The sequence below is a fragment of the Nyctereutes procyonoides genome, unplaced genomic scaffold (genome assembly GCF_905146905.1).
Source record: "Nyctereutes procyonoides isolate TBG_1078 unplaced genomic scaffold, NYPRO_anot_genome, whole genome shotgun sequence".
Taxonomy (NCBI): domain Eukaryota; kingdom Metazoa; phylum Chordata; class Mammalia; order Carnivora; family Canidae; genus Nyctereutes; species Nyctereutes procyonoides.
The window spans coordinates 54,586,090-54,655,989 of record NW_026575140.1 but is presented as its reverse complement, the minus strand read 5'-3'; the positions used below and the strand labels follow the sequence as shown (position 1 = coordinate 54,655,989).

The 69,900-nt window shown below is 46.9% G+C and overlaps 3 protein-coding genes and 1 long non-coding RNA gene across 8 annotated transcripts; 2 read left to right on the top strand and 2 right to left on the bottom strand.

Moving 5' to 3' along the window:
• Positions 1 to 18,257: 18,257 nt before the first annotated feature.
• LOC129496756 (protein SCO1 homolog, mitochondrial) lies at positions 18,258 to 32,470 on the bottom strand. Its single transcript, XM_055305027.1, has 6 exons — positions 32,201 to 32,470; positions 31,110 to 31,200; positions 28,119 to 28,316; positions 27,263 to 27,355; positions 23,283 to 23,398; positions 18,258 to 19,154 (listed from the first exon to the last, which is right to left on the bottom strand). Exons 1-6 carry the CDS (start codon positions 32,468 to 32,470, stop codon positions 19,020 to 19,022), a joined length of 903 nt encoding a protein of 300 aa, XP_055161002.1. The 3' UTR covers positions 18,258 to 19,019.
• Positions 32,469 to 43,346, top strand: ADPRM (ADP-ribose/CDP-alcohol diphosphatase, manganese dependent). 3 transcript variants are annotated; one of them, XM_055305025.1, is made up of 5 exons: positions 32,572 to 32,631; positions 33,418 to 33,556; positions 37,776 to 38,387; positions 39,295 to 39,411; positions 42,644 to 43,346. In XM_055305025.1, the coding sequence occupies exons 3-5, from the start codon at positions 37,793 to 37,795 to the stop codon at positions 42,952 to 42,954; spliced, it is 1,023 nt and encodes a 340-aa protein (XP_055161000.1). In that variant the 5' UTR covers positions 32,572 to 32,631; positions 33,418 to 33,556; positions 37,776 to 37,792; the 3' UTR covers positions 42,955 to 43,346. The 3 variants fall into 3 exon arrangements, with proteins under 3 accessions (XP_055160999.1, XP_055161001.1, XP_055161000.1); XM_055305024.1 differs by lacking the exon at positions 33,418 to 33,556 and having other exon boundaries at positions 32,469 to 32,631; XM_055305026.1 differs by lacking the exon at positions 33,418 to 33,556 and having other exon boundaries at positions 32,469 to 32,631; positions 39,295 to 39,407; positions 42,644 to 42,744.
• A 515-nt stretch (positions 43,347 to 43,861) lies between these two features.
• TMEM220 (transmembrane protein 220) lies at positions 43,862 to 57,185 on the bottom strand. Of its 2 annotated transcripts, XM_055305028.1 has the most exons (6): positions 57,034 to 57,185; positions 56,449 to 56,478; positions 52,266 to 52,326; positions 50,223 to 50,346; positions 48,855 to 48,914; positions 43,863 to 46,981 (listed from the first exon to the last, which is right to left on the bottom strand). In XM_055305028.1, the coding sequence occupies exons 1-6, from the start codon at positions 57,124 to 57,126 to the stop codon at positions 46,846 to 46,848; spliced, it is 504 nt and encodes a 167-aa protein (XP_055161003.1). In that variant the 5' UTR covers positions 57,127 to 57,185; the 3' UTR covers positions 43,863 to 46,845. The 2 variants fall into 2 exon arrangements, with proteins under 2 accessions (XP_055161004.1, XP_055161003.1); XM_055305029.1 differs by lacking the exon at positions 48,855 to 48,914 and having other exon boundaries at positions 43,862 to 46,981.
• LOC129496758 (uncharacterized) lies at positions 56,452 to 65,554 on the top strand. 2 transcript variants are annotated; one of them, XR_008661837.1, is made up of 4 exons: positions 56,452 to 56,671; positions 58,773 to 58,891; positions 59,259 to 59,391; positions 61,715 to 65,554. It is a non-coding gene; the product is annotated as an uncharacterized LOC129496758 (long non-coding RNA). The 2 variants fall into 2 exon arrangements; XR_008661836.1 differs by having other exon boundaries at positions 59,259 to 65,554.
• Positions 65,555 to 69,900: the final 4,346 nt, after the last annotated feature.

Genomic DNA, 69,900 nt, shown 5'->3' with positions numbered 1-69,900 from the left:
AAACCTCAAGATGAGAGTAAGGTGGGATTTGAAGCTTTTGCCTAATCTCTTTCAGCTTTTTTGTCTCTTGTCCACCCCCCTCCCTTCTTTTCTCTGGCCAAACCCTTGGGAGGGTGGCTGGGTGGGCATCCTGTAGCTAGACCTGCGGGTCAGTGTTCACACTTGAGAACGGAAGCTGTCCCCTGGCAACCCTCCCGTCCTGTCGCACTCGAGCCCAGACGTGGGGGCTATGCAGGGTGCGGGCTGGGGGTACAGGGCCGCAGTCCTCAGGATGAAGGGACATTAGCGGCTAATGACACAGCCACTGTGTGCTGGTCCCTGTGCCCGGCACTTCAGGAAGGTACAAAGGAAACGGGAAATGCAGCCTTACTCTGGACAGTTTACACTCTAAATGATGCGTCAGTTTTTTTTCAAGATTTAGGCAAATTCAGATTGTCATAACACACTTGTGAGTAGCCACCAGGGCAGAAAGTCGCTACCCTGCCCGCCTGCCCCTCCAGCCTGCTGGGATGGCTGTGTTTTCCTCCTCCTCCTCCTCCTCCTCCTCCTCCTCCTCCTCCTCCTCCTCCTTCTTCTTCTTCTTCTTCTTCTTCTTCTTCTTCGGATTTTGTTTATTTATTTGAGACAGAGCATGAGCAGGGAGGGGCAGAAGCAGATGGAGAAGCAGGCTCCCCTGCTGAGCAGGGACCCCGAACCCAAGCGGAACTCAATCCCAGGACCCTGAGATCATGAGCTAAGCCAAAGCTAGACACTTCACCACTGAGCCCCCCAGGTTCCCCTTTCCCTGCCCCTTCTCTTCCATTTTGGACTAGGATGCCCGTCTCTGGAGCCCCACCTCAGGCAGGGAGAAAGCACTGGCGCTCCTGGTCTCCGCCGGAACCCCCAGATACAGTGGTCACCTTGGAGCCTATCCTGCCTGCTTGGTGACATGTCAGTCCGCCATGTAGTTGGGAGGCCTGGTTAGCACTGTCTCCCCTGGGAGCGGGGGTGTTAGCAATCCCAAGGGGTCAAGCACCAGTGAGAGCAGCCCTGGCTGCTCCAGGGTCGTGGGTAGCAGGGTGGGCTGTGCTGGGCTGGGTGCTTGCTGTTCCTTCTCATGCTCTGAGAGTGGCTGGTAGGGACCTTGTGGGACTTTGGGTTTTCCTTTTTGCACCCCTTTACCCATCCCTCTGTCCAACTATGTCCATACAGCCCTCCGGGAAGCAGAGGGAACATATTACATACAGGATTCCTTTGAGTGCCTTGTAAAAGAGCACCCATCACGTGGCCATGCTCAGCACCAGTTCTGACATGTCGACGGCTCCATCCCCAGCTTTTCCAGAATCATCAGCCTTTCTCCCTTCTCTCCATCACATTTGTGGTCATAGGATCTGACGTGTCACCTGAGCGGCTGCAAACCAAGCTCTGTCTGCATGTGAGGTCATGGAAGGAGGGGATGGACTCTGCTCTCGAGAAGAAACCCCCTGGGAGGACAGAAGAAGTGACAAAAAACAACCTCCAGCACAGGAAACAGCTTCAAAACTAGACATCAGGAATCCAAAGACCTGGTCCTCTGGAAAAATGTCTCTAGGGGAGGGAAGAACCATGTGCAGGTGTGACCATGGCCACGGGAGTGCAGAGCTCTGGAGTCGGAGGGGCCGGCGTCTGAGCCCAGCGGTTTACTCCTTGTCAACTGCTGGGGAGGGGGGGCTTGGGCCTTACTTCTTGGAGCCTCCGTGATCCCACCTGTAAAATGGGGATGCGGGAGCTGCCTCACAGGCTACGGATGTGCATTCAGCAGGCTGTGAAACCATCAGACATACCATGGCAGGTGCTGTGTTGGACACAGCATAGACGTTTCGATCTTCTCCTGGATCTGAAGGCTTCCATGTGTTTTGGGGCAGCACAACCGGTTTTGTTGATGATCCTGAGTAGATTGTACTGAATATCTATTTACTGATATGAAGAGTGGGGGAAAGGACATATATAATATGAATATTGTAAGATGTCCAAAGAGAGAAAAATCTCAGACAATGTCTGGGGCGAAGCTAATGCTCTGCTGGTGTGACATCTGTCCTCCAATCCAGGGAACAGATGACTTATCAGTGTATTATTAGGCGGCTTTTCGGGAACAGGAGGATCCCTTGTTCCTTCAGCCCTCGCCCAGCTAGAGTTAATCCCCACAGCCAGGGCAGAGAGCTGCCTTTATTCGTGGATGAGTTGGAAACAAAAAACTGTATCATGTCTCAAGAATGCTCGCTGGCTTGGAAGGCTGTAAGGGAGAACCGCTGGACCCCCCTTCCCAGAACCTGGCTGTTCCTCTCCAGCCACTTCCCTCTGGTGCTGTGTGATGTCCCCTGGGTGAGGGTATGTGGGGCTCCAGCTTTACAGGGGGCCTGGCAGGGCCACTCTCTGCCAGGGCATGAAGTCAGCATTGAGAGTAGATGCCTCCTAGATCAAGGACCTTCTCCATATCCTGCGGCGAGGGGGATTAGGTGTCACTGGAAGCAAGGCACTTGGTCATGCTGGGCCAAGACCGCTCCTGGGACCGGGGTGAAGGGTGGGGTACTGCACTGATGCCCGGAGCCCTGGTCAGAAATTCAAGCAGAGAGGGTCCCTCTTGAATATAATTCAACAAACACCCATATTTCCCAACTTTCTGTTACGAAAACCTGCAAATGTACAGCTAAATTTGGAGCCTAGTAAAGGAACACCCAGGACTCTAATGCTGCTGGGTTTGATGGCAATGCTGAGCTATGTAGGAACCACCTCACTGTGCATGTGGGAGGAGTTCAGGGGGATGGACGGCTCAGGAGTTAGGACATGAGCTAGAACTTCAGAAAGTCAACCAGAGCAAACTGCTTACAAATGTCAGATCTTAATCTGATAGGGAAAGCAGGAGTAGTGCTAAAAGATGAGCAGGTGAGGGGCCAACCCCCATCCTGAAAGCATAAGGAGAGGGCAGGATGGGCAAAGACAGGGTGAGTCCTGTATCTGAAGTGGGGCCGCTGTGCTGCTGTAGATTCAGGTGATTGATGGGCCCTTGTGGTTGGGAGCGTGGGGCATGACTGAAGTGGGAAGGAATGCCTTGAGCTGGTTGGGAGAAGATGGGCATTCCAAGGGAAGGCACAGGCATGGCCCGGGGCCTTGCCAGGGGATTTGGGGACAGGAATGAACAGTAATGCACGGGTCAGAACAATGCCACAGAGAAGGAAGCAGGTAAAAGGGCATATGCATGCGGGGCATAGAAGGCAAAGGTCAGAGACCACCAGGAGCTTAGGGGTAGGAGAACAAGGAGGACAAGTGGTATAGAACAGAGAATCTAGAGAATCTGGAAGAAAGGTGGCCAGTTTGGTGGTTGCAGTTGGTTAAGATTTATATGCAAAAACTTTTTTTAAAGCATTTATTTATTTATTTATTTATTTATTTATTTATTTATTTGGAGCATGAGCCAGGAGGAGGGGCAGAGAGAGAATCTCAAGCAGACTCTGTGCTGAGGGGCTCGATCCCACAACCCTGAGATCATGACCTGAGCTGGAACCAAGAGTCAGATGCTCATGCAACTGAGCCAACAAGGTGCTCCTAAGGCATAACCTTTAAATCTAAAAATAACACTGGATTTTAATTTTAAATTGTGGTTTTCAAATTCAGCTATACCTTAGAGTCACCTGAGGAACTGGTATTAAAAAACAAAAAAACAACAAAATTCTGCATAACCAATTGGAAGACATGACCTCATATTGCAGAAGAGTCCACGGCAACAAACAACAAAATGCTGAAGCATAAACTTAACAAGATATGTGCCAAAGCCTTTTGGTAATACTGAAACACACAAAAGTGGATTTTCTTTGCTACTGGGTAGGATTAATCAATATCACAAAGAGGCCGATTATGCCCAGATTTATATATAAATTCAATGCAATCCCAATAAAAACACTAACAATTTTTTTTTTCTGGAGCTAGATAGTTAATTCTTCAGTTCATGTAAGCACAACCTTGAGAAAAGATGTCATAAGCAGGACACTCTACCTGATACTAAAACAGACCCTGTAAAGTCTACATATTGAAGAGCATCATCCTGGTACCTGAAGAGGCAGATCTATCATAGGAACATAGTAGAAAGGTCAGAGAAAGGCCCAAATATATACGAAAATGTGATTTAGGATGAAGGCGGCATCTCAAGTCTGTGGAGCAAAGATGGAGTCTCTAATAAGAGTTGGAAAAAGATAAATTTGGATCCCTACCTCACGGCACATATCAGATGAAGGAACAAATTTGTGAGGTTCAAATGTAAAGAACGAAACAAACATTAAGAAAACGGGCAAAATCCTTTACAGTCCAGGAATGAGAAGGGCATACCATGCCTCAAGGTTCAGAGCAGTAAAGTAAAAAAATTCGGAGATTCAGCATCATAACAGTTAAAATTGTGTGAGTCAAAAGACAAAAAGCTAGCAGAGCCAAAGACAAATGATGAATAAATAATAATAATAAAAACAAAAAAGACAAATGACAAACTGGGAGAAAATATTTGCAATTTAAATCGCAAAGGGCCAATCTTCTTAATATGTAAATTCTTAAAAGTTGAGAAGAAAAGAAATAAAAAACCCTCAGAAACAAACGACAAGCAGTCAACTCACAGAAAAAGATACGCAGGTGATGTTTTTAAAGATAGGAAAAAACGTCTATCTTTGTATTAAAATTGCACTTTCTTTTAATCCCTATCAAAACACCATGGACTTTCTTCAGAGAGTTGGAACAAATCATCTTAAGATTTGTGTGGAATCAGAAAAGACCCTGAATAGCCAGGAGAATATTAAAAAAAGAAAACCGGAGCCGGGGGCATCACAATGCCAGATATCAGGTTGTACTTCAAAGCTGTGGTCATCAAGACAGCGTGGTACTGGCACAAAACAGACACACAGATCGATGGAACAGAATAGAGGTTCCAGAAGTGGACCCTCAACTCCATGGTCAACTAATATTCGACAAAGCAGGAAAGACTATCCACTGGAAAGAGGGCAGTCTCTTCAATAAATGGCGCTGGGAAAATTGGACAGCCACGTGCAGAAGAATGAAACTAGACCATTCTCTTACACCATACACAAAGATAAGATGGATGAAAGATCTAAATGTGAGACAAGAATCCATCAGAATCCCAGAGGAGAACACAGGCAACACCCTTTTTGAACTTGGCCACAGCAATTTCTTGCAAGATACAGCCATGAAGGAAAGGGAAACAAAAGCAAAAATGAACTATTGGGACTTCATCAAGATAAGAAACTTCTGCACAGCAAAAGGAACAGTCAACAAAACTGAAAGACAACCTACAGAATGGGAGAAGAGATTTGCAAATGACGTATCAGATAAAGGGCTAGTATCCAAGATCCATAAAGAACTTACTAACTCAACAGCAAAGAAACAAACAATCCAATCATGGAATGGGCAAAAGACATGAAGAGAAATCTCACAGAGGAAGACACAGACATGGCCAACAAGCACATGAGAAAATGCTCCGCATCACTGGCCATCAGGGAAATACAAATCAAAATCACAATGAGATACCACCTCACACCAGTGAGAATGGGGAAAATTAACAAGGCAGGAAACCACAAATGTTGGAGAGGATGTGGAGAAAAGGGAACTCTCTTGCACTGTTGGTGGGAATGTGAACTGGTGCAGCCACTCTGGAAAACTGTGGGAGGTTCCTCAAAGAGTTAAAAATGGGCTTGCCCTACGACCCAGGAATTTCACTGTTAGGGATTTACCCCAGAGATTCAGATGCAGTGAAACGCCGGGACACCTGCACCCCGATGTTTCTAGCAGCAATGTCCACAGTAGCCAAACTGTGGAAGGAGCCTTGGTGTCCATCGAAAGATGAATGGATCAAGAAGATGTGGTCTATGTATACAATGGAATATTCCTCAGCCATTAGAAACAACAAACACCCACCATTTGCTTCAACGTGGATGGAACTGGAGGGTATTATGCTGAGTGAAGTAAGTCAATTGGAAAAGGACAAACATTATATGGTCTCATTCATTTGGGGAATATAAAAAATAGTGAAAGGGAATAAAGGGGAGAGGAGAGAAAATGAGTGGGAAATATCAGTGAGGGAGACAGAACATGAGAGACTCCTAACTCTGGGGAATGAACAAGAAGTAGTGGAAGGGGAGGTGGGTGGGGAGTTGGGGTGACTGGGTGACGGGCACTGGGGAGGGGCACTTGGCGGGATGAGCACTGGGTGTTATGCTATATGTTGGCAAATTGAACTCCAATAAGAAAAATTTTTTTTAATTGCACTTTCTTACCAGTGAGAGTGGAGAAAATCCAAATGCTGGGCAACAGATTCTCTTGATGAGCTGTGATGGAATATGCACTCTTGCTTTTCTGGTAGGCTAAAAAGTGTGCACCGGCCATGGAGGAGAATTTTCAAAAATTCACAATATTAAATATGCAGGTTTCCATTGGCCCAGCAGAACCACTTCTAGGAACCCACCCCAAAGACAGACGTCTACAAACAGTAAAACGTAAACGCCAGATTATTCATTGTGGCACTGAACGTAATAGTAAAACACCGGAAGCAGCCCAAGGATTTATCAATAGGATGCTCACTGATTAAATTATGCTAAAGCCAGATGAGGGATTATGTAGATCTCTGGCTCTGCAGCCATAAAAAGAAATAGAAAGATCTCTATGAATGAACCAATATGGACTAATTTCCAGGATACGTTGTAAGTGAAAAAGAAAAGGTCCAGAACAGTTGTATTGAAGGGAGATAGAAGAATGTCTATACATATCTGCTCATTTTTGCAAAAGGAAACATAAGAAGGATCAACCAGAAACTAATAAAAATGGCTACTATTGAGGGGAAATAGGAATTGTGACAGTTATGCCTTCTCATATGGCTTTGACTTTTGAGCCATGTCAGTGGTTTATATGTTCAAAAATAAATCTAAATAAAAAAGAAATGAAAAAAGCAATTTTCCCAGAATTGAACACAAACAAAACAAATAAGTCTAGTGTATATCAAATTCATATCATACCTGCACATAGAAAAGACTTAATTTTGAAAAATTTTCTGCACATTCTTAGGGAAATGTATTCAAAGCATAAAAAGTACTGTGAAGAAGTTGAGAACCCTTCTCAATAGGTCTGTTATTAGTTGTAATACTGGATTATAGTTTGAAACAATTTATAGGGACACCTGGGTGGCTTAGTGGTTGACCATCTGCCTTTGCCTCAGGGTGTGACCCCCAGGTCCTGGGATCAAGTCCCGCATTGGGCTCCCCACAGGGAGCCTGCTTCTCCCTCTGTCTATGTCTCTGCCTCTCCCTGTGTGTCTCTCATGAATAAATAAACACAATCTTTTTTAAAAAGTGAAACAATTTATATATTTTTTGATAATGCAAATAGCTCCATGATAAAATATTCATTTTATGAGAAACCAAGATTTCACTCTAAAGAGGAAAAAGAGGGCAGCCCGGGTGGCTCAGTGGTTTAGCACCATCTTCAGTCCAGGGTGTGGTCCCGGGGTCCTGGGATCAAGTCCCACATTGGGCTCCCCTCAGGGAGCCTGCTTGCTTCTCCCTCTGCCTGTGTCTCTGCCTCTCTCTGTGTGTGTCTCATGAATAAATAAATAAAATCTTGGGGGATCCCTGGGTGGCGCAGCGGTTTGGCGCCTGCCTTTGGCCCAGGGCGCGATCCTGGAGACCCGGGATCGAATCCCACGTCGGGCTCCCGGTGCATGGAGCCTGCTTCTCCCTCTGCCTGTGTCTCTGCCTCTCCCTCTCTCTCTGTGACTATCATAAATAAATAAATAAATTAAAAAAAAATAAAGCCACCTTGGTATATTTAAAAAAAAATAAAAAATAAATAAAATCTTTAATTAAAAAAATAAAGAGAAAAAAGTATAAAATAAAAGGAGGTGAGAAAAACCCAGCCATGTTAAGTTGAATTGGACCTATTAGTTTTTTTGTTTTTTTTTATTTTTTTTTAATTTATTTACGATAGTCACAGAGAGAGAGAGGCAGAGACACAGGCAGAGGGAGAAGCAGGCTCCACGCACCGGGAGCCCGACGCGGGACTCGATCCCGGGTCCCCAGGATCGCGCCTGGGCCAAAGGCAGGCGCCAAACCGCTGCGCCACCCAGGGATCCCTGAATTGGACCTATTAGTATTAACCCACTGGAGTATCTGAAAGAACGATGACTTTATTTGACTATCAATTGCCTGAATAGGAAATAACCCCTGAGTCCTAAAGTAAGACGGGGTGGAGGGGTTGGCGTATGGAGGAAGGGAAGCTCTTCCATCTTCTTCGCAGAAGGCCGTGAACAGACTGGACAGAATGAGAAGATGAGAAGCATCATCATTCTGGCACCTCCATTCTAGTTGGTCCACGCAAGGATCATGACTGCTGCTAAAAGCACTGGGGGAGCGTTAGGGAGAAGGATATTCAGCGCTGGAACCAGGCGATGGAACAGAGCACCACGCATCACATCCTGCCAGGACCACTTGGCATCCCAATGAGGGGATCCCTGTAAATACCCTCCACGGAACTGTCCTGCTGGGACGTCTAACCCGAGTCTACTCAAGCCTCCGGACACAGTGTCATGTCTTTGGAAAGTAGAGACAGGAACAGATGAGTGACACCACGAGGAAGAAACCATCAGTCAAATCCAAAATGCGGGACCCTCCACAGGAAAAAAACAAAAACAAAAACAAAACAAAACAAAGCCAAAAAACTGGCTGAGATAGTCTGAAACGAGTCAACATTATCTTTTTTAAAATTAAATCTCTTTAAGGTAAAAGAGACCCCAGAGATAGAACCAGATGCCGTGCATGAACCTTGGTGAGATCCTAGATTGAAAAAAAAAAAAAAAGCAACGATGTTTGGGAGAGAGGGAAGAAAGAACAATCTGGAACCATCTGGAAACAGATTTTGGGGACAAACTGAGGCAATCTGAGCATAAACTAGATATTAGATATTACATATGAAATTATTCTGAATTTTCTTAGGTGTGAAAATGCCACTGTCATTATGTGGGGGCTCCAGCCAGAAACATGAGTCCTCCGGGACAGGGACCTTCTCTCTAGCAGAATAATTCGCTGTAGAGAAGCAGGTTCTGGGGTCCTCAGGACACGGGAGTGACAATGAGCAAAGAGATCCTTTAGAAACAAGGTAGCCCCCGGATCTTGTGGGAAAACGTTCCCCTTCGCCAAGATTTTTTTCTCATAGTAAAATCAATATTCATATACATATTTAAATTTTATAGGAAAATGCAAGATAATGAAGGCAAATCGTAGTTTCCCTGCAGAGCCTAACAACCGCTAATACTATATATCACTTCCGAAGATTTTTATAGGCCTATCCATATTTATCCTTTCAAAATAAACAGGGAGATGCGTATGTATTTTTATTAAAGCAGCATATGCTCACTGTAAAAATGAAATGATACTGGGCAAAAATGTATTTGTAATCAACTTTGTTTTTACATGATGTCCTTGGGGACATCCTTCTATGTCAGGAATTTCAGATTTGCATCATCCTTTCTAATGGTGCCATGCAATTCCCTCATGCAGGTGTGCCACAATTAATTTAGCAAAAGCCTGCTTTTTAAAATATCACAGTGGCAGACATCCTTGTATCTTTGAGCATTTAGCCAACCATTTCCTTAGGATACGTTTCTAGAACTCGGATTATTGAATCTAGTGCTTTGGCTTCATTGTGACCATGTCACCATATCAACTTCCCGAAGGATCGCATCTACTTATTTTCCACCCCCCGCCCCCTGCAAGCCCACCTTCCCCACCGTGTAAGGGTTACTTTCCCACATCTTTGCCAACCCTGGGTATCATCGCTCTTGTCTGTGCCAGTTTTATAGGCGACAAAAATGTAACTTCCTGACGTCTTAGCTCGTTTTCCTTCTATTATGCGTGAGATTAAACCTTGTCGGCTTCTGGTCCTTTGTGGTTCTTCTATAAATAGTCCTCGTGGCCTTTGTCTTTCTTCTCTTGAGATGTTAATATTCTTCTATTTTAAGAACCTTCATATGTCAAAGATTCTGGTAATCTCTTGTGTATATTGCAAATGTTTTCCTCATTTGTTCCTTATCTCATCTGAGCCTCCCAGCAATCCTGGGGCGGCGGCAGCGGGGCGGCGGGGTCGGCGAAGCAGGTGGAATTATTCCCACTTAATTGACATAGAAACTATGACTCACTGGGGAATATTTGGGTTTCCTTGCTCGGAGCCTGGCACGCCAGGCTGTCCTCCTGCTCCAACAGAGTCCTGACGGCCTCCTTGAGGATTCTGGGAGAAATTTCTCCTATCTGGATTGAAGTTTGGTCCTCAGTTTTTCCTTTTTCTGTAAAAAAGAAAAAAAAATGGAGTTGGATCAAATGCTCCCTTACATTCTCTTTAGCTCTCCTATCTTTTGATTCTGTGATGTGAAGCGCAAGAGCGATCCGCTGGGATGAGGGCATTGTCTGTCTGTCTGTATCCTCCAAGCACGTGTGGGGTGCACGGGAGGCAGCTGGGGTGTCTTTTCCACATATGAATTGCAGGGTGAGTGTCCACGATGGTGTGTCGCTAGGAGCATTTCCTTCCTAGACCTGCAGGGGCTGGAACTGGGAATGGGACTCTGGCCCTGTCTCTCCCCAGTCAAAAGCAGCTCCAGCATTTCTGTGTCACGGCTGTACCTAGTATAGCACTAGGGTATTAGGTCAGGGTATCTACTCCCTCTTCCAATGACACCCACCCCCACCCCCGCAGACGTCACTAGTGGATCGTAGCACGTGCCATCTGAGCCTTCAGAATCCTTGGCATTGTCCTATAGGAAGCAATGACTGCTTAAAATCGACCAGAGGATAAACCATTTGTCTTCCTGACACTAGGATATTTTTCCTAAAGATCACTTTCCTACTACAAGACTGGACTATGTTTGTTAAGGCAGCTTTAGGAAGTAGATCCTCAAAAGTAGGGAAATAAATATAACCCATAAACATACCATCATTGTTGATGCCAGTTTGGTGCATATTTTTTGGGGGGGGTTTATACAAAAGAAAATGAGATCAGAGGTCGGCAGCTTACGTATTCACTTCAGGTATATACTGCGTGTCTTTCCATATCACCAAACACTAGTCAACGGCTCCCTTCCAGTGGCCCATGGGCGGGCGCTCCCTCAGGGGGTACCACAGCTCATTCATCCCCTGTGGCTGCGCACCTTACCGATCGCCTGGAGTTGCTCACCCTGGTCGTTCTCGGTTATTTACATTTTCCATGAGATCTACTGCTACACAAACGTTGCAGTGACCAAACCTTTGCGCGTATCTGTGGTTCCTTCCATGGGTAAGCGCATCCAGATGGAACAGTGGGCTTGCTGAGCGGTGACAAACTGCCGTCCAGAGACACCGCCGCGGTCCCAGGGGAGGGCCCACTTCTCCACACCCTCACACTCCCTGAATGACATCCTTTTTTAGCATTTCAACAGCCTGAGAGATAGAAAATCCACTTTTAAAATTTGTATTTGATCATCAATCATGCTTTTTTTTTTTTTTTTCTTGAACGGCTATTAGCTATTTGCTATTCTCCTTCCCTGAGCTGCCTAATGTTTAGATCCTGTGCTCAGCTTTTCCTTGGGGTGTTATCTTCTATTTCCTTAAGGACCCATAAACATTCCTTATAGATTCAGTGATGGTAGCCCTCCGTCACTATACCTTTCTGATCGAGCCTAACAACGACTTACCCTATGCTTTCTGCCCTTAGAGTCATGCTCACACAAGCTTGCTCCACTACCTTGGTCGGCCTTTCCTGCTTGCAGAACCAGGGGCCGTTAGATCTGAAACTGGAAGCCCTGGGCTCTTTCTGACACACTGGTTTCCAGGGTCAGGGGCACACATGATTGAACTGTGGGAAGGAAAAACTCCTCTATTTAGATGTATGTGCGTTTTAAATTTTTATAGGGAGATAGAGCAGACATGCGTAAGATATACAAGCATGTACGTGTTTAGTTTATAGAACAATAAAACAAATACCCGTGTACACATCACTTAGGCTAAAAATATCATTTATTTGCTATCTCAGCCTTTCACATTTTTTTTAATGTGTTATGTCTGGCAACCACTTGCCAGGTTTATCCATGCAGTAGTATGTGTATATAATTTATAAATCAGTATATGTACATGTATTGGAAGATGCATGTCACATTTTTTTTTACTTAAAAAAATTGTTGGTCAAAAAGGTTGGAGGGACACCTGGGTGGCTCAGTGGTTGAGCGTCTGCCTTCAGCTCAGGGCATGATCCTGGGGTGCTGGGATCAAGTCCCGCATCGGGCTCCCCACAGGGAGCCTGCTTCTCCCTCTGTCTGTGTCTCTGCCTCTCTCTGTGTGTCTCTCAGGAATAAATAAATAAAATCTTTAAAAAAAAAAAACAGTTGGAGAATGCTGCTCAAGGAACTGTGTCTGTTTTGGGGTTCCTGCTTGAGCTCGTCTGCATGCTCTTGGCTCCCTTTGCATCTTTTCCATGTGCGCATGGCTCAGGGCAGCCTCTCCTGGCCTGGCTGGGACCCAACTTCACCACAGCCTTGTGGCAGCTCCCACTGCCCACCAGCTCAGCCCCTCTCTGTTCATGTTCCTGAGGGAGGAACTGAGTGTCCCAGGCTGAGGACTGGCCGACTCTGCTGCCAGTCCCATGCGTGTGGGCAGGACACTCGCCGTGACACCTGGGGAAGCCTACCCCAGCAGGGTAACTGCTCACATGTAATTCCTGCTACCGCTTTTATGATTTTTTATACTTAAATCCTTAATCTACCCACATCCATTTTTATTTTTTTTAAAAGATTTTAAAATGTATTTATTCATGAGAGACACAGAAAGAGATGCAGAGGGAGAAGCAGGCTCCCTGCAGGGGGCCTGATGCGGGACCCCAGGATCATGACTTGAGCCACCCAGGTGCTCTCGTAATTAATTTCTGAATCTTTTTTGCTGAGCTCCCCAAAAATGCCGTTACAATTTTTTAAAGTAAGACTTGTTGAGATGTACATGTGAGATACATGTCCTGTGTATGCCCAGACTGTACACTAGGTGCCCGACCCTGTTGAGAATGGAAGCTGATCCTTGGGGCCCCATGGCTCACTACCTCCTGAGGAGCCTAACAGGGGCCGAGCTAGCCAGCGCGCAGGCAGATTGGGCCTCTCCCAGCCCCACTTAATTACATCAGCTATTCTCGTCAGGCCCGGGCCCACTGGAGGGCCAATGGTCCTGTCTTGTTTCAATCCAATGCTCCAAAATGCCCAAGTGGAAATCCTGCATTTAGCCCCGATAAGGTCTCACAGGCTAACCAAACAGCGTATCTCAGCTTTTTTTGCTTTAATTATATCAACAGAGAAACCCTTGGCATCTGTGCTGGAGAGAAGTTCTGACAGCAAGTGATCTGTGTCTTTGATTAAAATTTGAAAAATGGAGTGATCAAACCATTACCGGAAAATGGAATTTGTTTACTGGGGAGACACTTTCAAGGGATGTGTTCCATGGAAGCAAGATTAATTAAAGAAAGAGCTTCCTGGCCAGGGGGTGGGGAGATGAATTACTTTATCATTTTGTATTTTCTCTCTTCCCTGTTGGGGAGGAGGTGGGAGGCTCTGCGGCCTACAGGGGATGGAATTCAGTGTGCCATAGAGTGGTGCTTCTCAAGCTGTAATAATGGGTGTAAGAATCCCTGGGGGATCTTGTGAAAATGCAGATTCTGATTCAGGAAGTCTCGGGGTGGAGCCCAAGACCGTGCGTTTCTGGGAAGCCCCCAGGTGAGGGGATGCTGTGGGCGCAGGGGCCGCGCTGGGGCAGAAGGCGGGAGAGGCGGCTCCGGCCTCGGCTTTGCTGCCGACTCGCAGACGAGTTCCCAGTCGGGCCTTGCTCCGCTCCACGGCGGGGACGTGCTGGACGGTCTGCGCCACAGCTGACAGCGGGGTGGGAAAACAGCCTCAGGGCCAGCAGGGGCCTCGCGGGCCAGCAGGTGCAGAGGCCAAGGCTCTCAGCACGGGTCCGGGAGACTGGGAGGCCCTCCCTCGTCTGCAGAGTTCGGCCTGGCCCCTCGCCTTGACGTCCTCTTCCGCACAAAACGGGTAACGGGTTGCCAGGTGCAGACCGGCCCCAGAATACTTCAGATGGCTCAAGTGGAGGGCGGCGGCCCTAGAGGAGTCCCTAAAAAGGGATTTGAGGGGCCCCGGAATCATCAGAGCGGCCTCCCAGCTTGACTGGCAGCGGCCACCTGCTGCTCATGGCAGCAGCCGGCGAGGAGCCTGCCCGTTCCCTCCTTCCTTGTTCTCCACCGTGTCCTGGGCCCAGAAAGCCTCCAGAAGCCTCCGAGCAAGCTTCTCTCTCAAAGCTGCGCCAGCTGGCGGTGGGGAGGGGGTCCCCGGCATCCTTCCAGCACCTTCGGTGTGGAGAGGGGGGAGGACAGTGAGTGCGCACCCCCATGAGGGGAGACAGTAGCACCTGACTTCTCCCTGAACTAGAGCAACAATCCTAATGGGTGCCCTGTGCAGATGGGTGAGGCCAGGCTCTTGCTCTCAGCCCTCCAGCCCCCCCACCCACCCCCAGTAGACCCAGGGTCCCTGCCGTGCACGGGATGTGAGGCCTGGCCCCTTCTGCAGCCTTCACCTCCTGCCTTCCCTGACTCAATGAACTGCGGGGCACGGGGCTCCTTGCTGCTCTTGCTTCCCAAGACCACTCTGGGGTCAGGGCCCTGGGCCTGGAAGGTTCCTTCTCCCTCCAAGATACATGGCTCACTGCCAGGTTTCAGATGGTCACCCCCTGGAGGACCCGCCCATGACCAATTAATGCCCATCCTCCCCGCCACCCTCCAAACCTTTGTTTCTTCACAGCACTAACCACGGTCTGACACCAGGGAACATATTTGTGGTCTGTCTGCCTTGCTAGAGGTAAGGGGCCTTTGAGAGGCCCTCGGGGAAGAACCCCATTGGGCTGCCGGCTCCTACTGTATCATCGTGCCCTGGTCAAGGCCAAATGCCCCGAGTTTCTGATTCAAACCTCACAGTGTTTTCAAGAAGCTTGTCCCTAAATTCAAATGCCATTTAAGCAAGCAGGTGTGAACGGCCCATGAAGGCAACATGAGCATGGTTCCAGGCCTAGGTGTGTGTTGGTTTGGGGTCCGGGGGATTGGGGGGAGCACCCCTCTAGGCACGTGAGCGGAACCGTGACCGAAGGAGGGCAGGAAGCACTTACAGCCGAGCCCACCTGCTGACACATCTGTCAAGCAAGCCCGGAATGGCATCCACACCACCACAGTTCCATGGGGCCCTCCCAGCAACCCAGCACCGGCAGGGCTGTTGGTGTTCCCAAGTCGCCAGCAAGATGAGGGGCTGCGGAGGGTTGACGTAGCCCATGGGCAGTACTGACCCAGGTTCGGTTTCTGTGCAAGGGACTCCTGCAGCATGGGTACAGTTGCACGTGCTGCACACCTGGTAACACCTGCAGGACAGCTGTGTCCTGCCAACACCAGGGGCGTGTGTGTCCGTGAGTGATGGGGTCCTCGGAGCACTAAGAGGCCAAGTGAAGACTGCCCTGAACACTGATTTTTTGTCTAGCTAACCCACCACCTAACCTTGGCGAGAATACTGGGCTAATTTCACTATTTACTAAACTCGGTAATAAAACAAATAGGCAGTAATTAACAATTAACAGTCATATAAAAACCAGGCAACACGTGTCAGTCACGATAGTAACACATTTAACTCCGAGATTGTAACCTGAACCCGACTGGACCCTCAGGACTGCGGGAAGCCGCCCACCCAGCACTAAGCAGCAGGTGCCTGGGGGGTGGGCAGGGAGCTCCAGCTTGGCGTGTCTTGCCTCACTTTATAAAGGGATACGCTTGTGAATTTCTGGTGTAACGAAAGATTTTAAAATGTTGAGGATTCAAGGGAAATGCATCTCAATACTGTTCCCTGGTATTGGAGTAAGGGTGATTTTAAAATTATATCCTTCAACTTTTCTGTCCCAAATTTTGAAGCTATAGTAAAATTGTGGGAGAATAAATCAACTTTTTAAAGTACACTTTAAAAATGAATAGCAAATTACGACCTCCTAGGTTCTAGCAGGGTTGAGGATGGTTGGCTAAAGGGGTTGAGGGGACCTCAGGGGTAAATACGAGCAAGCACCCATATTGTTCCAGGGTAACCGTAACTCATGACTTGGATAAAGAATGCTTGCGTGGGTGACTGCTCTCTTAAAGGGAGCTTGCACACATACACAAGTTTAAATAAATTGTACCAGATGAAAAAGATGTCATTTGAGGAATCATGGGTGATTTGAAAATTTTCATTTTTTACTCTTTAAAATATTTTAAAGTATCTCAGGGCAGATACATTTGCAGCCTCAAATCACTCTACTGGGTTCACACTGGCCTCCCAATTCATGGTGCTTTACTGTGGATAGACCAAGTGGGTGGCTCAGTGAGTCTCAGTGCCTAGACCTCAGGTGATCGGCTGCCTTGGGGACCCCCCAATGCATTAAGTCCTTCCATGCCTCCTGCACCGGCAGGACACTTGCAATTTTCAAATGAACAACGGCATTTGTAAAAATATTGATTCTATGGAAGCCTCGAGCGCGAGCACTCCTAACTCACCCAGGCAAGGATCTGCAAGTGATACTTTGCCAAAAGGCAGCCTTGATTTTCATCTCCCCAAATCCAGGACTGAGAGGCTGCCCACCCAGCACATGGCACCCCAGGATGGTTGGATCCCCATGGTCACTGTGAGCCCCCCAGGGCAGGGGCACAAGCAGGAGCGTGACTGGACACGGGGACCCAAGTTCTCAACTAGGTTCAGAAAGGCTGGGACTGTCCCCTCATGAATAAAAAGAGACCAGGACGTCATCGCTGAGGCCCCTTTCCCTGCTGCTAATCCAAGTCTTTCAACTTGACACTGGAATGAGGAGCAAGTACGTTTCTTCAAAAGCTGCTGTTCCCTTTCTGGATCATGACACAAGCTCTAACTTGGAACAGCTGAGAATGAGGACTGCGTTTTTCTGGGAGCAAGCCTGTAGCAAAGGGATCCACACAAACGTCCTGTGGCTTAAAACAGACCCTCTTTTCTCATGTCTAGCATTTTAGACATTTCGTATCTTTTTTTTCTTTTTGGTCTTTTTAAAGTAGACTCCATACCCAGAATGGAGCCCAGCACGGGGCTTGAACTCACACTGCTGAGATGGACACCTGAGCGGAAATCAAGAATTGGATGCTCAACCAACAGGGCCCCCAGGCACCTCCATTTGGTATCTTTTGTGTCCTTTGGTGAATCCCTCGCCTTGACACGATCCCTAGCAAAGGTGATGTCGTGGTTGTTTCTCAAGGAGCCTGCCTGAGGAAAGAGAAGAGCCACTGTGGTGTTTCTCCAGGGTTCTGGAACAAAACCCCGCACACTGGGGGCTTAACATATGCCCCTCCTCCTACAGCACTGGAGCCTCGAAGTCCCAGGGCGAGGTGTCGGCGGGGGTGGGTTCTGGTGGAGGTGGTCTGTGTCATCCTCAGGGACACCAGCAAGACTGGGCGAGGGCCTCATTTTAACTCCCTTAAGTCTGAAAACACTCTCTCCCCCAAGAGAGTTCACACCCTGAGGCACTGGGGCTCAGCACTGTACAACTCCTGGGGGGACACAGACCAGCCCATGGCCACTGCAGAATTGATGGTTTTTCTTTTCATGTACACTGATGTATTTTTGGTAGGTTTACTGGGAGTACTGAGAGTTTAAAAGCCAAGATAAGCCTGTATCCTGTGCCTGTCAAACCCAAGTGATGGGCAAGAGCCTGTTGTCGGACTAGAGATGAGACCTGTTGCATTAGGATTTACTGAAAACTTCCAGAGAACTTCGCCCTGGGTGGCAGCTTTGGGTGGAAAAAGGTGACCGTCAAACACAGACATCAAGGGAAGGTTACTCACAAAAGATTCATCCCAACACTCGACAGTCACTTTCCTGAAAGGCTGTGTGCACAGCACTGTGAAGGTCACACCACAAGGTGGGCCACGGTTTCCCTTGCCCAGATCGAGAACTTGCTTCCCCACAAAGCTTCCCAGGCCTGGTCTGAGGCACCTACAGGTTGCTTACGAGTGCAGGGGCCTGCATCCCACCCCGGACTCCACGAATCTGGCTCTGGCCCGGAACGTGGGCTTTCACAAGCACCCAAGGGGTCCCCTGAGGCCGTAGGTCTCTCTTCGAGGGCTGTGTGCTGCCATGTGCACCCACGATTCAGCCACGGTAAAGGTCATGCTTGCAAAACTGAACACACCTTTATTTCACACCCACTGCCACCCTTCTAGGCAGAGAAGTGCCCTGTGTCACAGTCATGATCCACATTCCCTTCCATCCATTTGGTAGGTCGCGAAAACCCGGCATATTTAAAGAAAAATCATATAAAAGATCCCTACAGAAGCTGATCTATTGGTTTTTCCCCAAATTTCCTCTTCATTAGTATACTCAGCAGGTGCTGATGAACACAATGAAAACCTGACCGTGACATCTGTAAACACTGAAGACCATATACACATGCGTTTTCAAGTCTAAAGATTAACTGAACGTCCAAGAGCCTGATTTGACTGTTAGCAGCCCCCAAGAACTCGAAGCAGGGAAGTGAAGGCACTATGGAAATTACACTCTTCCTGGAAAATCAGCCCCACAAGCTGGACAACGAGGGTCCAGGACACCAGCAACGCTGACCTAAGGGCCCTGCTGACGTGGGGAAATGCACCTGCCGGCCCCCTGCTTTCCTGAGGTCCACTCTGCTGGCTTCACGTTAACTTGGTCCTCTGGTCCCAGGTGACTATGTCGTTGGAATCTTTACAGTTCCAAGAACTCTCTTGGCTGAACCCAAGGGTAACCTGCCCCGCCCAAAATAAAGATGCTCTTGTGGTATGAAGGCCATTCTGTAGGTTGCATATACATGTGTGTGTCTCTATATATTTTGGCTCCTATGGGAGATAAAGCCTTTTTCCTCTTCCGCAAGAGAATCCTGCCGCTGCCGCCTCCACGCTGGCTAGCTCTTCCTTCTGTGCTCTCTCATGTGCGCGGCAATGCAACCAGCGATTTCGGCATTCTTCTTGTTCTGGCCAAAATAATCTAGGAACTGGCCATCTGGTCCAATCAAGTACATTATTATTGTGTGATCCACCTGCAGAGTAAGAGGTGGGGGGAGGGAGAGAAAGGACAATAAGATTACCAAACATGCTGCTTATGTGACTGAGTGAACGCTGCAGGAGAAGAGAATTTCACATGAATGCTTAAACAACCTTTGTTACACCTGTCGTTTACAGAATGGGTCTAAGCCTGTTATAATAAATTCATGGTGACAACTATCCAAAGTCTTCTGTGTTCCAGAACTCCGCAATGACTACTGCTCTAAACACAAGGAAGAGTCTGGGATTCTTTTGGTTCCACCCGTAACATGCGCATCCACACAATCTCTGACTCTGCTCCTAAGACATGGCTGCTGCTTTAGGAAGAACCTGCAGCTCCTTACTCCTAAATGCTGCTGACCACTTTTTATTGAGAAGAATACAGAAAACTAACTACTGCTGTTAAGTATATAAATTCTAGCACAGTGTTTAGTCTTGATATCAGTGATTCAAAGGGAAATGTGGAAACAAGGGTTTTTCTCCCCTAAGAAATTCGTATACACTATGCTGAATGATCCTATCAGAAGCAGATCATCTGGAAACTAACTCCTCAGGCTGTAAATGCTACCCCTCCGAGGAGTCAATTTATTATCTATTTTCCAGGCAGAGTTCTGAAAACATTCCTAACTCTGAGGCTTAGATTAGTCATCAATTTTTTAATTTATGTGCTTCTACCAAATCCAATTTTAAATGAGAAGACTTGGCGCCTAGAGTCCTTGGAATTTATTTCAGGCTTGATTGCTATTTGGCAAGACAAAAAGGAAGACAGAAATGTGATCACACATACCAAGCTGGCGACACCCCCCAAAGCTGCCCGCCACACATTATAGGTCTGTGAGGTTATTACTTCTTTATATACACACATTCATAAAGAGGTAGCAAATGGAAAGAACCACTTGCCTGCGCACATAGGGAAGGAATGTGCTCAGACAGCTGGTGATTTCATGTGTCTTAGAATAACGTACAGCAGGAGCAGGACAGGGGACCCACGATTCTCCACACATCTGATGGAGTCTCAACGGAGTCTTTGGCTTGCTCTTCAAGCCTTACCCTGTAGCTTGCACCTCTCTCCCTACTTTTTCCTATTCTCTCTCTCTCCCTTGAAATTCCACTAGAATTCCAGTGGATTTTTTTTTACGAGTGTTCTTAATATAAATTACGTTCTAATACATAATGAAAATATTGTTCTATCCATATCTGCCAAACTTGTCAGTGGTCACATCTCGACGTTTGGCTGGCTTGTGGGCAGAGCGAACGATTGTGTATTTCTAAGACAGTGTGCTTTGAAGCTCTAGTGTCTCTCAGATGGAAAAAGGAAGCTAGCATGACGCACAAGCTCTTTCACATGCCACCTTAGTCCTGGAGCCAGGTATCCTAGTCCTATGCAAACAATCAAAAGGGCTTGAGAGTGAGCTTATCATTAGTAAGTGCCGGACCTCAGCCTAGAACCTGGGTCTGTCACAATCTGCTGCTTCTACTGTGGACCAGCAGTGTGGCTCTTCTAATGTGTGAGTTTTCTAGACACATATATATGCTTCTTATGTTTTTGAAAAGGTAACATGTATACATAAAAGTGAGCACAAGAATATACAGTAAACTTATGCAGTGGAAATCTGGCACTCCTTCTAGAAACCCAGAGTCCCCCTGTTCTCCTTGGAGAAGGCCACTGTCACCAGCTCCTTCTGGATTCTTCCAGAGTAACTGCCTGCATTTATTAGTGTGTGTGTGTGCCGCCTGCTTCTCTCACTGCAAGCATGGAAGTAACGATATACTGTAGCTGCTTTCTCGTTTTACAGGATACTGGACTCCATTCCTCAGCAGTACGTACACAGCAGCTTTAAAAAAAAAAAAACGGTTGCCTGGTGTTCAGTCTTCTCTAAGAATGATGCTGTAGGATATGGGTGTAGAAAAAAATTCCCCAAAGCAGAATCTCTAATGTAAAAGGTACTGCACTTGAAATGTGACAAACCACTCCCCGAAGAGTGTGGATCAGTTAATTCCTAATATCCATGTGCACAGGAATGCCTGCTCTTCCAAATTCACTCCAAGAGTGGATCCCCTCTTTTCCCAAATTCGATTTTGACAGTGTATTTCAAACTTCTGACCTCTGCTGGTCAGAACAGATTTCTGAAAGTGGCATCACATTGTATAATTTCCATTCTTTCATTTTGAGTGGAACTGAACATCTTTTCTTGGGTTTGAAAGCCAGTTGTAGTGCTTTTCTTTTTCTTTCATGAGAGAGCATGGGGGACACAGAGGGAAAGAATCTTGAGCAGCTCCACACTCAGTGGATCCTGAGATCATGATCTGAGCTGCAATCAAGACATTTGGACATTTAACTGATTGAGCCACCCAAGCGTCCCAAATTGTGTATAACACAGACTAAAGTAATAGCGTGTGTGTGTGTGTGTATAAATATATATACACACATGTATATATACACACACATATATATGCCATATATATACATATGGTAGTGACATGCATGCTCAGCTTCCAACGGAATCCTAAGTGTCTGGCATGCCCCCTTTGCACGTACTATCAGTCTGAAGACTCCACGGGCACTCGAAAGCCAGAAGCCTCCCTTCTGCTGTTATGGAGATCTCAACCCTATGGAACTCCCTCACTCCCTATAGGTCCTTAGATCTTGACAGAAGCTTCTCACACCATTTGTGGATGAAGATCTGTGGCCTCACGGCACAGAAGGCGCCAGTACCAATGAGAATCCTAAGCTGGAGAGCACCTCCCCCTACTGGTTGATTTAGCAAACGTATAGCAACGATCTCACTGGTTCTTCCTTGGTATTTTAATTCCAGTGCAGTTAATAACATACAGTGTTATATTAGCTTCAGGTGTACGATTCACTGGTTCTTATCAAAGGTCAAATTCTTAGGGCAATAGACCAGTAGGCCTCAAAGTGGGGTCCAGGATGCATTCTAGAGGGTACAAGAAGTCGTCTTTAAGACTTAAATATCTGCATTCTAATTTTTAAAATGAAAAAGTTAATCTTTGTATTCTGGATTCTGTGCAGGACTATCTTATGACTGAATACAAATCTCAGCACCCAAATGCATGTTCATGGTTATGATCTCAGGGCACCTAGCTGTCACTGCTGGTTACAGGCAGAAACCATGAAAATGATGTGCTCTGGCTGAGTCAAGACCAACCAGTCAAGGTAGACCACACAACCCAGTGTTTCCAAGTATTTTACCAGCACATGAAGGCCAGCTGACAGTATCGTTGAGCATCTGATAGACTCTTATGATTAATCGCTTTGCCCAACCAATGTTACAGAGAAACCAGAGCCTGACAGGGAAGATACGAAAGTACTACTGCAAGGCCAACTATTAATGGACAGGAAGAAATGTCCAGATTGAGAAGAAAACTGGGTGGGCGGGGTGGTCCTGATGCCCTCTGCTGGTGTTTCACGGTGACAGCACAGGTAAGAGAAGGAACAAGGCAAGGGGGACATCCTCCCAGGGGAGAGGCTGGAGAGGGAGTGCTGGTGAATGCCACGGCAACTCTTCCATGTAAACACAACCTCCTCGCTGTCCTTCATCATCCGAAAGCAAACATAAACACATAATTGTGCAAAGCATCGAGTTCCTAGAAAAATAAACCTTATGGAAAGTTTATCTTCTAATAGCTTTCAATCTTTTCTCTTGCTTTTCAGAATTCTTATCCATTCCAAAAATGCAGTTCCCCACATTCCCCATGGCCTCACACTACTTCTTCTGCCTCCTCCCTGGGACATGTGGAGAACCTACACGATGTTTTGAACCCAAATAAGCTTTGCCCCCAAACAATGGCTTCTCTTTATTTCCAACATGGTATCTAAGCATCATTTCTATTAAATCTAAAGTACCACTTGCCATGTATTTTCCCATAATTTTATGGGCCACCTAAAAACAAAAACAGGCAATGAGGTTACGAGAACAGTGAATGTACATTAAACCAGCATCCTTAAAAAAACTATACTTTTGTTGCCCTTTCAAATATCCCAAATTCCTGAGGAATTTGTGATCTCAGCTTTTCTTTCATTTCTGAAAAGCCAGTCATTTGAGCTGTACGATTGTGTGGGGCCTGAGAGCTGGCCCGTGGGAGATGCCTGAACATTTACTTACTATGTAGTCCTCATCCTCGTCCTTGGGGCCAGGGCTGTAGTACACCCTGTATGCTCGGGCCACTTGATCAATCTCCTCTTTGGTGCCTGTCAGCCCAATCAGTTTAGGAGAAAATTCTAAATAAAAAATCAGAAACACAGTGAAAAATGAGAAGCAAGCAAAACTACCCCACCCCCCATTTTAAAAACTTCAGTTATAAATCAGCTCCTGCTGCCACTTTCTTCCAATGGGTATCTGAACACTCCCTCGTGATTCACAGGAAAAAGAAATACACACAGAACAAATGCAAATACTCCTTTGTAATAAAGAAGTCACAGTCACCAAGACAGGCCACATTCTGGGCCATTAAATGGACCCTAACAGAAACCATATGATGTGCACTTTCAGACCACAGCAGAGTTAAAATAGAAGTAACAGAAAGATAAGTGGAAAATCCCAAAACACATGGAGATGAAACACTTCTGAATAATATGTGGGTCAAATAAGAAATCTCAAGAGAAATTTACAAGTATTTTGAACTAAGTGACAATGAAAACTTATCAAACTTTGTGGGACGCAGCCCAAGCAGTGCTTCTGGGGTCATGTGGCACTGAAATCTGTATATTGCAGAAGACAGACCTAAAATCAGGAATCTAATTATCCTCCTTAGGAAGCTAGAGAAAGAAGAGCAAATTAAACCCAAAGTGAACAGAAAGGAATTAGAACAGAAATCAATGAAACTGAGAACAGGGAATCGGTAAAGAAAAAGCAATGAAACCCAAAGCTGGTTCTTTGTAAGTCAGATCCTTTCAAAATGATCTTGTAAAGATCTGGAGGAAACATATTCTATGTTATTTAAACCATATTTTAAACAAAATTAGTTGTTTTTAAATACTTAGACATACTTCTGACATATGCTGAAGTTTACAGATATTGTCATGAATTAAGCAGTTTTTCACTGTATCCTGAAAAAAATGTTTGCTTCACGATTTACTTATCTCATAACAATAGTTCTCATTTTCTAGCAAAATAATCTCACAGCATGCACCTGATGTATGGCTGTATGGTTTTTGGGATTCGTGTAAGTGAGCTAAAGTCATTTAAAACACCTGGATGCATCAGACTGGAGAGATGACAGTCCAACACTTATTAATTGCATTACCTTCTTCCAATCTTCCAAAGGTAGAGAAAAAAGCCTACTGTCATTTCTAATTCATCCTAAATTGATAAACTGTTCCCATACTGAAAAAGTAGGATGGCTTTTCTTTTCTGCTCTGAGAGAAAAGTAAACGAAGTCTAAATTCACTGCATATCAACACCTTTTAAAAAATATTGTTGAAACTGTAATAATTTTCTACATATGAACTTGAATTATTTTTAATGCCGCCCCCCATTCCAATGCAATTAGTACAGATTATATCATCATTTACTGTATGTATGTCCTGGTGAAGAATATTAGTGTAGGGTTTTTGCATTTGAATTATGAGAACTCTCTCCTCCTCTGGGGACATTTAGGACTTGGTTAACATGTGGTAACAAACAAGTGCCAACATCACACACTTACATTGGAGATCATCTGTCACCCAATGAGTTATACCTGCTGCTTACTGCTTTAGAAAATAAACATGATATTGTTCAAATTCCAGCTAAACTTGTATGCCATGAGCATAAATTCACCTTAAATATCTAATAAAAACTGTACAACTTCAAGAAAACATAAACTTTTGTAACCTTCAGTTGGGGAAAGATTTCTTCCAAATGAAACCAAAAGAATTATCTATAAAAGAACACACTAATAAACTGGATTTCATCAAATTGAAAGCTGCTCTTCAAACCACATTAAGAGACTGAGATGACAAGCCACAGACTGTGAGAAAATATCTGCTAATCATATACCTGTAAGACTCAAATTGGGAATATGCATGATAAAGGAATACAAGTAAAACGAATAGCCCCAGAAATGAGCAAAAGTTGTGAAAAGACACTCATCAAAGACATACAGATAGTAAATAAGTACATGGAAAGATGCTTCATATTTTTTCCTGAAGATTTATTGAGAAAACGAGCAAGTGGGGGAGGGACAGATGACAGAATGAGAAACCCGAGCAGACTCCTCCCTGAGCATGGAGCCCAACATGGGGCTCGATCTCATGACCCCAAGATCAGGGCTGAGCTGAAACCAAGAGTCGGATAATTTAACCAACTGTGCCACCCAGGAGCCCCAGATGTGTACTACCAATGGTCGTTAGAACAAAGCATATCAAATCCACGATGATCTACCATCGAACACCTACTGAAGTGGCTAAAATTAAAGGCTGACCACATCAAGTGTGGTGAGGATGGGCAGGAGCTGGAGCTCTCACATGTGGCTGGCAGGAATGTAAAAATGTGCAACCACTTTGGAAAACTGTCAGTTTTCTTAAAAAGCAGGAAGGTGCACCTACTACATGATCCAACAATCCACTTGTATGAATTTACTCAAGAGAAATGAAAAGTATGTGTCCGTACAAAGACTTGTACATGAATGCTCTCAGCAGCTCTACTTGTAGCAGCCTCGAACTGGAAGTAACTCCAATGTCCATCAACAGAATACTGCTCAGCAATAAGAAAGCGAGCTTCTGATCAGGCTAAAGAATGCATGAGTCTCAAAAGAATTATGCAGCAAAAGCCATTAAAAAGAGTATACAGTGTATAACTCTGTTTGCATAAACTACTAGAAAATGCAAACTATTCCATGTCGACAGAAAGCAGATCAGTGGTTGCCCAGGGACAGGAGGGGTGCAAGGGAAACGCTTGGGGGTGACGACACATCCATTTTTTTTGGCTGTGGTGATGGTTTCACAAGTGGAGACATATGACAAAAGGTAATAAACTGTACACTTTAAATATGTGCTGCTGTACATCAATTACAGCTCAATAAATATGTTAAATAACAAGAGACAGCAGCTCCTTCTCCAAACATACTCTGAAATAACCTCAAAGCTTTAGATACGTGTTACAATGTGTCATATGATAAAATTAAACATAAAACTATTCATTACCCCTCCCTTTGACCATAGCCTAAATCAATTTCACCATAATTAAAATTAGAATTCCAATTCCTGATTTTTCAGCACCCACGTTCCTGTCACTCCTATAACAAAACAGATTTTTGTGCTCATCATTTTTCAGCTGAAAAAACTTGAATCCTGAGAAACTACACAATTTAGCCAAGTCATGAGAACCTGAACATTCATCCTTAATTCTACCATAACTTAATCTTTTTTTTTAAAGTGCCTTCTCATAGGTTTTAACCTGCACGTGAAGAAATTCTTCCATGAAAAGTTATACATGTGTCTGTCATAGTAAATGTTCTGGATTTACAAAATATGTGTTGGGACCTCAATCTGTATATAAAGTCTCTAATCTCCCAATCTACATACTCCCAGGATGTACGTTTGTCCTAATTTTACAGAATGGGGTAGACCTGGAATTAGAAGCAATGTGTCCTCACTCTGTACTCAAGGTTCTGTCAGCTTTGTGGATATATGAAGGCCAAGTCTAGTCCTTCCTGTGACAAAAGAAACAGAGCTGTGCACTAGGAATTGAGAAACTTGTTTATTTATTTGCTTATCAGCCATAGTCACAACTCAGCCTCACCTTTTTATTCGCCTATAAACCTGATGATAATATTTGTTCTCCCTATTTCATGAGGCATGGAGGTCAAATGAGTTGATCTTTCAAAAACTCTAGGAGCTTAAAGAGATGTAAAGTATTATTATTATTAAGATTTTTATTTTATTTGTTAAGAGAAAGCATGCGCACACATGCATGTGAGTGGGAGTGGGGGGGAGAGGGAAGGAGATGGAATCTTCAAGCAGACTCTGCTGAGCATGAAGCCCAACAATGGGGCTCGATCTCATAACCCTGAGATCATGACCTGAGGCAAAATCAAGAGTCAGATGCTTAATTAGCAACCGAGCCACCCAGGAGCCCCAAGATGTATTGTTAATACGACATACCTTTCACATAATTTGCGATGGCTTCCTTTGTGTCCCTTTCTGGGTCAATAGTGATGAAAAGCGGAGTTAAATTTGGCAGAGTTGGAATACTATCTGAAAGAAAGTTCTCATTGGTCAGTATTCACACTCTAGGGAAAAGAGGAACATCAACAATTACAGAGGAGAGTAGTTAATGTTACAGCAAGGTGTTGAGGAAACAGGGGAGCACCTAACATTCTAGTGGAGAGGATGGGGCAGGGGATCGGATGGCCTGCAGGAGGAGCAGATGTACACGGTGTCTGTGGTGGAACCAGGTAATTATCTTACCAAACACCTGCACCAGTGTGTACCTGTTACCTGGATCACGACATGTGACTATCTTGTGTCCTCATCCAATCTGATGTTTGTAGTTTGCCCCCCCACCCAGTATCTCAAGGACAAGAGAGACTATCAATAAGGGCTGAACCCCCTGAAACAATCTATTTTAAGAAGGACGTACCCTGCCTTCTCATTGGTGCTAATAAATGCCACTGAGTGCATATCACAGACTGCACGCCCAATTTTTTAGTCTGTCTGTCACAGGGATGAAGGCAGTGTCAGGGATGGGCATGTACATCCAAGGAAGGGACACAATGCAGAGCTATGAGAAACCCAACCTCCCCGACATGTTTAAGCAACTTAACATTTAGCATCAGAACAACTCCCTCTGCTAGAGAATAAGGTCACAGGAATCAAAGCAGCAAACAAGTGCAATGCTTAGATTTTGTTCTCACAATGAGCCCAAGTGATTCCAACACCCGACATGACAGTAATTCAAGAATGTGAGAAGCATGGTGACATTAAGTAAATTTACTTTTTACAGTTGGTGATGGCTTACCTATTTCATCCACGACTTGAATCATTTTCTCTAGTTCTTCTGGACAGACATCAGGACAATGAGTAAAACCAAAATAAATCAACACCCACTGACCCACATAGTCTCTGTCCGTTTTGGGCTCTCCAGTGTGCGTGGTGAGGGAAAATGGGCCCCCGAGCAAAGGCTTTCCCAGGCTTCGCTGCCGCTCCTTCTCCAGCTCTTGAAGAGATACAAACACGCACGGTCAAAAGTCAGTGTAACCACAGGCACCGAACTGCCTGATGTACAGTCAGTTCTACAAGTCATGCCTGTTGCGGCAAATGGTGGAAATGAGTCTGGAATGTGGAAAACAGTCTGTTTTCAAGAAGCTTAAAAAATCTTTCAAGGAAAACAAACATACAACAATGAACAAAATCAAATGAATTTGATTTTGCTATGATACATAGCAAGGACACTAAGAAAACAAAGCGGTGAAGAGATTTCTTCCTCTTCTGGAATGACGCAGTCCTGCCGTCAGGCGTGGCCATGATAGGCTGGGGGATAGTCTGCAGCAGCCTAGACCAGACTGTCTGGGCCCAAGGTGGGTACCCGGTGTCAGGAGTCTTAGCCCGAGGGTCCCAAGGAGGGCACCTGACCGGGGTGGGGACAGTGGCCATGGGACCTCACACAAGGGATCAATAGTAAATAAGCATGTTAAAGATAAGAATCACACATGGCAAGAGAGGTAGAAGGGTGGACAGATGGACAGGATGCATGCTGTAGTACTGTGCAGCAACTGAAGGTGCCAATAAGAACTTGTGGCTGCAACATATACAGATACAGAAGTAAATGCATCTATAAGTACATATACGTCTATCTTCTAGCTGGGTCCCCAGAGAGGAGAGGACCCTGGAGCAGACACAACCCAGCAGTGATGAGCCCATGTTCTGATTTCTAAAGATCACCCTCCACTAAAAGGAAACAGGGCTTTTTGGAGAAATGGCTGGTATTGGAACTATGGCAGAGAGGTCCAAGATGAGCCAGATTTAAGGAAGAACTAAGAACTCTGAAGACACGTCAAAAAGAACAGGAGCTTGCTCGGATCCCAGGGACCAATGCGGAACAATTTGAGCATCAAAATAAAGAGATTATGAAGGCATAGGAAAGCACAAGTCCATAAGGACATACATAAATGGGGAGTCTTGAGGAGGACTGGAATATTTATGTATGAAAATACACACCATAAAATACACATTAACCATGTTTTCCATAGAGAAGCCTGACAGACGCATGATCAACCTGAACATTATCAGTAATGGAACAAAATGAGATCACATGATACCAGACTAGAAGCAGTGAGAATACAGCATCACTTTTATGAGATTCCTGCTGAAAGGACACATGTGGGTTTGTCTGACTCCCTAATAATCATGAAGAATCCTCCTTCTTGGTTATGAGGAATCAAACTCAAACTAAAGGACATTTCACAAAATAACTGGCCTGTAATCCTCAAAGTTTTCAAGGTCATGAAAGTCACATAAAGACTGAGAAACCGCTACAGATTGAAGGAGACTACAGAGAAAAGTAGGTACAGGTATGTTTCCGAACCGGATCCTTCTGGGATAAAAAACATCAAGTTGCAAAACTTGAATGAGGTCTGAATACTGAATGGTAGTTAACATGTCAATGTTAGTTTTCTGATTTTGATGGCTACATTATGATTATGTTGGTGAACATACTTGGTCATAAAAAGTACACAGTGAAGTATTTAGAGATGATGAGACAGCATGTCAGCAAAGACTCTAAAATGATTTAGAAATACTTTTAGTAGTTTTATAATAATTTTTTAAAGACTTTATTCATGAGCGACACAGAGAGAGGCAGAGACATAGGCAAAGGGAGAAGCAGGCTCCCTGTGGGGAATGATGTGGGACTCGATCCCAGGACCCCGGGATCACGCCCTGAGCTGAAGGCAGATGCTCAACCACTGAGCCACCCACCAGGTGCACTTACAACAATTTTTTATAAAACAAGTATTACTGCAGGCGAAATTCCAAACTGAACTCAAAAGCTTGCATATCCTAGAACTGTCTCTGCCACTACAGTCCTAGTTTCTCAGATTTGTTTCTTTCTGAAACTGTAGGATCTTAATTTCTTATTAGAATATGAAAATCGCATAATAAATGATTGTTACACAAAATCAACATCATATGTTGATATGGATCTTATAATGCTACGATTCTAAAACCTATGAATTCTCACGTATATAATTTATTAAGAAAAAAAATTTTTTTTAAATTTTCATGGATTTAAAAACATCCTTTGTATCATGGCATCAAAATTGACTCTAAAGAACCATGACAGATTGAAGTGATATTTTAAAGGTTTACTGGAAACTTCTAAACCAAATCTTAAAAGCCTGGAATATTCACTAAAATATAACGTGCATGCAAACAATTTCTAAACACTTCCCATGCTAATCTGGAGCAGTTCCTGGCACCCCCTGACCAGGTTCTCCCTATCTGTCCATCATCCATGGTCAGCCTCTGGCCTCTGCCGATACTCCGTGGTCTGCAGTGCAGGTTGGCCCTTCTTTGGCCCTCGTGAAATCTTTTACTCCTGTGTCTGCTTCCCTGTAATATGCACCTCGATGGCTGGACTATGCCTCAATCATCTTTGTACCCTCTGGGCTTCCAATCACCCACATCCAAGCCTGTCCACAAGTCTTTTCATTCTGTTAGATGGTGGTATCTTGGACTAGGTCCTGGACCTGATCAAATGAAATGAAAAAAACAGATGACTTCGAAATCAAGTGAATAGTGAATAGTATTGCACCTACTTTAAACAAATGAGCCATGCATGGTTATATAATTTGTTAACCGGGAAGCTGGGCGAAAGATACACAGGAACTCTGTAGGCCATCTTTAAAACTATTCTGCTCCTATCAAATTATCTAAAGATAAGAAGTCTAAAAACAAAAGATGCTAGAAAAGAAGAACTTTATTCAGAGCTAACCAGAGAATGTCTACTTACTCCGTGTCTTTTCCTTCTTGAAGTACTTCATTCCGGCCAGTAAAGCTCCACCAATTGCAAACGTGAATGCCAAAGACTTCCAGGAAACAGGCTACTGGGGCAGAGATTTCAAATAAAGATATATATTTGTAAGATGCAAACATTCAACCACACTGAATTCACTATGGTGGTCTTTCATAGACACGAATACAAGTCCTGATCCTGTTAAATATACAGAAGGTCTCCTGTTCCTCTGGGGGGAGGAAGTACCCAGTCTGGAGGCACTTTGCACCGCGGTGATCACAATCACCGAGGCATTCATTTCCAAAGGGAAACTCCGTAAGTGCATTCCAGGTGAATGAGACCCAAAGCTCAATCCTCACGACTGTTCCCTCCGTGCGACCCCGACTGCCATCTGCTGATTTCAAAACCCGTTACTTAGGTGACTGTGCTGACTGGTAACTAGGAACACAAAACAAAGAAAATTCGGTTTGACCCAACTCTGGCTTCCAGAAATAACAGAGCCAAAGCAGAAACGGAGCTCCTCGCAAATTACTTGTTTGCACTCTTTTTCCAGTCCCGGGGTACATGTCCACCTCCTGGGCCTCCTTCGTGAACCTCCCCTCGCCCGCGCCCCCGCTTCTGAAGCCCACCCCTCTCAGCTGTCAAGTTCTCCTGGGGTCGGAACCAGAACCTGAGAAAGATGTGTTAGATGGCCTATCCTGCACGCAACCACGACGCGCATCTCGTCCTGCTCCATTTCAACCCACGCGGCGACCCTCTCAAGGGGGTTCAAGCGACAGAACTAAACATGCTCCGAGCCTCAATCCCGGCGACGCGAGGCCGAGGCCTCCGCGGAGAACGCGAACCCTATCTTGGGGGCATCTGGGGAGGAGCGGGCGCCCGAGCGCGCTGCAACCCAAGCCCGAGACTGCAGCGGCGTGGGGAAGCCGTCGGCTCTCACGTCCTCCGCTCCGGGGAGGAGGGCGCGGGACCCGCCCGGCCGGGCCGCGGACGGTCTCGGAGGAGGCCCGCAAGGCGGCGGGGGCGGGGCGGGGCGGGGCGGGGCGCCGCAGGCCGCGGTGCAGGGAGGGCTGCAGGGCCGCACTCACCCCGGGCTTGGAGGGGCGCGTGGGGTCTCTGCGGCCCTTGGGCTCCGGGCCGGACGACCCCGGCGGGGGCGGCATCGCCGTGCTCACGCGCCGCCTTCCCCGGCCGCGGCCAGCGAGCTCCGAGGCCCGCCACGCGCAGACTTGCCTCCGCCAGACGCCGGCGCTGCCGTCGGCCGGGGCCCAGACCCCGAGCCCGCGAGGCAGCAGCCGCCACAGTCGGGCCCCCGGAAGCCGCACGCCGGGGCCGCGGAGCAGCCACAGCCCCGCCATGACCGCGGCGGACCGCGCCTCCTCTGGCCCGCCCCCCGACTTCCGGCGCCGCGGCCACTTCCTCCGGAAGTCGCAAGGGGCCGCTCTTTCCGCTCGGCTCGCTGGTGGCGAGGTCGCCCAGCCGGTAGCCAGGGAGCCTGCGGCCGCGGAGCCGGCGCGCGGTAGGTGGTTCCTCGCGGCTGGAGGCGGGTCCGGCCGCGGCTGGGCGGGGGCTTGGCGGCGCGGGCGGCGCGGGCGGGCGCGGGCGGGCGCGGGAGGCTGCGGCGGGCTCGGGCTCGGGCGCGGGAGCGGGCGCGGACCGCCCGGGCAGCACCCCCAGCCGCGCGGCCCCCGCTGCATCGGTCCTGGGGTGCGGGCCGGCCCGTTGCACTCGGCGTCCGGGACTTACTCCCAGGGGTGGCCCTGGGCGGGCTGGGGCGGTGAGCGCGGCGCCGAGCGTGGGGCACCTCTGGCGCCGGGCTTGCCGGGCTTCAGGTGTGCGGATGACGTCCTCCCCGGGACCGCGCCTGGCGCCAGGCCGGGGACAGCCCAGCCGTCCTCGCGGGCTCAGAGCATCCTTCTCTCTGGCTGCTGAAGCTGCAGCTTGTGCACGCGCGGCCTCTTTGCCTGTGTTTCCATCCCGGTGTCTGCACCCCTAAGGCCTCCCGTGCCCTGCCCACCTCCGCGCTGGACTGGCAAAACAGAAAAACACGTGGGGCGGGGGCAAGGAAAAACCCTTCTACTTCTCCTCCTTGACTTCAGATTCTGCTCCTGCCTGCCTTTTATCAGGGAGCGTGCCCCACTGCGTGTGGGTGTGCAGCCGGCATAACTCGCCGAGTGAGTGTGCTCCTTCCTCCACAGTCAGGCTGGACTCTGCTGATACCCGCATTTCTTCATTCCCGAGCTGAACCGGGATTTTCTGGAAGTTCTGCACTTCTGTTTTTTTATTTTTATTTTTATTTATTCAGGAAAGACACAGAGAGAGGCAGAGACACAGGCAGAGGGAGAAGCAGGCTCCCTGCGATGCAGGACTGGATCCCAGGACCCCGGGGTCACGCCCTGAGCCGAAGGCAGATGCTCAGCCACTGAGCCCCCCAGGTGTCCCAGGTTCGCACTTCAGATCCTTCTCAAACTAATTTTTCTGCCCTGAGGTTTCCCGTGGGTGAGGGTTCTCCTACTTGCCTGTTTCGGTGGCTATTTCCCCGCCCTGGGAGAAGTTTTTCCCCCAATTGCCAAAAAGACATAAAAATACCTTCCTCATTCAGGCAGTGAGCATCTAAAAATTTTGTTCGTCTTTCTCATGGCTCCACTGTGTGTTAATTATGTCAGTCATACAAATTTTCTACTCTCTTTTGTTCTATAAAATGTTTTGGTTATCTTGAGGTTCACTAGGCAGATATGTTTTCAGGTAATTAAAAAGTAATTAATGTGCAGGTAGTGCCATATGATTTACAAAGTAGATTACAGTATGTTAGTTGAATCTCACAAGTGCCCATGAGAGTTATTTCCCTTTAGGAAAACCTGGGACTGCAGTTCACTTTCAGGTCTTCCAGTTTCAAAGCTTTCAGCAGCCATCCTCCTGCCTCTTGAGTAAAACCTAGGTAACTTCACAAATAACGGTGCACTCCAAACTTTTAGAATAAACCTCACTTAAAACTCGGGATTTTCCTTTCTTTTCAAGAGCACATTATTTCCTTGGATCTTCTGATTTGTCCAGACTTTTTTTCTTCTCTAAACTTTTTAAAAACTTCATAGACATTTAGAAACATGCAGAAAAGCAAGAGAGCACAAACCTCACGCGCCCATTATCGGCTTCAGCAGTCATCCTCCAGTCACCCACTCTGTGTGTGTATCTGGTGGAGGATGCAGGGTATTTTGACAAAGTCCCATGGCATTGGCACATTTATTAATTCTGCATTTCCTCACTGGAGGTGTCTGGGGTTTTTTTTTTTTTTCCTCTCTCTGTCCACCAGGACAGTCTTTTTGAGCTCCCTGGCACCTCCCAGAACCATACAATAAGAGACAAAAGGCATGAACTAGTGGATAGTTCATGCCTAGTCAGTTCCCTGCCCTCTGGGGTTTTTTGGACCCGCCTGACTTACTTCTGATCCTAACAGTCTTTCCTTACACGTAGCCTTGTCTCTTCTCCTGCTTGCTTCACATCTTTCTTTTAACAGATGGCAGTATCAGTTTGTATTTGTGTTTAAAAGTAATGTCTTTATTTTGTAAAACTGTATGTTCCCTGCCATATGTCTTTGACATTTCTGATCTCTTTTCTTCCCCCAGAACACATTACTGTTTTGAGGTGTGTGGCCCTCGCTGCTTCCCTGCACATTGCTTAATTTTCTTGAAAAAGTTGGCAAATCTCAGTTTACCCTTGAGTTTCTTCTCTAAATTGAACTGTATTCCAGTGAAAGGTGTATCTGATGGGACTTTTCATATAACATGACAGGAATCTTTTTTTTTTTTTTTTAAATTTATTTATTTACGATAGTCCTACAGAGAGAGAGAGAGAGAGGCAGAGACACAGGCAGAGGGAGAAGCAGGCTCCATGCACCGGGAGCCCGACGTGGGACTCGATCCCGGGTCTCCAGGATCGCGCCCTGGGCCAAAGGCAGGCGCCAAACCGCTGCGCCACCCAGGGATCCCACATGACAGGAATCTTAGAGCCAGTTCAATTTGACTAGATTCAGAGGAAAATTTATTTATATATTTATTATTTATTTATTTATTTATTTGAGAGAGGGAGAGAGAGTGTGTGAGCGTGCACACATGAGCATGAGGGTGGGAGGGGCAGAGAGAGAGAGGGAGAGAGAATCCTAAGCGAGCTCTGTGCTGAACGCCGAGGGGGGCTCCTGAGATCATGACCTGAGTTGAACCAAGAATCGGACACTTAACCAACTGAGCCCTCAGAGGAGAATGTAATGGCTGATGGAATTGAATGACCAAGAGTAGTTCTAGCAGGAACAGGTGGATCCCAGTATTCAACTGATGTTTCCAGGACTTGACTTCTTTGCATCATTCAAATGTGCTTCCTTCCAGGTTGGACTTCTTCTCAGGTAACCTTCCCCAGCAGCTCCGGCCTTCATCGTCAGCTTCACAGATGTGGTTGCAGCAAAAGCCCCTGCGCTAAAGCTCAGGGTATATGCTTACTCCCAACTGATCAGAGGGAAACTGGGCACTTACAGGCCAGGCTGGGGTCATGTGTGTGCTTTTCAGACACGTGCACAGCCAGGGGGTAAAGGTCATAGCACATGCAGCAATGCAGGGATTTGTGTGGATGCCTAGAGGGACTAGGGCTGCTATTACCAGAAGAATAGGAAATGAATACTAACTAGGCAGGCAAAAATAATGGCTTCTCCTAGAAGATCACTAAAAGTTCCCTCTGGGAGATCCGCCATACAGATCATCACCTTACAGCCTCTGAGTTTGTTTATTTATTTATTTTTAAAGATTTATTTATTCATGAGAGACACAGAGAGGCAGAGACATAGGCAGAGGGAGAAGCAGGCTCCCCATGGGGAGCCCTACGTTGGACTCAATGCCTGGACTCCGAGATCATGACCTGAGCTGAATGAAGGCAGATGCTCAGCCACTGAGCCACCCAGGCGTCCCTACAGCCTCTGAGTTTAAAGACAAAAACAAGCACATCTGGCAAGGGATAAAAGCCTCCCCAGAATCCGCTTTCTCTTAAGCTCTGGTAATCATGTTCCAGTGATAACATGTACCCAGTTATCTTCTGTTTGGATTCTCCTACTAATCTGTATTTTGAATCACAAATATTTGAAACCAAATACGACTATAGATTTTCATCTAACTTAGATGAATTTGATGTTTAATGTATCTGAGTTCTCCACCCTTCAAATCAGATGATCTCACCCACCCTGCACACATAATAGCTGGCCTGGTATCTACTGGGGTTTTCGGATGGGGACTGCAGAAGGAAACGAGCAAATGAAAAAAAAAAGTGTTAGAACACCAAGCTGCTCTTCAGGATTTCCAGCCTTTTTCTAGTGCTGCTTTATACCTGAGTTAGGGCTAGTTCTACACAATCCAATTAAGGAAGAAAGGAAAGTAATTGGGTGGATCACATAGAATGTGTGTCCTTTAGTGACAGTGATTTTGGAATGAAAAGAGACCTCTGATTCTCAAATTGAAGTCTGGCTCCCTTATGGACTGTGGAGTTGTCACCCCCACCTCGGACAGCAGCCCTCTGTCAGCTAGGATTTCACACTTCTGCGGATGATTAAAGAGAACTCAGTAGCTGTAGGGTTCGCTGGAGACCAGGAGTCTGAAAGTAATTTTAGAAATTCCACATGAAGTTGTTTTAGAAACAAGGAGCTTTAATAAACTTAGATGCCATGGTGCAGTCTATTGCCATAGACTTTATAGTAAGAGTAGTTGACTCTTTAGGGTCATGGCCTTTGGTTTTTAATTTAATTCTTAGTGGTTTTGGCTCTTTTAAGGCATTACAAATGGTTATAAATTTAGATTGTAAATAATCTAATAAAATAATAGATTTTCAGGTCTAACTCCTTTGTTCTCGGCTAGTGTGGCAGGGCACAGATCACATATGAGAAGAAAAGATGATGATGTATTTTCCATTTTGGTTGTGAGGGTAGTTAATATTCATGTTAAAAAAAAAAGCTGGTTCAAATTCGAATCCAGCTGTTGAATAACCAGGAACCATTTCTCAGAAATGAAGATCATCACATCAATATTATAGCTAGTTTTTGTGCCGGATTTTGTTTCTTTATTTAAAATGATTCCTCTCCTTTCTTCATCTCTTCCCCCTGTTATTCCAGATAGAAAATATGAGCAAGTTCTTTCAAGCAACCTACACACCAAAGAAGAGAAAAGATCCAGCCTGACACAAAATAACCTGTAGCAGGAACCTAGCCAAAGTACAATGAACAAGTGTAATATGTAGCTTTCTATAAAGAGAATCCTGAGGTGATAGAATTATTTTTTGTGTTTGTGGAAGAAAGTACTGTGTGTATGTGTAAAAAAACTAGTGTAGATTTCTTAAAAATCACAAGTTCTACCAGATGTGAGGTTGACTTTCCTGGATTTAGAATGCCTTTTCAATAATAGGATAATACCTTTTTTTGTAAATTATTTCTCTTCTGAAGAATAGAGGTTATTTTACAGAGGAGAGGACTAAACTGTTTAAAGGACTTGGTACTTTGTCTCCAGGACAATTGGACTTGAAGGCTCATGTGCTTCTCTCTTTATTATTAATACTTTACCATCCTCTTCGGCCCATTTGGAAAAGTAAAATGTTTATAGCATAGTAACGTTTTTTTCCTTTATCTCATTTATCTAGAAAGCTGTTTGGAGGTTATGGACGATAAGCCTGGAACCCTGAGTGAGAATTCGGAACTTCTCTTCTCCTTTGGGGTAATAGCAGACATTCAATATGCTGATTTAGAAGATGGCTATAATTTCCAAGGAAACAGGCGGAGGTACTACAGACATAGTCTTCTTCACTTGCGGGGTGCCATCGAACACTGGAATACAGAGGGCCGCCTGCCCCGCTGTGTGCTTCAGCTTGGAGATATCATTGATGGATATAACGCACAGTATAAAGCCTCCGAGAAATCACTAGAACTTGTTATGAACACTTTCCAGATGCTTAAAGTCCCGGTTCACCACACGTGGGGGAACCATGAGTTCTATAACTTCAGCAGAAACTACCTGACGAATTCTAAACTTAACACAAAGTTTTTAGAAGACCAGATTGTGCATCACCCTGAGACTGTGCCTTCGGAGGATTACTATGCCTATCACTTTGTCCCGTTCCCTCACTTCCGGTTCATTTTACTGGATGCTTACGACTTGAGCGTCTTAGGTGTGGATCAGTCCTCTCCAAAATACCAGCAGTGTCTGAAGATACTGAGGGAGCACAATCCAAATTCGGAGTTGAATAGTCCGCAAGGTGAATTATTCCTTTGAGCTGAGAATCTAATACATTGTCTTTACATTCTTCAGCTACCTTTTATTCAGCAGGAAGATGGATGATTAAGGTAAAAGTATATTGTCGCTGTCGTTCAGGGGCAGGATTTCTCACAGGCCTCACGGCGCATGGATTGGTTGCAGCTGGTTCAAGATTCATTCATTTAACGGGTATCTGAAAGCCTGCTCTGGGCCAGTCCCTTTTTCCAGGGCTAGCTCTTCAGAGCCAGAAGTAATGCTGACAGTGTCACCTTTGTGTATGGGTTTTTTTTTAGTTTTGTTTTGTTTTGTTGTAATGGGATGGGTGGAGTGGAGGAAGCAAGAGAAGTAGGTGGGCAGGACAAACCAAAAACAAACAGAATTATGTCTGCAGCAATAAATGCTGCCAGGAAAATTATGTGTAATGTTAAAGATAAGGACTCAGGATAGTGTTTTAGCTTAGCTGGTCAGAGGTGGCCTCTCCAGGGAGGAACAACATTGAAGCAGAAACTTAAATGCTTGGAAGGACATCGAGGTTGTCCTTGGGAAGTCCGGGATGGGCGAAGTGTTCAGGAGAGAGGGGGACAGATGGAAAGGTGCTGAGTACAGTGACACCCAGGCATCATTAAAGGACACAGGACATGGCCAATGGGGTGCAAGGTGACTGTCTCCGTAGGCACAGTCAGGAGCCTGTGTTTGGTGTTCAGTGTAACATGGAGCTAGCAAGGTTAGCAGACAAGTGGGATACGGGCAATTTATCTGTACGTTGCTCTCAATTCTTGTCATTTCCTATTTAAGTCAAGTGCTGCCACATTTTCCTACAGAAAAGTACAAGTGTCCCCATGTTAGCCAAGTGTGCATGCCCAGAGGAGGCAAGAGCTGATGTGTCTGATGTACTGCGTTCATTTCAGGACTCTCTGAGCCCCAGTTTGTCCAGTTTAATGGAGGATTCAGCCAAGAGCAGCTTAACTGGTTGAATGAAGTTCTTACGTTCTCTGACACAAACCAGGAAAAGGTGGTGATTGTGAGTAAGTATTTATATTACTTGATTATGCCAGCATTTTAGAGAATGGGAAAGTAGGTTTGAAGGTTTACCTAATAATATTTATGTTGTGGTGTCTTGTTGCTGTCAGATGAATACCTTCCTTTCTTTATGGAGAACCTGAGTATAAGATCGATGTGTACAGTCAGGGAAGGACTATAAAGTAGGCAAAATGTCTTGCTGTTTGTTAGTGCCTGTGAGATGGTCTTTTAGGTTTCCAAGGAGAATTTCAGCACCTGGGGTCATTTTTGTAGTACACTTGACCCTTGAACAGCATGCGGGTCAGGGGCACTGTCCCCCCACAGTCGAAAATCCATGGATAATTTGTGACTCCCTAGGAACTTGACTACAGATGGCCTACTCTTGGTTGGAAGCCTTACCGATGATGGTTGATTGGCACATGTTTCGTATGTGTATTGTATACTATCTTCTTAAATAAGTGAGGCAGAGAAAAGAAAATGTTACTAAGAAAATTGTAAGGAAGAGAAAATGCATTCATTGTATTTACTGTAAAATCATGTGGATAAGTGGACCCACGGAGTTCAAACCTTTGTTCATGGGTCGACTATAACATGTGAGTGAGAAATTCAGGCCAGGCCCCATTCCAGACCTCAGCCTCAGGAGACCTGCTGCTCAGCACAGTGGCCACCAGCCAGAGGCCTCAGCTGTCTGGTGGAACCAGAGCTGGTAATGGCATGAGCATTAGAGACGCTGCTGGCAGTGGGTACTTCAGTTCTGGACTGTCTGCCACATGCCCGCGAGGAAATGAGATTGATGTTATTTCCACCTAGAATCATCTTGCAGACGGGCTGTCATCACAGGTTGTGGCAATCAGGAGGTGCTTAATACACACTCAGCTCCGGGTGTGTGCACACGTGTGTGCCCACATGCACGCACATGGAGAACTGAATTCTGGATTTGCAGTGTGGCTGGTGTACTTGGTTTGGGCATGGAGTTTAGATCCTAGGTGTAGAATTGATGTGGCATAATGGCTGAACTGCCTGTGCCTGGGGTCCCAAGGGCAGGGGACTGTTCTGTATGCATTTGTTTCTGTGCACTGTGTGAGTCTGGGTAAGTGTTTGAATTTATAAGCTACTGTTTTTCTCTGGATTGCACCAAATGGAATTAGGAACATGAAAACCCCTTGAAGATGACAAGCTATTCTGATAGCTGATGATCTAAAAGTACACCTCCATAAATAGTCGTGACTCTTTCACCGAAGTGGAGAAAATGTGTAGGTGGAGTGGGAGTGTCTGTGCTGCCATGGGAGTACCAAGTGTCATCTGAGGCTCAGAGAAAACAGGGTGCCCTGGGGTTATTGGGATGATGTGACATTGGCTCTTCAGTAGGTGGTCTTAAAAATCGGGACACTTCACTTATGTCTGCTGTTTGGTCGCTTCAGAGAATACTGGAGCTGAGAGGGACCTACGGGTCATACCGTCAACCCTTTCATCCTGAAGCTCAGGAGACTGAGATAAATGACACAGTCCTGTCAGTAGTTCCTGCTTTTGGCTGAGACTGGCGTCCACCCCATCTCCTTTCCCACCCTGTCCTGGATTTCTCCCATTTCCTTTTATGCCCCCTGTGGATGTTAGCCGTGTCCTATATTCATACTCCCTTCACTGTAAGCTCAGACACCTGATGAACAAACCCTTGATCACAGTTTTTTTATAGCAAAGTTTTAAATGGCTAATAGCAATTTTTGTTGTTGTTGTTGTTCTCCTTTGCTCTTTGACTTCCATTTTGGGTATTGAGAGGTCATTTTGCCTCTGCCTCTGGGGTTTGGGCCATGCAGTTAGAAGGCTGGCCCTGCTATTTGTTGCAGCAAGAGGGGATGTGGGGTGGGGAGTCCAAAAGTTCGGCTGTGAAAAGGTTAAGTTTCAGATGCCTGTTAGGCATCATTGGAGACATCAAGTAAGCAGTTTGGATGTTTGAGGCTGAAATGCAGAGTGAAAGTCTGGGCTGGGTATAAACACGTGGGAGGGGAAAGAATGCCAGAGACATTGGAGATGGTATAATTACTAGGTCACATTAGGTGTAAACAGAGAAGCACAGCCCAGGGACCAAGCATTGAGGCCCTCCTAGTAGGGAGTGGGGAGATGAGCAGCCCACCAAGGGGAGTGATAATTCATGGTCATCGAGGTTGGAGGGAAACAAGGGGGACTGGTGGTGTCCTGGCAGTCCAGCATTTCAAGGACGGGGAGCAGGTCACTGTGTCAGAGGAGTCCAGAGTCATGCCTCAATCTGGAGAGTCACCAGCCTCTGTGGACTCTGAGACCTCATCATGGCTTCAGGAGTGGTTGTGTGTGCACACACCCGTGGGGTGTGTGTGTGCGCGCCTGTGCCCACCCGTGTGCCCACGCTCACTCATAAGTTCTTCTGACTCTTTTGACTCTTTAGGAATCTGTTAACACCCCCCTTTTTAAAATGTATTACAAACTGATAGGTATTAAACAGAATAAAAATATTCATAATAAAAATTTAGAATAAAAATAACCGTTTATAGTAACAAAACAGGAAAGTGATTTAAGGGGAAGAAGCAAAGCTGAGTGAGCTTTTGTGCCTGTGCTCCAGAGTGATACATGACATGACCGCCTGTGTGTCTTGGCGTCAGGAATTCGAAATTCTCCCGGCTCTCCTTCCATGTATCTCCTGCAGGACCTAGGATAAATATTCCCTGCTTTACCTCACTTTTCTCATCTGTAAAATGGCTCTGGCTATGTGATCTCATGGAGGTGTTTATAGCAGCATGAATCAGTTTTAAAGCACTGTCTGTATGAATGACATATAACCCATGACTCATCCCTACACTGTTCTTAAATTAGGGGTCTCTCTTTCTGTGTAAGAGACTGGACTCCAGCATGGCATCTGCCTGGCTTCTGGCCACCCTTGCGGGCCGTTCTGCATGGGCCTGCCTCGGTTTTTCCCGACACTCGTGCCTCTTCGGATGCTGTAGGCTGTAGGGATCTCAGGGGTTCTGCCCAAATGGAGGCCTCTCCCGGGTGCGTGGACTGTCTCCCCCTCTACGCCGCAGAGATGAGGCTGTAGATGATCTAGTTCTTCACGTACATGGATTCTCTGTGGTCTTAGTCTATTGGAAATAAGTAGCAATACCCCCCTCCTTTCTTTTTTTTCCAAGTACTAGTTTTTAGCCATTTGTTTTGATGAAAGAGATATTTCTTAATTGGCTCATAACTTTTCTTCTCTTTAACTAACAGGCCATCTTCCCATTTACCCAGAGGCCTCTGACAGTGTGTGCCTGGCCTGGAATTACAGAGATGCCCTGGCAGTAATTTGGTCTCACAAGTGTGTGGTGTGTTTCTTCGCCGGTCACACTCATGATGGTGGCTACTCTGAGGATCCTTTTGGTGTGCACCACATCAACCTAGAAGGGGTTATTGAGACGGCTCCGGACAGCCAGGCCTTTGGCACGGTTTATGTCTATCCTGACAAAATGATGTTGAAAGGGAGAGGCAGAGTTCCAGACAGAATTATGAATTACAAGAAGGAGAACACTTCCCAATTTTAGTCTGATTTACCTGTTTACCTTTACAGAGTGGTGGTTGAGTGTTGTTTTTGTTTATCTCCCCCCACCCCCCAGAAATCCTCAGGCTCATTGTTTAGCATTCTATTTGCACAACGAAATGTATTTATGGCCTCAGTGTGCGTTAGCTCATGAGACACTCTGAAATGTCATTTTTTGGGATAACATATCCAGGGCTGAGGATTGGAAACAGAATGAATGAAAGCAGCATGAATCTGCCAGGGAGGAGACCGAGGGGGCGGAGGGTGGTGTCATTCTCAAAACTGACTTCATTTAGCCTTATCGGAAATTTTTTACTTTTTACAAGGAGGATGTATTCATGTATTACCTATGTAATTTAAAATTCATAATAAAAAAATAAAATACGCTCAGGTAAACTTTGTTTATCCTGCTGTGTGAATAAACTTTGGACCTTAATTGCTCAGAATACCCATCGTGTTTGGACATTTATAGACTTATATCTGTGTTTTATAAACAACAAATAAGCTGTTTCAGACAGATGTGTGGTCTCTCCCACATGAGGCTATGAGCAGGGCCTCCTGAGGAGTCATGTGGTCGCCTTGTGATTTTAAGCAAAGCAGGACCAGAGGCCAGTGCAGCTGTGTGCCTGCCGGCCAGGTCTCTTTGAACAACAGCTCATCTCTAGAGACCACAGGGGCTCCATGAATTTACTCCTCACTCCCTTAGACAAATGGAGCATGTTAACTCGGTTGTCCTACGTGCTAAGGCCTATTTGTGGCAACATTTACTAGAGAGCAAAGGGACCATTAAGTGTAGAGGAAGTTTGACTCAGGACCTAAAAAACATCGAGAGAGTAAAAAGCAGTTCGAGTCAGCATCCATGTGCCCCCGTTCTGGGGCTGCTGTGGCAGATTACCGCCACATTGGTGGCTTCCAGCAGCACGTCTGTGCTCTTACAGTTCTAGAGGCCAGGAGCCTGAGCCATTTGCCTTGGGCTGAGTTCAAGGTATTGACAGGCCTGCCTTCCTGCCACCAGGGACTCCATGCAGCGGAATCTGCTTCCTTGGCTTTCCCAGCTTCTAGAGCCCACTTCCTGCAATCTATTCCTGGCTCCTGGCCCATCCCTCCATCCTCAGAGCCCACATCATAGCCTCTTCAGACCTCCCTCTGCCTGCCTGCCTCTTGTCAGGACAATTGTGATTATCTCCAGGCATCCTCTGGAGGATCCAGGATTCTCTCCCCATCTCAAGATCTGCACCTTGATCGTCTCTGCAAAGCCTGGTTTGTGATGCAAGGTGATGGTCCCAGGTTCTGGGGACCAGGACCTGCATATCCTTGAGAGCTGTGAGTCCCCCCACCAGAGAGGTAACTAGTGTGCTTCCTGCATTCACTGACCTTACCACCCACAGATGCAGACGTGTGCAGAAGGGCCTGGGTGTGTGGGGGCCAGGGGGAGTTCAATTTTGTTTAACGGGATCAGAAATGACATGAAAGAGGAGGAAGATGGTTGTGACAGGTAGGCAAAGTAGACTCAGCTGAGGTCAGAGGGCATGCAGACTGTAGGAGTGATGAGGGACGCTGTGAAGATTGACCAAAAGGTGCCTAGGATCATGGCAAGACATGGCACGGGAAGCTAACAGGGCCATGTCGTGAAGAGCCTTGAATGGTGAGCCCACAGTTGGAACTGGGCTTGTCAGACCACAGGGAGCCCCCCGTTTCCACTGGGGAGACTGTGATTGGATCCATGTCCCTGAGAGGCTGATGGAGACCAGTGCCAGAGGGAAGGAAAAAGGCGAGTGGGAAGGCAAGAGGCTTGGGTACTAAAGACCTGGAGTTCACTGAAATTCACTTGAGAAATAGAGTTTACAACAATCTCAGTAAGAAGGACTCCTCTCAGGAGGCAGTGCTCTTCCAAATTTTTCCATGCTTATCAAGATACAAAAGGAACTCCCTATAATCTTGGAATTCGTAGTGATACCGGAGGTGCAGATAGGATGAAAGTATATTTGGAACACCACTTTTTAAAAATATTGGAATATTACCGTCTTTTAAGTAGAGTCAGGCATTACCTGGAGGTTACATAGATCCTATATAGAATTTGCAAAGGAATCCATTTTTTTCACGTGTGATTTTAGTAGTTACATTAAAAGAGATGTAAAAACCGTAAGTATCACATAAGCTAAATGTTCACTGGAACACTGAAAGCCTTCATATGTATCTTATTGGCCCTTAAAATAAATTTCACATTATTTGCTTTAATATTGACTAGATTTTTTTCTTCCTTTTCCCTCATCTAAATCTTAATAGAGAATTTTGCCTGTCCAGTGGCCATTGTGTAAAACAAAAAACCATACATACCTTCTTTAACAAATATCTATTGAATAGTTAATATTGTATTAAAGGGTGTAAAAATAGACACTTGGCCAGACTTATTTCCACTCTTTTGATAGAGAGTAGAAATATTTTTTGAGTGAAATATTTCCTCAATCTCATAAAATGAGATTTGGACTCCAAAGTTTAAAGATAGCTTGTATAAAAAATTTGCCATCCAACAAAAATACAATGTGAGCCACAGAAGTAATTTAAAAGCAGTCACATTTTACAAAGTAAATGCAAACAGATAACCCTAACAACTTTAATTGATATAGTTTATATTAACTCAAATATATCTAAAACATCATTTCAACATGTAATCAATATAAGAACATTTTACATTTTTTGTACTGTCTTTAAAATCCAGTATGTATTTTATACTTTATAACCCATCCATTGGACATGACAAATATTTTCACTGGAAATACTTCATCTATATTTAGATATAAAACTTGAGGTTAAAGAAGTAGGGTCACATACACAAGTTGTTCCAAAACACTTTTACAAGTTTTCTCATAATTGAATTAGGTTTTAAAATTAAAATGAACAAAGTAGAATTTTACTGCCCCATTCTGGCCACATTTCAAGTACTCAGTGCAACACGTTATGGTTTTGTTACCATGTTATGCTACCATGTCACGGATGTATGCACCACAGTGATGTTCTCATGTCTGTGCATGTGCGTATGCACCGTGGTGACGTTACCATGTTGTGTGTGTGTGTGTGTGTGTGTGTGTGTGTGTGTGTGTATATGCATCACGGTTATGGTAATGCAGGTTGTCACATTGGAGAGCACAGCTCTAAAATGGTCTTCTCCCCAGGGCTATCTTTGACATTTTTTTTTTTAATGTGTATAGATCTTAGTCTTCTTTTTCATTTACAATGTGGTTAATATTCCCTCTTTCCTTTTGATCCCAAATTCCTTTATGCTACATGCTCATTCATTTGGCATCTTCGTTTCGTTCATGGCACTGCACCGGTCCTGCATACAGGGAGTTCAGTCCAGGGGCACAGCCCTTTCTTGAACCTCTGTTTCCATCACAGCACTCAAACCCTGCTTTCCTGTTTTAATCACGTGTAATCCCTTAGGAGCACTTGGTACTTTTGGAGTGCTCTCCTATTCTCCAGTTTAATCCTTGCAACTACTGCACAAGTGAGTAGGAGATCTGGCATTAATCCTATTTTGCAGATGAAGATATCCACCAGGAGGTTCATATGTTTGCCCAAGTCATATAGATAGATAGTGGTAAGCTGAGTTAGAATTCCTATTTCTGAACTTTTGTTCTGCTGCCTTTTCTACTACATGGTGACACAACATAATGTCAGACCCCTATCTCTTACCAGTCCCCTGCAATCCTATGCTGTATTGTAGGCATCCTCAGAAAGTTCTTAGAATTTTTTAAAAAATCATCTCTAATATTAGCTCAAATTACCTGAAATAAACTCCTAGGAAATTGGCTTCTTACATATATTGGCTGGTTACATATGTTTATAAACAATTGATCAACAATACTCATTTTAAGAACAGGATTCTTGACTTCATTTAAATTACTGTTTTGCAGTGAGTCGGCCAGGAGGACCGCATCTCCTTGTTGATGTATATGTAGATCCAAGAGATAAATGGGAGGAGAGTGATTACAACGGCAGTAGCCAACTGAATTCTTCCACCAGCTGGATTCCTATAAAGACCCACAGGAATTATTAGCAATAAAAATCCAATAAAAATTATGGGTTGCTTTGGAAACAAATACAAAGGTGGAATTAGGTGAGCACATTTTTTTTACAAAGTAGGCTCCATGCCCAGCCTGGAGCCCAACGTGGGGCTCAAACCTACCACCCTGAGATAGAGACCTGCAATCAAGTCTTGGACACTCAACTGACTGAGTCACCCAGGTACCCCCAGGAGTTCTTCATTCTTAATGCAAATCTTTGTTGTTGTATGTGTTGCAAATGGCTTTTCCCACTCACATATTGATGTCTTTTGAGGAACTGAAGTCACTGGTTAATTAGGCAGTGTTAAAATTGATCTATACTCCTTATGATTTCTGCATCCTTTTTAAGAAAACTTTGCCTCCCCAAGGTCTTGGAGATTTGGGGTTATCTTCTTTGGAAGTCTTACTGTTCTGCTTCTCACATTAGAGCAATCCACCTGGAATTGATGCTTATGAAAGTTAGCTAGGGAAAGACTGTCCATATGGGCTTTCCCTTGATCCCACACTATTTGTTGAGAAGTCTGCCTTTCTTTGCTGCACCTGCACTGCCACCTCTGTCATAAGTCAAGGGTCTGCTCGTGTGTGGACCTGTTTCTAGATTCCACTCTTTGATTAGTTTATCCTTTTACCAGCACAGGTTTATCCCTCCACTTTCTTAGGTGGTCTTTAATTTCTCCTACAGTGTTTTATAGTTTTATTTGTAGAGATTTTGCCTATGTCTTTCTAGATGTACTCCTAGAGAGTTGATTTCTTGATATTATTATTTATGATTAACTTTGTTTTTATCATTGTCTGTTACTTGATAAAAATGCAGTTGGTCTCAGTACATTCATCTAGCAGTCATGCTAAACTCACTCTAGTAATGTTTTAGATTCTGTTTGATTTTTTTTTTTGCATATGCAATCATGTCAGCCGTAGATAATGAACATTTTTCTTTTCCAATTGTTGTGCCTTTTATTTCTTTTTTTTTGCCTTTTTGGACTGGCCACAATACAAGCTAGAGCAGTGTTGAGCACAAGTTGCAATGGTGGCTAATCCCTGCTCACTCCCGATCTCAGACACAGTTTTCAGCTGCTCACCACTGAGTATTAAACTTTGGTGCTGATGCCACTTATCAGGTTCAGTTCCTTTCTACACCTGTTTTCCAACAGCTCTTGTGAACGGATGAGGAATTTACCAAATGTTCTTTCTGAATAGATTGAAAAGACAGTTTATTTTTTCTTTTATTCTGTTAATGTGATAGAAAACAGTGGTTGGTTTTCTAATGTTAAACTGTGTTCCTAGGGGATCCCTGGGTGGCGCAGCGGTTTGGCGCTTGCCTTTGGCCCAGGGCGCTATCCTGGAGACCCGGGATCGAATCCCACATCAGGCTCCCAGTGCATGGAGCCTGCTTCTCCCTCCGCCTGTGTCTCTGCCTCTCTCTCTCTCACTGTGTGACTATCATAAATAAATAAAAATTAAAAAAAAAAATAAACTGTGTTCCTAGAATAAACCCAAACTGGTGGTTGGGTTATATATTGCGGGATTTGATTCCCTAATGCTTTGTTTAGGATTTTTCAGTCTGCAGTCATGAGACTGCTGTGTAATTTCTTTGCTTTTCTTCCCTCTCCCTTTTTTTAAATGTTCTTGTCAAGTTTTGGTATCAAGATTATTCTGTCCTTGTAACATGAATTGTAAAGTGTTCCTTTTTTTCTGTTTTCTGGAAGTGTTTGTTAAAGGTTTGCTTAGGAAAAGGAAAGATTTCTTTCAAAGATTCTTGTTTGCATATACTTTCACTTGCCTATCTGACCTCACCAACCTGAAGATATCTGTTTTTAGCTAATGAGAGCTGAAAACTTACTTTGATGAACTGTGACATAGACTCATCCATACTGTGATAATCACCAGACCAAACAGCTCCCTATAAAACAGCATACATTTCAGATTTTTGAAGTAACTGCAAGTGAGATGCATATCATCCCATTCTCCCCATGACCGCTAGCTTCTGCTGATTATTGGATGACCTTCCCCCAAGATAATACAGGATCTACAGAATACTTTCAAATCTGGTCATGAGTCAAAAATTACTTTTTTTCAGTTTAAAGCCTTATATGAAAATAAGTTTCATCTTCTGAGGTAGATGTGAATTCCATCCCCGTTCTCCAACTTCTAAGTGGACAAAGAAACCCAAGAAAACAAAACCACAAATAAATCACTTATTTCAGGTCACTGGGAAGAATATAGTACAACCAAGGAAATTACCCCAGATATATCAGGCATCAGTTTTACATTGTTTTAGAGTGTTCACTGTTAGGCAGGATGAACTCAGATCCATAAATAATTTGAGTGCATGCTGCAATTGGGTCACATCTTAGTGGAGACAAATGATTTTTATGAGTCAGACTAATGATTCTGGGGTGGGTATATGCTTCTAGAAATATGTGTTAAAAGCACATCTTTTACATAAAGTGGAAAGGTCATGTTTGGCCATGGTACCACTGGAAGCTCACCATAACTCATGGGCCTCATGCTGGTGGAGTTCAATCAACCCATTTGGCTTATAATCCCATGGGCAGACCCAACCTCATTTGCTATCCAGTTTTCCAAGGATTAGGGCCTACAACAAAGTAGCACCTCTCCAGGAATGATTACCTTATCCATCTCTAAATCTTAGTGTTAGTAGATGTTAGCAGTAGGATGGACGGAAAGGAAAAAGGGGCTGTGCGTGAGGCCAGGGAGTCAAGGGTGGGGTGAAGCAAAGGAAGAGATGAGAAAATAGGGATGACATGGGACATTGCAGGGCAAGGCTGATGGGAGGTTGACTTAACATACTGACCTCTGAGGGAGCTGATCACATTTGTAGATAAGATTTTTGGCCAGAACCACAACTAAATCAGAATGCTGATGGAGTTTTCACCTTGTAAGAGTGGACTATTACTGTATGGTGTTGTTGCTCATTCATTGTAAGGGAGCCAAGGTCAAATGCCAACGGTAACATAACCAGTACGCTGACTGCCTCTGGTAGTGGTTGTGGAATGTGGTACACGATGCTGGGTGTGAATCCTGGCTCATTTTCTGTTTCTTCAGCTTATCAAGGAGATAATACCTTCCCTGCTCCTCTGGGTGTAGTTAGGGTAGCTGAGTCATCACGGTGCAGATACGGGGTTACAGAGGAACTGATTTCTCAGCTCCACCCCACCCCTTCCAAGGAGCAAAGGTCACAGCTCACCTGCCTTCTTCCTCATGTAAGATGTTCTGTTGGGAGTGAAGCCAGAGGTGGCACGCCAAGCTGACAGCCCACACGATACAAACGAGTATGTGTATTGTGGAGACACTCTTCCAGATAAAGTTGCCTAAAAATAGATATTCTGGTGCTGTTAATCATGGAACCACATCCCACAAAAAAATGATCTCTTTGTGTCTGCTCTGCCATAGTCTCCTATTAGGTAAAGACTTCAGAAAAAGCTGGGGTGGTGCCCGGCTGGCTCAGTCTATACAGCATGCGACTTTTGATCTTGGGTCATGAGTTCAAGACCCACACTGGGCAATAGAGCCTACTTAAAAAAAAACCTGGGGTTTAAGTTTTGTTTTGGGGGACATCAGAAAGGTTAAAGCAGTAATAATAAACTCAGGTGGACATTTATTTTGCAGTTTCCAACTGTCTTGTTTCTAAAATAACTACCCCTTGTTTTCATTGGGTATCTATCCTTCCCACATACCAGGCCATGTGTCCCAGACTATTGGACCTTAGCTTGATTAGTCAACATATTTCATCCTGTTAGCAACCATGATTTGGCTCTGGATGAACAGATGACAAATTGGGGCCCACAGCTCAATTCTGAGACTGATGCGGAGCTATCTGAGAAGCAGGTTTGATCTTCTGTTGGACAGAGCATCAGAGAGAAGTGAACTTTGAGCTGTCAGACTATCATGAGGGGCCCAGGATTGAAGCCAGAGTGGCATATGGTGGGACTGTGAGGTGCAGACAAGTTTAAGTTCTGAGCCACCACCAGCACCTGAAGCTAGCACCACCTCTGATTTTCTCAGTCCAGTATCCCAGTCTGTCTCCTTTTGAACTCATAGCCCATTTGAGTTTGTTCCTTGCCTGCAACTAATGGAGCCCTGATACACCTTACAGATGCAGACAAGAGTTCCAGGCAGGTACCAGGAGCCTGTGCATCCACAGGACAAGAGTGTTCCCCACCCACTTGGGAACCACTGGTCTTTATTCCAAGGCCCCTGAGGACTTTGAAGGCCCACTGGTTTTCATGACCCTGAAGAATGACCCATCAGGACTTACAGTCCCTATTAATAAGAAAACGTTAGTAAACAATGTAAAATGTATTTTTTTTTGTTGTTTATTAGGCACTGTTTTATGGTATAAAACTGTCCAACTCAAGGTTTACTCAGAGTCTTTGGGCCATAAAAGGTAAAGCAACTATGTTTTGCCTAGCATGGAGGTAGGCAGCCTGTGGGCAATAGAAACCGGCTATTTTAAGCAAATTTTGTTACCTGTATACCCACCTGAGATGGATATAGATCTTCCAAGGAGCAAGTTACAAAGTCTATGATAAAGCCTCTGTTTTACAGCCATCTGTTCACATTCAACAAGCATTAAATACCTACCATATTCCTGGCCATATTTCAGCTAGGCTTGGGCAAAGATAGGCTAGACCCAGTCCCACTTTTAAGGGACTTACAGCCTAGCAGAGGAAAACATATAAAAGCATGCAGTAAATTGCTATAGGTACTATGATGGCACAGAAGGAAGTTAGGGAGAACAAGATGTATTATGAAAAACCTAGACATCCGTATGGACATTATATAAACCGTTTCCCTAAATAAGTAGCCCATATACACACATGTTGATTGAAAAAGTGGTTACTGGGAGTGGTATTGGAGTTAAGAAGAACTGATAAAGAAGAAACACATAATAGACCGTGGTTGCCACTGACTCTAGAGACACAAGGTTTGTACTCTGTTGCTGATCAGCGTGCTGACCAAAGCCCTTCTCTCTCATGCGCTACACTGCACAATCGTGTTCCACACCAGCGTAAGCGACCTTGGGTTCCAAGCTGATAAGAGGCTATCTTGGTGTGGCAGGTCCGTGTGAAGTCTGCCTGAAGATGGGCAAGGGTGATCTAGATTAAAATTAGCCTCTCTTGTTATCAGGAATGGAGACCTGGAGAGCCCCGTGTTTTCCCCCGAGAGTCTGTCGTTATTGTCAGATATCTGATCTGCTACGTGTCCGTGCAGAATCCAGCATCCATACCCGTGACAAGAGGGTTAAGTCCAACAAGCAGGCTCAGCGCCGCAGGTATCATGTACACCACCTGTGAGCGAAGAGGGAGGAGATTACATGGGGTAAGAAGTATGCCTGACTTTGGAGATGTTCAGAAGAATCTAGGGAGTACACAGAGGTGGCCCTGGGGGCCGTCCTGCTGCAGGATTTGCCAGTCCTTGCAGTAACAGTTGAGGAAGTTGTAACTTCTGCTGTTATGGCACTTGCCACGCCAGGGGGTAATTTTACCTGCCTTCCTCCTAGACTGTAAACTACTTCAGGGAAAACTGGTTCGGCTCTGTGCGCTGGCATTGAGCAGAGCTTGGGTCTCAAGACACATTGACCTCCAGAGTTTCTCTCAAGCAACGTCTGTGCCCACATGGTCTTTCCCCACTCACACAAAAGCAACTGCTCTGAAAAGTCTGGCAGGAGCAGGCACGGTCAGCTGGACGGCCCTGCTGGGGCCCACCCTGCATAATACTCCGGTTCTGCAGGTGAGACCACAGAAAGTTGACTTACAGTGTCCGCATCAGGTAAGATCAGGCTCATCATTTTGGAAACTGCTGACCAGCTGTTTGGGAGTGTGGAAGCCTGGCCTGAGGAGGCCTGTTTTCAAGCCTCATGCACAGCAAGCCAACTCTAGCCAGACTTGCTCTGGCCTGTGTGTTGTGGGCAGAGGGCGAGTAGAATATGAATGGTAGATATACAGGAGGCATGACGAGTTTCCAGGAAATTTAGCTGCTTACCCATATCAACCATGATGCTCATGTCAGAAATCTTTCCTTATCTGGGAGTTGTCACAGCTGTGCATTTTAAGTGCTTTGCTTTCACCAGAGAAACAGGTCTGTCTTGATCCCAGGGAGAGAGGGCATCTGGATTACACACTTGGTGTTTATCTTTCCTACTCCATCCCTAATGATGGCCAGTCCTGACATCTGCAAGTCTGGTCACCTCTCACACATAGGCATTCATGCTATTGAGGGTTAAGACCAGACCTTCCCAAAGTTCAGTGTGTATACGAATCACCTGGAAAGCTTGGTAGAATGCAGATCTGATTCTAAAAGTCTGGGGTATGGCCAAGTTCTGCTTTTCTAACAAGCTCCCAGGGGATGCCGCTGCTGTTGTTCTAAGGTCCACACTTGGAGCAGTAAGGAGTGGTTTTCCCCTAATGAAAACCTACATGACTTAACCACTGAGAAAGAGAGGAAAGGAGAGAGAATGAGAGAGAGAGAGAGAGAGAGAGAGAGAGAGAGAAGTTACACACACACCATACAACATTTAACTGTGCTCTCTGTAAGAAATGTTTGGCAGAAATTTTCTTAAAATGTGCACTCACATGTATCAGATATCTGTTATTAACAGATTAAGGGATCTAAGATCTTATTTCTTTTTTTTTTAAAATAATTTTTTTTTTTTTTATATTTATGATAGTCACATAGAGAGAGAGAGAGGCAGAGACACAGGCAGAGGGAGAAGCAGGCTCCATGCACCGGGAGCCCGACGTGGGATTCGATCCCGGCTCTCCAGGATCGCGCCCTGGGCCAAAGGTAGGCGCCAAACCGCTGCGCCACCCAGGGATCCCTAAGATCTTATTTCTTTATATTGTAAACATATGAATAAAGTAACCCTTTACATAGTGGGTTTTCATGGCAGTTGTGCCACGTTAATCCTTAAATGCTTTTCTCTATCTCAAATAAAATAAAGAATTTTTTTTTGAGGACAAGGAGACCGAAAATAATGGTTTCTAGTACAAGGTAATATAATACACAGTATAAATACTCAATAATGAACTCAGTAGAACGCACTTATAAGGTCTTTTATTTTTTATGAGTCAGCCAAGCACCCCCCCATGGCATTCATTCTTAATGTCTCTCTCCCTTGTCCACCCGCCATTATAAAAGCCAATTTGTTTTCCCAGCCTTTTCTGCTAGGGGTGATCATGCTCCAGCCATAAATTGTAAGAAGTCTTGTAGGGGCAAGGCTGATACTCAGAGCATTTTAACAACCAGTATGCACAGACATTGACCAAGCAGGATGGATCCCAGAACATAAACCTTATGGGGAAAAAAAAAAAAAAACAAAACCTTATGGGTATGTACATACTGCATAGCGGCCTGTCTGAAGGGCTTCTCGGGTAACATTTCCTCCCTGATAAAAGGGAAGAAAGCATAGGAGGAAAAATTGTTTTGCTCCTGTCTTGTTTCTTCCTGCTTGGGATGCTCTCATCTGGGCAGGATGCTTGGAGCTGCAGCAGCCATTTTGTGAACATGAGAGGATATATCACCCACACATTGGAAGTGACAGAGAAGAAACCCAGAAAGCCCAGGTCTTTGATGACATTGTGGGTCATTAAGCAGCAGCCTCTGGACTTCTTGTTAAGTGAGATGCTCTCTTTTTATAACCTCTTGCTAGTCAGATTTTCCATTATTTGCTCCTATATGCATCCTAATACAGACATCCTCCCATGAGCAAGATGAAGTAGGGTACATGAAAATGAGTCAGGTGTGGTACAAGCCCCCAAGGCCCAGTTACCCAGTATTGGCTCATCTGTGCATGCTTTCACGCAGGAGTCAACACAGAACGGCTGCCATAGGAAGGCTGTGTGTTAGGTTGCCTGAGGACCACCAAGGACGAAGAACTGGTCCCTGTTTTCCCAGAAGCTGGCATGTACAGAACCAGCTTGAATGTAAAGCAGAATGTGTTAGCGTTAAAGGTTCAAAGGAAGGACAGTTGGAACCTATGGAAAAGAGACAGAGGGATTTTTTGAGATAGACTTTGAAGCTAAGCTAGAGTATGACATACAGGAATCCTAGGGGCAAAGTGCAGTAAGTATTAATAGGTGGATCAGGCTTCCAAGACCAAGGTGGGAACGTGGGTTGGAGCCACACTGGTAGGCCTTGAGCACCCTGGGGAGTTGTAACTCAGGGATCTTGGGAGATTAGGGAAGTTTTTGAAACAGGAAGTGAAAACGCAGAGATTGTTCAAGGAGTGCAAGAGCTTAGAGGCAGCTCTGAGAATTAGGAAGCTATTACAGGAGTCCACCTGGAAGGTGATGGAGGGTGAAACTGGCAAGAAGGGAGGATGTCTTTGGGGACATGGTGTCACCTAAGCATAAGGTGGGAGGAAAAGTATACACATACCATACAGATAAACAGTTAGACCTAGATTGGGTTTGGCTGGATTGCTTTGTTCTTCATTTTATTTTTTGGAAGGATCTCAAAGGTGGTGGCAAGGAACTGAGGGATGTTAGAGATGCCTGTGGTTGGGACCAAGGATGTCCCCGAGGATGATTTCTGCTGATAGAAATGGGTGAGTCCGGAGGAGGAGGGGGTTTAGGAGGAAAAGAGGCCGTAGGGACTTTGGGGTGTTGGAGGGGTCAGTGTGACATACAGGTGGACAGATCTAGCAGTCTTTTGGAAATTCAACATTAAGCTGGGTGTTGGGAGGCTTGCCTGCAGGGAAATAATATTTGGAACTCAGGATATGGACCAGAGTGCTCAGGAGGAGGCAATTTGATTTAATGCAAGGGCATGTGATCTGGACAATAATAGATGTCAGAATAAGTTCTACTGCACTAAAAAAAAAAAAAAAAAAAAAAAAAAAAAAAGACCAGAATTTTGCATTACGGATCCAAACACTTTCATTCGTTGCCAATAGTGTTCCAAAGTTGAAAAACATCTCATTGGTGATACTCCACAGTCCTACGTATCTGTTTTGAAAGAAACTGGGCAAAATCCAGATAGTTCTGAAAGTGTATGGAACGATCCTCCTCCAAATAGTTCCATCAGAGCACCGGTTAAATGTATTCTGTAGATTTTTCGGGCTTTAATTACTTTTTATAGACACAACTCACTGAATTAGAAGAACCTCAATCCCTAAGCCTGCCATTTTCTGGTCAAATGTTTGTTGGAGTTTCTGGGTGGAAACTCAGGAGGATTCTGTGTGTTGGGAGGGAATACTGCGGAAAGGCCCCTCAGGTCTCGGGAAAATCCTGAATTCTCTCTCATAGACACATTACATCACCCCTCTGATCCCTCTCCCCTGATATTTTAGGGAAGAGGGCTTACAAGTGATCCGATGTCTAAGTTTTTATGTACACAAGGGAGGGAGGCGGGACTAATCCATAAGGCTGTGTGTTTGGTTCCTGCCGGCGGAGGAAGCAGCGCCTACTCACCATCCACAGTTCTGCATCTGGGTCGTTCACCTGCAATGCCAGAACACCGGGCGTTAGCAGACACCGCGTGGTGCCGCAGTCCTGCTCCGTGCAGACGCTGCTGGGCGGCGGGGCCACACGAGGGCCTAGAGGGTCGGCGGGGTCGGGGCGGGGGGTGGCCCGGGGCCGCTGGCCGAGCGCAGCCACACGCCGGAGCACAGAACCGCACGGAAGTCGGACAGAGGTACTGTGGGGGCCTCCAGGCTTCGGGAGGAAGGACGGCTGGGGGGGGGGGGCGAGGCGGACTCGCGGGGCCGAGCCGTGCCGGGCCCATCCCGGGCTGCGCCCTCTCGTCCCGCTCCTCCCAGCACGTGGCTCGTGGGGGGTCGGTGCCGGCGGTCACGTGGACTCGCCACCTCTCGGCCGGGGGAGGGGCGGGGCGTGACCCCAATCTTCGTCCCCTTCTCCCCTTCCGGCAGGGCCGAGTTAGTCTACACCGCGCGCCGGGCCGGGGCGGAGCTCGAAGCCCGGCGCCCTGCACCACCCGCAGGCCCCTCGCCCGCCGCCCGCCGCCCGCCGCCCGCCGCCCGGGGCCGAGGCGCTGACCTGCACCAAGGCCGCCAGCGCGAAGAAGGCGGCCATGAGCCAGTTGCAGGCCCGCCACAGGCCGGGGGCCCAGCGCCCCGCCGCAGGAGCCATGGCTGCCGGCGGCTCGGGACCCGGCGACCGCAGGGCTGGGCTCTGCACGGGGCAGGACGTCCGGGCTGCGGGGCGGGGCGGGCTCTGCACCGGGCGTGGCGTCGGGGCTGCGGGGCGGGGCGGGCTCTGCATCGGGCAGGGCGTCGGGGCTGCGGGGAGGGGCGGGCTCGGCACCGGGCGTGGCGTCGGGGCTGCGGGGCGGGGCGGGGCGGGCTCTGCACCGGGCAGGGCGTCGGGGCTGCGGGGCGGGGCGGGGCGGGCTCTGCACCGGGCGTGGCGTCGGGGCTGCGGGGCGGGGCGGGCTCTGCATCGGGCAGGGCGTCGGGGCTGCGGGGAGGGGCGGGCTCGGCACCGGGCGTGGCGTCGGGGCTGCGGGGCGGGGCGGGGCGGGCTCTGCATCGGGCAGGGCGTCGGGGCTGCGGGGCGGGGCGGGGCGGGCTCTGCACCGGGCGTGGCGTCGGGGCTGCGGGGCGGGGCGGGCTCTGCATCGGGCAGGACGTCCGGGCTGCGGGGCGGGGCGGGCTCTGCACCGGGCGTGGCGTCGGGGCTGCGGGGCGGGGCGGGGAGGGGCGGGCTCTGCATCGGGCAGGGCGTCGGGGCTGCGGGGAGGGGCGGGCTCTGCACCGGGCGTGGCGTCGGGGCTTCCGGGCCGGGAGGGGCGGGGAGGGGCGGGCTCTGCACCGGGCGTGGCGTCGGGGCTGCGGGGCGGGGAGGGGCGGGGCGGGGCGGGCTCTGCACCGGGCGTGGCGTCGGGGCTGCGGGGCGGGGAGGGGCGGGGAGGGGCGGGCTCTGCACCGGGCGTGGCGTCGGGGCTGCGGGGCGGGGCGGGGCGGGGCGGGGAGGGGCGGGCTCTGCATCGGGCAGGGCGTCGGGGCTGCGGGGAGGGGCGGGGCGGGGCGGGGCGGGGAGGGGCGGGCTCTGCATCGGGCAGGGCGTCGGGGCTGCGGGGAGGGGCGGGCTCTGCACCGGGCGTGGCGTCGGGGCTGCGGGGCGGGGCGGGGCGGGCTCTGCACCGGGCGTGGCGTCGGGGCTGCGGGGCGGGGCGGGGCGGGCTCTGCACCGGGCGTGGCGTCGGGGCTGCGGGGCGGGGAGGGGCGGGGAGGGGCGGGCTCTGCACCGGGCACGGCGTCGGGGCTGCGGGGCGGGGCGGGCTCGGCACCGGGCAGGGCGTCGCTCCGGGGGCGGGGCATGGTGATGGCTGGAGGCGGGGCTTGGGGCGGGCTTGTCGCGGGGGCGGGCGCCTCGACTGGGCGGACCCAGCATCTGAGTGCCCTGCTTCCCGGCACCTGACCTCAGGTCCCTCAGGTGTTGTGTGGCCGCTGGCCGCTGCCCTCTCAGTAGGGGACGTGGCACTACATGAGTCTAAATACTTCTTCCATTGGCTTCTCCCCAAAACGTGGCGGTGGGGAGGAAGGCAGGCAGGCAGGCACGGTGTCCCTATTTCACAGATGAGGAAAGCGGGTCCCGGAGCGACTGGATGGATGACTTGTCCACGGTCGCCGTGTAGCGGGGGCGCAAAGCACCTGGCTCCGGGGCCCCAGACAGCCAGATTCGGTCACTGCTCTGCTGACAGACCCCAAAGGCCGGGAGGGAGGTGGGGAAACTGAAAGGTTTTTTTTGTTTTTTTGTGTGTTTTTTTTTTTCAGGGAGGCCAACCCCGGGAAGACCGCAGGGCTCAAAGACTCCACAGTGCTGAAAATACTTCCAGGCTTACATAGGAGAACGAGGGACAGGGATGGGTGTGTGCGTGCAGGTGGCAGTGCAGGTCAGGTGCATCGTGGTCTGGGGGCAGTCATGGGCGGGGTCTTGCTGGCTCAGGGCAGGCCTTACTGCTTGAAGGGGTGGTTCGGTTCCGGCAGGGTCAGCTTTGCCCCCAGGGTCTTTTGCCGCAGCGAAGAGATCAGCTGGAAAGGAGTTAGGAAGCTTGAGGTCAGCTTGGGGGTGGTTGGAGTCCACTTCCAGCGTAGGTCGTGGGTGGTGGAAGGAGGTCATGTTTAACCCTGTAGGTCCAGCTCTGCTGCCTGGTCACCAAGGCAGCCTTCCTCACAGGAAAGAAAAAGATCGGGAGCGGGGGGTGGGGGGGGGGGTGTCTGTGTGCCTTTTCTGATTAGTATTTATGCATTTCTTTCCAGAGCTGGAGGAACTTTGAGTGCCCGTAAGCATTATGGTAATTTCATAGTGACGACAGTTCTATTAGCATCTTACACAGCTCACAGCTTTTCTGCAGACAGGCTCATTTATCTTCATGGGCTTTTATTATAAAAGGTATTTACATATTATACATATTTACAATTCTTTCCCACCACCAAAACCAACAAAATTTCCACACGCGTTGCTCATGAATTTCTTATGAACCGAAGACACTGAGATATTCACTGCTCTCCCCTCTCACTTGTTTTACAGTCTTTTTTTGTTTTGTAATTTACCCTCTGATGAGGCTTTCCCAAGCTCATTTACACATCCATAGGCCTCAACATTTTTGCTGTTCTAAGGAGTCTTTATCACTTCAAATCATGAGCATGAGCTCCTGTCCTCCTCTCCTTTTAGCTAAATCTCCTAAAATGCTTTAGGGAGTTTTTCCCTCCTGTTGCGTTCCTATTAAGGAATGCTTATTTCAAGAACATCACCAGCTGGGCTCCTGGCCCTGTGCTGAGCTCTGGATGAGGAGGGTGGATTTGCCCTGTGCACTTCCTGAAGGGAGCATGCAAGCGGGCCATGGGCTGGCTACCCAGTGGGGATAAGGGCCAGGCAGAGGACAGGCTCCTTAGTGAGTTCCACTGCCAAATCAGCCCTGGGATTAGGGACCAGTGACTACCTTCACTGTCCTATTCCTTATCGGAAGAAAAATATAAATAAATGAAGGAGAGGGTAGTGTTCTAGGCTGAATCAGTCCCCATGCCAATTCATATATATGTTGAAGTCCTGACCCTAATGGCAATTGGGGGGGAGGGCACAGGTTTGGGTAGCAGCCCACAAGAGAACATGAGTTGGGTTTCTAAAGGCAAAAAGGAATGTATGCATATGTTATTTACAAAGAATTTTGATTGGTGTTGGCTAGACATAACGGGTTGCCAAGGCTGTCACTAAGCCAAAGTCCGTTCCTGTAGCACGCGGCAGGTGTTCATGCAGAGTCCTTGGAATATTTCTGACTTGGCCCAGTTTATAAATTCTACCCAGTGAGGATGTGCTGAAAGCCTACCTCTTTAATGGGCTCCTGGCTCCCTTTGTAAATCCCCTTGACATAAGTGACTCCATTTTATTTCACCTTTCACCGGAGCTAGGGTCTTAAAAGAGATAAGTTAAAATGAGGTCATTGGGGTGGACCCTAGTCCAATATGACTGGTGTCCTTATAACAAGAGGAGATTAGGACATGGCACATGACACACACAGAGGGAAGGCCCCGTGGCGACACAGCAAGAAGATGGCCATCTGCAAGGCCAAGAGAGAGGCCTCAGAAACCAGCCCTGTTGACACCTTGACTTTGGACTTCAGCCTCCAGACTTATAGTCAAAAAATAGCTGTCTGTAGTTCAAGCTCCCCAGGCTGTGATGTGTTGTCATGGCAGTTCTAGCAAACTAGAACTGTATAGGGGGTGATAGTATCTGCTCTGCCAACCAAATAAGAGTGCAGGTGGCAAGGAAAGAATGGTGTGAAAAGTGGCGTGCCATAAAGCCATAGTGTAGTTTTATAGTTTCCACTATTGTCTGGAACCTTCTAGACCTCTGTATGGACATATGTTTTCATTTGTGCAGGGTTCATTCCCCTTCTTATAGGATTAGCATCCCTGTTATTTGGGAAGGGCCCCTTCTCCCGCTATTGGGGCATGGATACTCAGGGCTGGCCATGAAGTCCCCTCTCCAGAGATAGGGAGGTGACCTTGGCCTGCTGGTTGGCATGACCCATCCTCCTGACCACAGCAACTGGATCTGGGATGGTGTGTGCCTCAAACTGGCCGACCATATTGCTAGGACCTGTGTTGGACTAAGGTTGCCAGATAAAATACAGGATGTTAGTTACATTTGCATCTCAGATCAACAAGGAATAATTTTTTAGTATAAACATATCCCCAATATTTGCAAATACTGAGAACTGTAGCTGGACTATGAGAGGGGGGCTTTCTTTTTGCTGAGTGTGTTGGTCTGATGGCACGTATGCCAAGGCTGCCAGGAGAAAGCTTTCCTGAAGTTGGATTCATGTAGAGGAATCCAAGCTCAGAGATAAAGAGGGTGGGTGACATCCGCCTGCCTGATGACATTCCTTGAGGTTCTAGAACCATCCATGTCTGTCACTGGGAGCTGCCTCTCCATATTTCAGTGTTGTTAGCCAACGAAGTCCCATCTTTATATATAAGCCTGTGAGTTGGGTTTTTTGTCACTTGTGACTCCAAATGGTGACTTGAAAAATCCTGATTCAGTAGTTAAGTGGATGCTTAAAAAGCCTGTTTGTTCAGATTTTGCAAAGACAGGGAAGAGAAGCCTCGTCTGAAAAGTAATGAGAAATAAGGTTAAATGAAGCCAGTATCCCAGAGAGCTCTTCACAAAGAGTCATTTCATCTTCCATTTTAATTGCAATGTCACACTGCTGCAGAGACGGTGCCATGTGGATGGAGGCAGGGGCCTGTTGTGCTGGCTTCTGCAGAGAGGCAACTCCGAAGGCCTTCCTCCTGCTGGGCTGTCCCCCAGCTGCCAGGTCGTGACAGCTTCATGAAAGCAGCGAGAGCCACTGGTGTCAAGTGAGGGGGACCGGCTTCTCCGCCAGAACCTGACAGCGCCTGGGCAGCATGCGGAGATCTGTCCTCAGAAGACTTGGAAATAGAGGTGCTAGTTTTTTCTCTGCAAGTGGGATTTTGAATTCAATGCCAAGAGATGGAGCAGGGACTGGCAAACTCATACAAAGACACAGCCGGCCTCCCAGGGCCTCACTTGAGATTGAGGGAGACCTGGTGAATGTTGAGCATCTCTAAAAGGAGTGTCAGCAGAGGGGGATTGGTGGCTGTGGAAACCCACAGAGTCGTGTCCATCCGGAGGGCAAGGGCAGGCTCAGCTCAGCCCAGCACAGGCCGGAGAGGTGCTTTGCCCCCCTGGCCACGGACACTCACATTTCCTCGTCAAGCCATCCTCATGGAGCCCGATGTGGACCAAGAGGCAATTCACAAGCGCAGTTCCTCTCTTTGCTGTGATTCTAGAGAGAGTGTGGCCTCACAGCCACCTGGCCTAGGGTGGAGAATGAGCTGACCTGCCGGCACCACCCATCTGGTCAAATTCTTTTCTTACTTTTCTTTTTTCGTGAGAGACACACAGAGAGAGGCAGAGACATAAGCAGAGGCAGAAGGAGGCTCCCTGTGGGGACTCGATCCTGGGACCCAGGAACATAACCTGAGCCAAAGGCAGACACTCAACCACTGAGCCACCCAGGTGTCCCCCATCTGGTCAATTTCTAAGTAAGAAAGACACATTCACTAAACATTTATTCCAGCCTCCCTATGTATCAGGCGCTATGCTAATGACTGACGATGTGACTGTGAACAGAACATTCATGGCCTTACCCGGTGGCGTGGACACACTGAACAATAATCACACACACAGTGGCAGGTGATCCCAGCAGGGGCTTGTGGGAAAGCACAGACGCTCTTGGGGTTGTGTGAAACAAAGAGGAGTCAGAATTTTTCCAAGGGCTTTGAGAAACTTCCCGGAGAGGGAACTTTTGGGAGGGGCACCCTGAAAGATGAAAGGGGAGTGCAGGCGAAGGAGGCATGGGGTGCGGGGGAGTGCACACAGACAGAGGAGCAGGTCGGAAGGCCCTGAATCCAGAGGCCCAGAAGGGCCGTGTGTGAGTGCAGAGAGATGAATTTAGAAGGGTGTGGGCTGGGATCCCTGGGTGGCGCAGCGGTTTGGCGCCTGCCTTTGGCCCAGGGCGCGATCCTGGAGACCGGTGCATGGAGCCTGCTTCTCCCTCTGCCTGTGTCTCTGCCTCTCTCTCTCATTCTGTGTGACTATCATAAATAAATAAAAATAAAAAAAAATTTAAAAAAAAAAATAGAAGGGTGTGGGCTGAGGAGGTCAGTTTTCCATCAAGTGCAATGAGGAGCCCCCAGAACCCTGAGCTAGGGGTGGCAAGGCACGGGGAGTGCTTGGGGATACACTGCAATGCTGCTGTAAGAAAGCTGCTGCAAGATTGGGTTTGTTGCAGGCGCAGGTGTGTGCGGATTGTGAAGGTTAACACGTACCGAGCCCTCAGGGTTGCGGCAGTATTCTGAGCACTGTGTATACGTGAACTCATGCTGCCAACAGTTCAGTGGGGCAGGTACTGTCATGATCCCCACTGAACAGATGAAGACACAGAGGTGTGCGCGCTTGTCCTTAAATCCAGTCCTCGAGAAAGACCCCAGCTCGTCTGACCCGTGACTCGGAATTGGACTTCTCCAGGTGCATAGACAGGCTGCCTGTCGGTTTAGGAAAGCGGAGAGGGAGGTAGGCCCCACGCACTCCCTCCCACCCCATTACCTGGAGACTGGGTGGGGGCGCTTAACGGGTGACCTCCAGGCCCAGCAGAGGCGGCCAGGGCAGGCCTGCTTTGAGCCCTTTTGAAAGACCAGAAAGATTTTTCTGCCCATACCCTTGACCTTTGGAGCCTGATCCCAGGAAGCTGTGCTTGGAAGTGGGAAAAGCCCAGGGACTACGGAGGCCTCTTCTGTCCGCACCCGGCCAGGGCCAGGCTGTTAGGACGGCGGGTGGGCTCTAGGTGGCGGGCTTCTGCAGCCGATGGAGCCCCGGGCGGGCTGCTTGGAGGCCGACTTCCTGGGGGGCTGCGGAGCCCGGAGTGGCCTGAGCCGAGGACAAACAGAACTTTGTACCAGGAAGTACTGGTGTCTGGACGGGCCTGTGGCCGGGGAGTAGCTGAGTTTGGCTGTGTGCTGGCTGAGCGGCAAATTGTTTGCCACCCCGAGATTCCGGGCAAGTCTGATGCATCTAAGGGGAGCAGTCACTTCTAGTACTAGGACGAAGGTAAATAATGACGATGACGGCGGCGACCAGGCACTGAGTGTTTACTGAGGGCCCTAGGACATCCCTCACACCCTAACCTCACTGCAACGTCTGCATCTCCACATCTAAACCTGGCACCCCCTCTCCCATCTCCCATCCTCCAACACCTGCCCCCGCCCCACTGCTGGCCTGCCTTCCCTGGAGGCACCTTCACCCCCTTCAGTTACTCCTTGGATTGATTGCCTAGGCTTGCCTTAGCTGGGTGTCACAGAACTGGGGACCTAAAGAACTGTATTCTTTCACCATTCTGGAGACCTCAAGTCCAAAATCAAGGTGTCCGCAGGGACCCACTCCCTGCCCAAGGCTCTGGGGAGACTCTTTTCTGGCCTCTTTCAGCTTTTGTGGGGTGGCGGTGGGGTCCTTGTGGTCACATGACTGTAGTCTCAGATGGACTGGGATTGTTGGATTTAGGGCCCACGTGGGTGGTCCAGGATGATCTCACCTGCAGAGCCTTAACCCCAGGATTGGGACCTGAGCCGAAGGCAGACCCTCAACCGCTGAGCCACCCAGGCATCCCAAAGACCCTGTTTCTAATAAGATCACTTTCACATGTTCCAGGGGCTAGGAGGGAGACAGACCTTTTCAGGGGCCACCATTCAATTCACTGACACTCACTGCAGAAACCTATTGTTATCCTGGACACCTCCAGCCCCTCCCTCCCCTGTGAAGTCCACTGCCACCCATTGTGGCTGACTTGTCTGCTCAGTGCCAACACCTGCTCCAGGCCATCAGCATTTCTTCCCTAACTTCCTCACTGGTTTCCCTGTGTCCACCTGTTGTGGATCAAACTGTGGCCCCATTGCCATGACTCACATATTGAAGCTCTGACCCCCACCCCCAGTGGTGATTGCTTTGGGAAATGGGGACATTCACGAGATAAAGTTCACGAGATCACACGGGTGGGGCCCTGATCTGATAGGACTGACGTCCTTATAGGAAGAGCTACCAGAGGGACACCTGGATGGCTCAGCTATTGGGCATCTGCCTTCAGCTCAGGGCATCATCCTGGGTTTGGGATTTAGTTCTGGCCCCACGTCAGGCTTCCTGCAAGGAGCCTGCTTCTCCCTCTGCTCTCTCTTTCTGTGTCATGAAAAAATAAAATCTTGAAGAAGAGGAAGAGGAAGAGGAGGAAGAAGAAGAGGAAGAGGAAGAAGAAGGAAGAAGAAGAAGAAGAAAGAACTACTGGAGCTAGCTCTCCATGCAGGAATGGTGGAAAGCCACATTAAGGACACAGTGAAAAGCTGGCCATCTACAAGCCAGGAAGAGAGAGCTCTCCAGAGAGCAATCACTGCCAGCCCTCCTCCCCCCCCAACACCACCGGTGTCACCTTGGTCTCAGACCTCCTGTCTACAAAACTGTGAGAAAATAAATTCCTGTGGCTGCAGCCACCCAGCCTATGCTATTTTGTTATGGCGACTCCAGCAAATGCATGCACATCCCTCCTGGTCCCTGCACTCCCTGCAGCCAGCGGCCTGGGTTAGACACACGTCCCAGACCTCAGCTTAAAATCAAGCCTCCCACTGTTCCTCTCTCCCTGCCCCACACTATCCAGGAAATTCCTTTTCTCTCCTTGCAGCACTAATAACAATGACGGTTAAATCATCAACCTCACAGCTAGTTGTCTAGTTGTGCGGTGTGTGTAACCCACCAGCCTGAAAACCCCTTTTGTTTCCCAGACTTGGCAAAGTCAGGACACAGCAGGCACTTGTTACTTTTGGTTACACGAACCAGCAAAGGAATGAGCTAAGTTGCTCCAAATCTGATAAGCAACTCACACCCTTTAGGTGTTTTCATTCCCAGCGGTCAGATGGGAAAAGGTAAGGTGCAGTGTGGCGAGGTGACCGACACGAGGGCACCCAGTTAGTGACACCGGGGCACGGAAATAGGAATCCAGAGCTTTCAGATTTCAGAGACACGGCTCCTAACAGCCATGAGCCAGACCCAGATTGCTTCAATGAGGAGAGAATTCTTAACAGAAAAACGGAAGCATCCCAACTGGAAATTCATTAAAGAATGATTTCCTTTATCAACATACTTAATTGCAGGGAACAGGAGATGGATAAACAGTCTGTGATAGATTCACGTAATGGAATGCTGCTAGCAAAAACACAAGAAACAAACTGCTAATAACATGCTATTGCATTAGTGAGTTGCAAAAGCATTGTGCTGAGCCAAGGAAGCCAGGCACAGAAGAGCATGTGCTGGAGGATTCCATTTACGGGAAACTCTAGAATTGGCAAAATCATCTATGGTGGAAAAACATCAGATCAGCAGTTGCCTCCGGGGTGGGGTTGGTGGGGGCATCAGGGGCAAGAGGGAACTTTCTGGGGTGATGACAACGTTCTGTGTCTCGACAGAGGTTTCGGTTCCCCAGGTGTTCTGTATTTGTTCAAAGTCTGTTTGCAAACTTTATCTGAAAAAAGGAAAGCAAATATTAAACTTGACTTAAGTGATTGATGCACGCACCGAGGCGTTTACAGGTGAAGGATACTACTCACGTCTGCATCTCACTTGAAAACTCGTCAAAAAATAAGACAGTTCGGGGTGCCTGGGTAGCTCAGTGAGTTAAGCGTCTCAGGGCCAGAGAGGTTGTAGATTTTGGGAATGAGCGGTAGACGGCACCCACCTCCTCCCCCAGGCAGCAGGGGTAATGGAGTTGGTCCTCAGAACTTGCTCACCTGTGGGCCCAGTGGGAATCGATGACATTTCACCTAAGAGCTAAGCAGAGAGAAAGCCTGGTCAGTTGTGGGAATGCAAGCAGTGCAACTAAAACATCAGGCAGTTTAGAGCTGCATCAAGCTACCGGCTGCAAGGACCCGGTGCCGACATGACCCACATGGCCCTAAATTCAAGGCCACCCTCCCAGGAGCTGCAGGGGTGAGGAGCCTAGACTGGGCAGGACGAGACAACTCTGACAGTGAGTGGGGTGACGTCGGATGCCTTGGCTCCTCTGCCCTGTCCCCACCGCTCACTGGTTACGTGGCCCTGGGCACCTCTCTGGGCCCCTCCAGGCCTCAGCTTCCTTAGCTGCAAAATGGAGACAGTCACATTTAGCTGGCGGCCTGCGTGTTGGGTTACAGATCATGACCTTGTCCAGGTCAGCTGCCACCTCCACTTGTGTCCATCTCGTCAGTTCCCAGGTGGAGTCTCAGTGTCCCATGCCCCCGTTTGTCAGCAGCTGATGATACCTTGCTGATCAGCTCCCCTGCCCTTGACATCCGCACTTCCCTCTGCCACAGAGCCCAGCCTCCCTGGCCCCTCTCCTGAAGCCTCTCCTTTGCTCTCCCTGCACCCAACCCTTGCGTGTGATTTCATTTTAACCTGTCCAAAGCCATTTTTTTTAAGATTTATTTATTTATTTAGATAGAGAGAGGCAGAGGGAGAAGCAGGCTTCATGCAGGGAGCCCGACAAGGGACTCGATGGATCCCAGGTCTCCAGGATCACACCCTGGGCTGCAGGCGGCGCTAAACCGCTGCACCACCAGGGCTGCCCTTTCTTTTCTTTTTTTTTTTTTACAAAAAAATTGAGATAAAGTTGACATATAGCATGATATCAGTTCTGGGGGCTCCACAGTGATCGTTCGCTATCGATGTACGCTGCTGGGTGATCGCCACACTAAATCTCGTTACCGTGTGTTATTTTCCATAACTCGGTTACAGTGAATAACGCTGCAGTGAACCTAGAGGCGCAGGTATCTTTTTGAATTAGTGTCCTTACTTTCTTCAGATGAACACCCAGAATCATATGGTAGCTTTATTCTTTAATCTTTCGGGAACCTCCGTCCTGTCTTCCATGACGGTGGCACCATCTTACATTCCCACCAACAGTGCACAAGGGCTCCCTTTTCCTCCACATCCTTACCAACGCTTGCTGTTTTTTGTCTTTTTTGATGAAACAATTCCAACAGGTGTGAGGTGATAACCTCATTGGGGTTTTCACTTGCATTTCCCTGATGAGGAGTGATGTTGAGCATCTTTCCGTGTGCCTATTGGCCATCTGTGTCTTCTTTGGGAAAATGTCTGTTTAGATCCTCTGCCCATTTATTTTTTAATCAGATTGTTTGTGGGGGTTTGTGCTATTGAGTTTATGTGAGGTTTTTATACGTTTTTTTTGGATGTTAACCTCTTACTGGAGGTACGATTGGCAAGGAGTTTCTCCCATTCAGTAGGCTGTGTTTTTGTTTTGTTGATAGTTCCTTTGGTTGCAAAGAAGCTTTTTGGTTTGATATAATGTCACTTGTTTATTCCTGCTTTATGTTACCCTTTCCTTTGGAGTCAAATCTAAAACTTCAATGCCAAGACTTATGTCTTACTGCCTATGTTTTTTTTTTTTTTTCTAGGAGTTTTAATGGTTTCAGGTCTTACGTTCAAGTCTTTAATCCGTTTTGAGTAAATTTTTGTGTATGATAAGATAGTGATTTCTTTCTTTTTTTGATAGGGATTGCATTGAATCTGTAGATTGCTTTGGGAAGTATGGACATTTAAACAATATTAATTCTTCTAATCTGTAAACAGGGAATATCTTTTCATTTCTTTGTGTCTTTGTCAATTTCTTTCATCAGTGGTTTGTAATTTCAATGTAGAGGTCTTTTATCTCCTTGGCTAAATTTGTTCCTAGGTATTTCATTCTTTTTGATGCAATTATAAGTGGGATTATTTCCTTAATTTCTCTTTTCAGTAGCTTATTACTAGTTTATAGAAATGCAACAGATTTCTGTATATTGAATTTTGTATCCTGTGACACCACTAAATTCATATATTAGTTCAAACAGGGTTTTTATGTTTGTCTGTGTGGAGTTTTTAGGGTTCTCTGTATAAATTATCATGTGCATCATCTGCAAATAGTGGGTCTTCCTCCCCACCCCTCATCCCCATTTGGATGCCTTTTATTTATTTTTCTTGCCTAATTACCATGGCTCAGACTTCTAATAATGTTGAATAAAAATGGTGAGAGTGGGTATCCTTCTTTGTTCTTGGTCTCAGGAAAAGCTTTCAGGTTTTCATCATTGAATATGATGTTAGTTTGGGTTTGTCATATATGGCTTTTATTTTGTTGAGGTACATTCCATTTTACCAACTTGGTCGAATGGTCCCTTATTATTATATCCCATTGATTTGCAGATGTTGAACCATTTTGCACCCCTGGAATAAATCCCACTTGATCATGGTGTTTGATCCTTTCCATGTATTGTTGAATCCTGTTAATATTTTGCTGAGGATGTTTGCATCCATGCTCATCAGGGATAGTGGCCTGTAATTTTCTTTGTTTATGCTCTCCTTATTTGGTTTTAGTATTGGGTTAAGGCTGGCCTCATAAAATGAGTTTATTATTTTTTAAAAAATATTTTATTTATTTATTCATGAGAGACATAGAGAGGCAGAGACAGGGGCAGAGGGAGAGGCAGGCTCCCTGTGGTGACCCCAATGCAGCACTTGATCCCAGAACCCCAGGATCATGCCCTGAGCCATAGGCAACTGCTCAACCACTGAGCCATCCAGGTGCCCCTCATAAAATGAGTTTAGAAGTGTTTTTTTATCTTTCAATTTTATGGAATGGTTTAAGAAGGATTCTTTGAATGTTTAGTAGAATTCACCCCAGTAAAGATATCTGATCCTGGACTTCTGTATGTTGGGAGCTTTTGATTACTGATTGAATCTCCTTACTAGTAATTGGTCTATTCAGATCTTCTATTTCTTCATGATTCAGTCTTGGAAGATTGTATGTTTCTA

What these genes read in the sequence shown, in the direction of transcription:
- LOC129496756 (XM_055305027.1), bottom strand. Translation starts at nt 32,470, where the DNA reads ATGGCGGGGCTGTGGCTGCTCCGCGGCCCCGGCGTGCGGCTTCCGGGG. An exon ending in CAAGAAGGAAAAGACACGGA is followed by an intron (nt 28,317 to 31,109) that starts GTAAGTAGACAT and finishes TATCTCTTCAAG; the next exon opens with AGCTGGAGAAGGAGCGGCAG. An exon ending in CATCGCAAATTATGTGAAAG is followed by an intron (nt 23,399 to 27,262) that starts GTATGTCGTATT and finishes TTTTTTATTTAG; the next exon opens with AATTTTCTCCTAAACTGATT.
- TMEM220 (XM_055305028.1), bottom strand. Translation starts at nt 57,126, where the DNA reads ATGGCTCCTGCGGCGGGGCGCTGGGCCCCCGGCCTGTGGCGGGCCTGC. An exon ending in TTACATGAGGAAGAAGGCAG is followed by an intron (nt 48,915 to 50,222) that starts GTGAGCTGTGAC and finishes GCTGTTTTATAG; the next exon opens with GGAGCTGTTTGGTCTGGTGA. An exon ending in CTATGTCACAGTTCATCAAA is followed by an intron (nt 46,982 to 48,854) that starts GTAAGTTTTCAG and finishes GGGTCTTTATAG; the next exon opens with GAATCCAGCTGGTGGAAGAA.
- ADPRM (XM_055305024.1), top strand. Translation starts at nt 32,469, where the DNA reads ATGACCGCGGCGGACCGCGCCTCCTCTGGCCCGCCCCCCGACTTCCGG. An exon ending in GGCCGCGGAGCCGGCGCGCG is followed by an intron (nt 32,632 to 37,775) that starts GTAGGTGGTTCC and finishes TCATTTATCTAG; the next exon opens with AAAGCTGTTTGGAGGTTATG. An exon ending in GGAAAAGGTGGTGATTGTGA is followed by an intron (nt 39,412 to 42,643) that starts GTAAGTATTTAT and finishes TTTAACTAACAG; the next exon opens with GCCATCTTCCCATTTACCCA.